Source organism: Schistocerca serialis, chromosome 6 (assembly GCF_023864345.2).
Source record: "Schistocerca serialis cubense isolate TAMUIC-IGC-003099 chromosome 6, iqSchSeri2.2, whole genome shotgun sequence".
Taxonomy (NCBI): domain Eukaryota; kingdom Metazoa; phylum Arthropoda; class Insecta; order Orthoptera; family Acrididae; genus Schistocerca; species Schistocerca serialis.
The window spans coordinates 484415141-484487229 of NC_064643.1; positions in this window are offsets into that span (position 1 = coordinate 484415141).

Genomic DNA, 72089 nt, shown 5'->3' on the forward strand with positions numbered 1-72089 from the left:
GTATCATCCACCAATGTTAAGACCAATTCCGTCTCGAGATGTGTGCTGCAGATTTTCTGTGTAATTTCCTTTGCAAGCCAGGATTGACCATGCAAAATAAGTGTTATCCTTTTCATTTTGAATGTTAATACAAGCCTGCTTGTTCTTAATATTCTCAGGGACTTTGATATAACTGGACCGTCCATTTAACGGATCATAGACATGAATATGGTTGTTGAAGTGTGGTATTTGGGTGAGAGCTGTAGCTGACCTTCTTACTGCCATCGCAGAAAACTGCGCCATTATAGCACCCAAGGTGGATTCGCAATACCACTTGGCAACTGATGTACTTGGAGATATAACGCCATTATCACCTTACGTGCAGTGCAGGATTTTCTCATCAGCAGCACCCTTCTGTTTGGGGGCGGGAGGTGTGTCAACTCGCTGCAGAGTACTGCACTGCATTAAAGGCATTATATCGCGGGTAATGTAGGGCTTTGAGGAGCTCTGCTTCCAGAAATGGAAGGCACGCTTCTAGAAACCTGACTGGGTCATGATACCCCCCCTCCCCCACCCGTAAAGGAGATACTCCCTTCAAAGCCGTAGCAACTGCCGAGTGTTCTAGAGGGTTCATGATGCCACTAATCTGATGTCCTTCACTATTAGGAGGGGTAGAGAACCACCGCTAGCCACAGGTTCATTATCATTAATACTACAACTAGTAGACAAGAGCATCCATCCAGTGGAGGAGGACGCTGGAGAGGAGGCACCATCAGGGGGGAGGGGTATGCACCGAGTCACACATACCTTTTGTCGCTGGTGAGGGTGAATAGCCGGAGCTGGAGTAGAAGGATGTGGCAAAGTGAGCTCCTGTGGGAGCAGCCAGGCTGTGGAGAGGGCGCTAAGGTGCTGCATGTTGGAGCCTTCACCATCGCCAGTCTGGGAGGGTGGGAGATCGTTGTTCTGACTGAACCACCCATGGACGGCAGACGGTATGCAGTGGTTTGGAAGTCGGCACTGCAGCAGCCGTGGCCGCCTCTCGCGTGGCAATGAGCGGCGCTCTGCACATAGGTGCACGTCGCTTGGGTGAGTATTTGATGCCTGGCCCCACAACCACTATTCTACGTGCACATGCCACTGGAAGCTGTCGTCGTGGCGGTGTTGGTGACACCTCTGTAACATATGAATAATGGAAAAAATGAAATACATTGCTCAAGATTTTTTAAATGAATGCTGAAAACAAATAACAACAATTAAGTACATCAACATTCCTGAATAATAATTATATGCTGTGACGATGACAGTCACATTATAATCACCTCTTACACTCTGAATCCCAGGATTGAGCAGTTCTGTCGATCTTTCTGCTAGTTCTCCCATCCACTCACATACCTCGACTTCCTCTTCCAGAAGGGGGAGATCAGACTGCCTTCCCCAGCAGCCACCGTCTCACGCTCCGACTCCGGTATTTCACACTTGCTGGAATTGTTGTGAATCCACCGATCCATCTCATGGAAGTCGTCTACAAGATATTGATTATAAGAAACAACAGTAACTACAAAAGAATTTGTTCTGAATTTGCCTACAGCGAGATTTTGGTTATACATATCTACGACAAAATAAATAAAAAATTCATACCAGATGCAAGTGATGACTCCTGGTCATCATCTCAATGCATACGCCTACTAGAATCTCATTCTCCACTTGATCTACAGCAACATCTACAACAATGAATAATATATGGCTCACTTAACTGTATAAGATGAAAAAAAGTCTAACGACAATATACGAGTTTTACAACTGTACTCACGTTCTTGCTGCATTTCGGCCTCCAGCAGCAGCTTAACGTCCGCCAGATGCTGCTCTAATGCTTCAAAAGCTAGATCAGAAATTTTATAAACACTTGTTACGATCTGAATACATCGGGATGTGTTTTCTGAACATGTCAACTATCACACAGAATTTGAATGTACTTGCATAGTGGTAGCACAAGCTCTTCTGCTTGCTGGCGACTTTCAGCTTCCAGCTGCTTCTATTCTAATGCTAGAACAATAGTGGAAATATAATAAGCACTGTTACGAGCCCCAAGTCTGGCACACTGCTGGCTGACCGTTTCATATTGCAGGAATCACGCAGACGCAACTTAGCACTGTCAAAGACTGATGATGATTGTGGTTGGGGTTGGGCTTTATATACCTTGAGAATGCATCCTCCATTTTGCAGGGGACCAATAGCAACTCAGAATGTCGTACTAGCAACTTGCCTTCTTGTTTCTTCAAGCAGGCTTGGTGCAGGTGACGGCTGTGGAGGACAAAAACGATTCTGTGAAAGAGATAGAAGCCCCTTCTGAAAACATCTTTTGTTTGTCAGCAAGTGGATGGAAAATTGTACACATCTGCTATCTTTAGAAAAATCCCCCATTGTTCATTCACGGCCAATGCCAGCTGCATTCCTAGAAATATATGTCCTTGTTTTTCGTTAGGACAGAGCTGTGGCGGAAGACGCTAAGCTTCGAAAACAAATCTATTGTTTTGGAAGATGCCTGCAAAGTGAGCCTTGAGAAGGGGATTGTACATTACAATCCTCTGCCGATTTCGAACTGCTGGCTGCCGCCCCCTGTGGCGTGGTCATTATGCAGATTGCCAGACACCGAACCAAGCGCCGTATATGGTGGCGCGAGTTGTGTCATCTAAGGCCACCTGAGAGTTACAAGCAGGCGCGACGCAGCGCCCTTTCATCTCAAGTCTCCCCAGCAGGGCAGGACTTGGGAGTAGGCAAGACAGCTGGTGCAGCTGTCATGAGTGTGGCCCAGCGGAGGATGGACCGTAACCCCAAGGTTATGTGAGGGGGCTGCTGCCTTATGCGTGTACTTGTGCCCAGCAGCAGTCTGCAGAGTGTCTTAATGATTTTGCAATCACATTATATGAAGCGATCAGAAGTTAAACAAGAGTATCCCTGTCCTACGAAATGCATATTATGTCCTTCTCAGAACATAATTCACTGATTGCCCGTCCTTTGTTTTTTTTTTTCGATTTCAACCACTTGTTCCCATGTTATAAACAATTTTGATTAATATTACACCTTCTGAAGTGACAATTGAATTGTACATCGAAAATTCGGAATTGTCACCAAAATTCGAATTTCCGCCGATCGGATAGGTAGGGGAGAGGGAGGGGGAGTGATGGGAAACGTGAAGGTGTGTGGGGACCCAGGTACAGACTGAGAAAATCAATGACGTTGCCTGGCGGTGGGAGTGGGTATGGTTGGGGGTGGGTATGGTTGGGTGTAATTAATTGATCAATTTAATTCATTTGCATATCAATTTGAAATCAATATTAGAGTGGTCCAGTGCCCTACTACTAGAGGTTTCCATTCCTCCACCAGCGTGGTCGAAAGCTGACGGTTGGTCATTGGTGCATATGGGTGAGCTGCAGTACATCTCCCCCATGCATCCCACACACGCTCAATGGGATTTAATCCTGGAAACAAGAAAGCCAGTACGTTTGCCAAATATCATCACATGGTACACTTACTGATCAACGTTATTTTGACACTGTACTGCTTCCCTATGTGTGTCTTTTCGACGGGGGGGGGGGGGGGGGGAGGAGCAATCGGCCCGGACTTCATTTTGGTGAATGGCAATGCGCGATTGCATTGTACAGCGCTGATAGAGGAGCTTTTTGGAATGAGAGGATATATCATGTGTGGACTGGACTACCCTTTGCCCTGACTTAAATGCCACCGAGCACGTGCACATTGCACATTGCATTTGGAAGATGGTTACAGCACATCCACATACACTAACGACCATCCAGCAGTTGTGAAAAGCGCTGGTGGACGAACGGAAGACCATACCACAAGAACTCCATACTAACTTTGTGGCCAGGAAGGGAGCACATTGCAGTGCATGCATTGCCATCTGTGGTGATCACACATCCTATTCCGAACAATGTCCCGCTTTTAGTAATGTCCTGGGGACCGTTGTGAATTGCAGTAACTTCAGTGCAATTGTTATCTTTGAATGAAAGTGTCATTACTGCTCGTTCCTTGTGTATTTCTTTTGGTTACCTTCTGTACCATATTATGCTGTACTGTAGTTTTTTTGTGCATAATTCGAGTTTCATTGACCTATGTTTTTGCAGTGAGACATCACACTATAGTTACGTGTGTGTGTGTGTGTGTGTGTGTGTGTGTGTGTGTGTGTGTGTGTGTGTGAAGCTGTAAGCAAAAAGCACTATATATGGCTCTGAGCACTATGGGACTCAACATCTTAGGTCATAAGTCCCCTAGAACTTAGAACTACTTAAACCTAACTAACCTAAGGACATCACACACACCCATGCCCGAGGCAGGATTCGAACATGCGACCGTAGCAGTCCCGCGGTTCCGGACTGCAGCGCCAGAACCGCACGGCCGCCGCGGCCGGCAAAAGCACTATATATTTGGTTAGGACTGTTAGTTATTTATCACAAAGTACACGGTATGGGATACTGTATGATCTATGTAGTTTTGAACCTAATTGTTCGAAACACTCAGTATACAAACTCACGTTTCTGCAGTGTACTAGTGCTGTATCGCTAGATCTGTATGTGACTGGTTTGAATCATGATTTCAGGAGAAATTTTCATCCACAGAATGCGCCCGGCATGTACCAGAGAGGAGGTGGCATAGTATGTTATATCAGAAGTCTGTGTGATTGACCCAGGTTAAATCCTATCCTCGTGCGCTTTCACCCATAACATGATTGTGCACGTTAATGTGAACCCTTGTCTATACGCCGGATGAAGCGCTGAAATCAGCCGCTCACTTAGATTTATATTGGCACCTTTTTTATCTGATCCTCATTAGTATCTCCATTTCACACATATACTTTATTCTTAAAGTAACGGTACTGTATTTGATACTTTGGACGTAGTAGTGGCGACAATCTGCAAACAGAATCATTTAATTTAAGTTTACTCAGCCGTCATACACAGATACTGGAAAGATGTCAATTAATGAGTTGACATTGAGCTATACAGTATTTATTGCCCCATTTGTTGCGAGTGTAAAATTCAGAAAAAGATGGTACAGTTCACGCACAAAGAGCCAGATGCAGGATGGATAAAGGAGAATTTTTGAAAGATATTGCTGCCGAATTTAGAGTTGTCGCATTTGAAAAGATTGCGTGATGCTCTGACATGTGTTACAGACATAAATAACTCTGCAAAATTATAATGACAGTAGCTATGGTGTGATATCTGTTGACGAAATTGTCATTTGTTCAGGTGTAGACAATGACGATAATGATGATGGATTATGTGGTGTCACCGCCAGACACCACACTTGCTAGTTGGTAGTCTTTAAATCGGCCGCGGTCCGTTAGTATACATCGGACCCGCGTGTCGCCACTTTTCAGTGATTGCACACCGAGCGCCGCCACACGGCAGGTCTAGTCTAGAGAGACTCCCTAGCACTCGCCCCAGTTGTACAGCCGACTTTGCTAGCGATGGTTCACTGCCTACATAGCTCTCATTTGCAGAGACGATAGTTTAGCATAGCCTTCAGCTACGTTATTTGCTACGACCTAGCTAGGCGCCATATTGAGTAATTAGAATGAATTCTGAACATACAATATTGTGAATCATGTACCGTCAAGAGCGACGTTCATCACTAATGGATTAAAGTTAAGTATCAAACTAATTATGTCCGCTTTCTGAATTCCCATTCCTTGTCATGTTCCAGACCTCACGTCAGTATAGTTCTTCCCTCTTCACGCCAGCCTGCGTGAGCTAAAACGCGTGCATTTCGGCCTCCAATCGTAACACGGTGTTGGCTCTTCTGCCACCACAACAGATTAACTGCTGTAATTGGTGCTCGGTCTGAAGATATTATGACACATACAAAAGCAACAATGCACCTGGACAAAATGATGGTGTACTTGGGACGCCAAGCGGAAACATCTTCGGCCGAACTGTACTGTAATAGCACTCTGTCAAGACGGCTGCTGCACTTAATGTGCGTCGAAAGCAGTAGTTCCCAACCTTGGGGGAGGGGGTGTTAGAGATTTATAGATTTATAGAGTGGCGTGGTCAGAATTTGTATTTCGGCTTTCAAATCCTAGGAAACATTACGGTTTTGTATTACTCTACAATTGTTACTAAAGCATGGATTGCAGGCTATTGGCAGAGTTTGTCAAAAGAAGCAAAATGTTGTAAATAAATAAAATAAATAAACGTAGAGGGTGGGTGGGGGCATAAGATATTCTGGTGTTGCAAAGGACGTCAGCAGGCAGGAAACGTCGGTAACCACTGCTGTTACAGACTTCCTTTGTCGTGAGAACAAGACAGTGACAGACACTTACTAGGGATTGAAGAAGGTGTATGGGGATGACGCTGTTGTTCACAGTACAGTCAGTCGTAAGGAAAGCAGATTATCTATTAAAAGTGGGTACACCAGTACTTAGGGCCTCCAGCACAGCTGCAGACTGAGCACTGCGCAGACTCCTGACGGTGTGCAGCGTATTCACAATCTGATTTTGGCTGTCAAACACGTAACTGTGAACGAACTGTTAATCCGAGTGGGAATAGGAATGCGATGAAAATCTATTGGGAGATCATATGGGCCCAGTGCTTTCTTGGTTGCCCCTTACTGGAGAGCGTCGGCGACGTCCTTTTCTGAAGATGGCGCCTGTGAGGGCCGCCACTGCTTCTCTATCGATGGTCCAAATCAGTAAATGGAAGACTTAGTCCATCTCTGGAGCGTTGTGGTCTTCTGTGACAGAACTGCCGGTAATGGACCAAGAATGCATTGGTGATGTTCTTTAGAGCTGTCAGGTGCCGGCCATTCAGCACGGGGACTCATGCTCTTTGATACGTGTTGCATTCATAGATAATGTGTTGTGTGCCCGGCGATTGATTCCCGTTAGGTCCTGATTAAGTGTTCGCACAAGTGTGTATCTGTATGGATCATGGCTTGCAATCACCGAACCTCAGTCTAAGCTCAAATTGAGACGCACGTGTGTCGACACGAAACTACAGCGCGACGAGCACGTTGTGCACATGTCGCGCTGGTCCTGCACATATTGCGACGCGTACACATACTCCGGACGCGCCGATTGGCGACGCTCTGCGCTGACCGAGACGAAGCGCGCACCCCGTAATCTTTTACAGAAACTGTTCGGCGAAAATATTTGATTTTTGCCTTACTTGTAGCGTTATATATCAGCTTCCTGGCGAAGTACCCGTCATCGCGCTAATGGTCATACTTACTGTGATGTAGGCCTACACATTTTAGTAAGAGACTACGCAAAATTCAAAAAGTTTGCAGTGAAAAATAGGGGTCGCTATGATTTTGCGTTGGTACGTAATACACCATATGTTACTGCGTGTGAAATTTAGCTAACATATTGAATTTTTCTTTAGACTTGGGAAGAGGTCTCTGTCTGTCTCCGATCTTGAGAAAATGGACCCTATGTAGCGCGTTGCCTCCCGATCTCACACCCGTGATAATGAAATATTTACAACATCCCTCGTATCTCGTAAACCGCTTGAGACATCGAAAAGAGATTTCGGCGCACAAGGAGGAGAGTACTTTGCTATTTCGTAAACATACTGAACTTTCTTATCTATTACGATATATCAGAAGTTGTACTTATTATTTACTTTTTTAATGCCAGTGACTGTAATTCTTTAAGAGTTGTCGACAGCTAGTGAAACAAAGTTTCCTAGTATGAAAATAAAGATGAAATTTTTTCTCTTATGTTAACAGAAACCGACATAATGAGGTTTTTCGCATGCTATTGAGCTCTCTGACCGAAAATTACTTGTTTAATGAGACACTGTTTCAGAATTCTGAAACAATAGCTGTTGCAAAAATGAGTTTGTGCAAATTATGCTGTGTTTTGGCAAAATAAGTACAATTACAGATGTCAGTAAGAGAAATGTGTCCATTATTCATAAATGGTGATGCTTGTTCGATTGAGAAAAGGTTAACAATTAACACAAAAACAAATCGCCAAGTCTGCTGGAATTTTGGTTGAATCCCATAACCCATCGTATTTTTAACACTGAGCCACTGGAATGGAAACTTACAAAAGGATTTTATTCCTTTTCTTCATCTGAACAATGTTAAAATAATGACGAACGTACCCTTCAGGTGGAATGACATGCGCTTGCCAGATGCTGGTTATTCTCCTATGTCTTGCCAAACTGACAATGTGTGATTCGCGAATAAAATAGTTGTTATTGAGAAAAGTAAACAATTGATACGTGGCACAACACAATGGTCAGTGTATTGTCAGCAGATAAAAATATGCGCGCGACAGGAAAAGGGAAGCTAGCCAAGTGTGTTTTGCGAGAAGAAGAGTTCAAGTCGTTTGAAAAACATTGTCATGAAAGTAGATCTGCCTTCGTCAGCAATACATTTCAAGTAATTAAATATATCTGGTAAGCACACTCTTTCAGGATTTTCATGCTTTCAGAATAATACCGACCACTACTTCATTTGTGTAGTCTGTTGTATAATTAGTTTATTAATGCTGATAGTGTATATGCAATCACTGATTTGCTTTTCTCGCCATGACGAGCCGATAAATAAATGTCGTGTGACTAGGGCCTCCCGTCAGGTAGACCGTTCGCAGGATGCAAGTCTTTCGATTTGACGCCACTTCGGCGACTTGCGCGTCGATGGGGCTGAAAAGATGGTAATTAGGACAACACAACACCCAGTCCCTGAGCTCTCAGAAAATCTCTGACCCAGCCGGGAATCGAACCCGGGCCTTTAGGGCTGACATTCTGTCGCGCTGACCACTCAGCTATTGGGGGCGGACTGACGAGCCGATTAAAACATCGTTATTCGTGAGGGCTTCTCGACTGTTTCTAGCTTGCAGCGGAAATATGATGTCCACATGTACGTGGTATAATGTTCTTATTCTATCCATATCCAAATAATGACAGTGAAACTTATGTACTTCATATCTCGGACGCTTTTTACCAGGAGCACAAAGGGGCCATGCCTGTGTAAATTAAGCCTTTTCGACTTTTTGTAACAGATCGTAGAGATACATCAGCATAACAGACAGCAAGTACGTAACCTTGTCATACTTTCCTTCCTTTCTTCTAGATCACATGGTTTTATAATTTTCCTTACTTCCTTATTCGCTGTGTCCCTTCTTACGACCTGCAAAGGTTGTGGAGGCAGAAGATATAATTCCAGTGGCTAATGGCTCACGAGTTATTGAACTTGCATCGTTCTTGACAAAAGAATAAACAAAACGAAGTATTAGATATATGTAACTAAAAACTGTTATGTACTAACCGCAAAGTGATGGAGCGCATAAACGGCGTAAAACGAAAACCAAAATACTACTCAGTGACAATAAAATTCAGTTTAGGGTAAGGCTGATTTTTCGGATAGGCAATACGTCCGCTGCCCACATGCGCCATGCCGCAGTGCGCATATGGCAGGACTGCCTTCCCGCACCCCGCCTCACTCCTCCCGTAGTGCTCGCGTGACGCGCAGCGCGAGAAACTGTGCGACAATCAAAACGCCGCGCAACCTGGCGAAGGCGCGTGTCGCGTCCCAGTCGCGTCGCGCCGCAATTTGCGCGGTCGTATTTGAACCTGTGAAGTTACAAAAAAGCGCGCTGCGCTGCGCCACGCCACACGCGCTATACGCGTCTCAATTTGCGCCTACCCTCAGCCTGATGTCCTGGAGACAGCGCTGAGTTAATATGTCACATAGTAGCGTTAAACGATATTCCATAGTGTGCTTTTTGCCAACTCATTGAAGTGCATCACTGCATGCTGCAGAGCAGGTTTTATGCAATCGAGCCACCAACAGATTGAGGAAGGAAACGTCCAGTGCCGCCTCTCACAGTTCGCCCACGTGTCCACTAACTTCTGCCAACACTCCAGATCCTCAGAAGTGCGACATTCATCTTCCATGAGCTCCTGCTTCTCCACACTCCACTCTTTGTCTTGAAAGGGAGATGGTGGAGGTTGGCATCACGACCAGTAAAGGCTGTCGGCCATATCTCAGCATCAAGGATCTCTGCTGTAAGCTCTTGGTAGACATAAACCTCGTCAAAGTGCATAGTTTTACTGTGACATTCAACAAGTCAGACTACTTCACTAGGTATTGATGAGGTGAAGGTTTTGCCCCAGCCGTTGCACCTCCTGGCACTTACTAAAATGCAGCATTTGATCGTTCAGTGATAGATCACAACTGAAGTTACCCTAGTGTAAAATGATCATATCATCCCTCGAATAAGGGTGCAACCTCCTCTATTTAAAACCTCGATCGGTCTCCCCTCATGTCTGTACTAGAGGGGGTGTACACATTCATGATTTTGATGCCTCAATATGTGATAAGACGTCCTGATCACAATGCCTTTCTTCACGAGGATGGCCGTACTGTTGCTGTTGTCTGTGCACAGTGCCCAGTAAACGTATCAGCACACAGTTGGGAACTGGTAGAGGCACACTCCTGTAGAAGTGCGAAGTTGATGTCCGCCACCCGCTGAATCTCTTGAGACCTTTAGAGCACCACCTTTGAACTGATGGTATTGAGGTTTATTGTACCAATCTAGTGGGCCTGGCAAGGGGAGGTAGTATCGTTGGCGCCTGTTGGGAGGGATGGAGGTAGGAGACACTAAAAAGGCCCTTCTGTCGATAATGGGTCCCCTTCATTATCCATTGACTTTTAACTGTCTTGATACAACTGCAGCCACTTTACCAACAGCAGCAGACGTCACATCCTGGACATCGTTGCCCTATGCAGTTGAGCTTGTACAGTTACCAACCCATGGAATTAATGAGGCAGCTGAAGGTTGCAGCACATTCATGACAGTGGCAGAGACTGCATCCACATACTGTCCATAATCCAGAAGCATTGTGCTGTGGGAGGTCTTCTGCAAATCCGCTGGCAATCGAATCTCATCAAGGGAACCGCCGATCACATCTTCATGCTGGGGGTGATCGCCGACTTAGGGATCTTTGTCCACTGTAGACATCTTATGGTGTCAGCTAGTTGATGTTTCTTCTGTTATTTCAGTAGCTGTTGCATAGGTATCCAACAACTACTGAGGATCATTGACATCAGGGATACAAGCTTGGTCCTCACCAGCAAGTATGTAGCAGCCAGTCTCCACTCTGGAACCATTCCCCCTTTGCGTTGCAAGACCGGTGAGCGTCGGGTAGTGAGGACTGTCTGTCCATAGTACACTGTTGCCGCATCAGGGGCTGCTCAGGGTCGATTGCAGACGATGCAGCTGAGCCCTGCAAGGGTTTGGAAGCGTGAGTATGCCTACATGGAAGATACCATTTCACTGTCAAGGCACATATCTGTACATATTTACGTGTATGGTGTCTATCCTTTTGAACATGCCGTTAACAGTGTCATCGACAGAGGACATTACATTTGTAGTGTGCAGCATGTGGGAATTTGGACCGGATGGGAGCGCGCAGGAGTGCTCGGATGGCCGAGGCATCTAAGGTAACCCTTCTAGTGGCGCATCTGGGTTCGAATTCCGATCCAGCGCAAATTACGATATGTCGCCATTGAATTTAGTGCAGTGCCTGTATGTATCTGAGATTTAGATGTGTCTCTTGAATTCTATATATGTGGCTGCTGAATCATAAAAATCTTGTCCGTTCTTTTGAACATGCCTGGAAGAACAGATGCCACACATATAAAGATATTAATCATGCGTCTCTCCCTGTGTGAGATTCATAGTATCTGTGCGAGCATAGGATGTAGACAAAACGGTGACATGTGGAAGTTTGGGTCTGTACGGGGAATGTGCTTAGATAGTGGTTCTAGTTCGCTGTCGGTGGCGAAGCAGTGTGGACGGAGCAGCTTACGTCCTCGTTGCGGCGTGTGCCTCACGATTCTTTACTTTACAGCGGTATCGCGCATGTTACGATCAACGACAGAATGCCCAGCCCTGATTGTAAAACCACGTTGAAGTTCACCTTTTCGAACGAATATGCGTGACCACAAGCACTCTATGTCGAACAATTCCTACATGACGAAGTAATGATCTCCCGTGAAGACATGACCGGAATACACCTGTAACACCTATCCACTGTTAGTAGCGTGGTTTACGTCAAACTGACATATGACGCAGCTTGCGACAAGATCTCAGAATGGACGAAAGATGGCCTCAAATTCCGCCATTTGGACAGCCACCTCGGCCCAGAAATTGTTGAACATGCCAGTCTGGGATTATGCACGATCCTTATCTTTGAACTTCCGTTCGAAATGCCGGCAGACGTGATGGTGGCACTGCGCCCGTATGGAACAGTACTCGGGCATGTAGCAGAGAAATGGGCACTCTTTACTACATACCAAGTTTTTAAAGGATTGCGGCAAGTCCACATTGAGCTAAAAAAACATGTCCCATCCTACCCCTTCATTGGCAGACGCCAGACCATGGTCAAACATGGTTGGCGGCCAAAGACCTGTTCTAGATGTGGTAAAGAAGGACATGTGCGAAATAAATGCCTCCAACGCAGAATAACACAGCTGCAGACCGACGAAGCTTCTCCCCTATCGACTGTGACATCCATTCCACACACCTATGTGGCGGCACTGATATCCTGTACACTCCAGACGCCTGCACAGCAACTTCCACACAATGTTTCACAGCCTGTAGAGAGCGGATGAGGCGAGGCCGATCGCCTAGAACAGCAACCGGCCCCTTCCCTGGAGATCCCAATGCCGGATGAATATCTTGACAGACGTGAAGGTGATATGGCGTTCGATGCCATGGTCATTCCTCTACGCTTACTACTGCCTTAATTCCTGAATGTAGCAACTCCATCCAATCGTCCGACTCTGAACCACATCCCCACAAACAAATGTTATCAAAACGACGCAAGAGGAAGAGGATGACATCGACGGTAGAGTAAGAGTCATGCTTCCAGGACAAAACCATCGACAAGCGCTGATCCAGTCTTTACATTTGCGTGACGGCCAACGGTTGGTATCATGGGCGGACATCGCAACAGACTTCAAAGCTCACCGTCGTCGTTTATATCGTGCAGAAGATTCTAACGTTGAGGCACATACAGACACACTACAGATGGTCCATTGTATCTCTCTTTTAGTAAACATCTCCACCGAAGACATCACTACCGATGAGCTCGCCAAAGGGACACTCAACTGATCGCCAGGACCAGATGGCCTGCCATTAGAATTTTATAGGACCTTCAAGGACTTAACTTTGCCACGGTGGAGGGAAACGTGGCAGGAGCTCCTGTCCTCTAAGACGCCACCGCCACCGGAATTTCTAGAAGGTCTAATTATTCCGGCACCCAAACCGTCTGGAGGTATGCTACCTGGCAGCTATCGGCGAATCAGTTTATTTAACTCGGATTTTAAGATTTTTACGCGCTTCCTCGCAGTGCGTCTCAGACGAGTCCTACAGCAAATTCTCTCGCCTGCACATACGTCCTTGCACGCGGATATTAATATACAATCAATTCTATGTCATCATAGACATATCAAAGCTATTGCAACAGTCTGTCGATTTCAGGGAGCCACGATTTCCATCGATTTCGATCAGGCATTCGACCACGTGAACCACAGCTCTTTCGCGAAGGTGAGAGAATGGATGGCATTCCCACCTGCCTCCGTCCTCTTAATCGTGCGCCAACTTCCTGACGCTTCGTCGAGGATGATGGTCAATGGACTGATGGCGACACCAATATTAATCGCACGGTCAGTACGAGAGGATCGCCCCATTTCAACGATCATGCACGCTATCGCACTAGAATCGCTTCTCTGCGGCCTGGAATGACGTTTATCAGGTATCACCCTGCAAGGACACACATTGAAATACCGCTACTATGCAGACGATCTCGTCTTCATCGTATTTACCAATGAGAAGGTTAAAGGGGCAACACAATGGATCGAACTGTACGGGAGCGGTGCAGAGAGCCATATGAACGTCGCCAAATCCTGCGGGATGACCATTGGAAGGGGACTCCTTGATGAAAATGTGGCTCTGTCCAGGACGATGTAGACTCTACACTGTCTACGAGTACTTTTTACTGGAGACATCCGTCGCGCTAAGGCGATCAATTTCCGGCATCTTCTTCAGGACTTCAGTACAGACGCTCGAAGTCAGTGATTGTGAGTAATGCTCATGTTATAGAATGTGCAAGCTTAATAATATTTATATGGTATCCCGCATAACACACATCGCACAAATTTTACCTGTGTACAGTGATGGCGCGTCGGACCCAAGCGGCCTTCGGTTATTTTGTCAGTACTGGTCACATATTTAAAGTCAAGAATAAGAGGGAGTCTTGCCCTGGTCAATGTCCATGCGCGCTGCAGCTCTCTACGTATGTACAATAATGAAGCAAAGGAATCACAGCTTTAAGAGCATCACCGCACTTTTGGTCGACGAACTCGCATCTAGTTCATGTCAACCCTTGATCGCCCTGGCCCAGACTGCACCAGCGCTATCACATATCAAACCTTTACTTCTGGAATGCACTTATGTCCACGAAGACTAGGGCTCCCACTAGTCGAGATATTTAATGCGAACACACCCTAGGAATGCTGTCGAAGTACATCGCCCAGAGGTTTGGTGGCAGGCAGTGTGGCGCGCAGTCTATCAACCATACTTCACTACTGAAACGAGCACCCACTGGTACATCATGTTTACCGGAAAATACCCGACGCGATGCAAACTCCATGCCATAGCACTGCCGGACAATCCCCTCTGTCTGAGATATAATGTGGACGACACGGACGAAAACCGTCTCCTCTGCGGGGCGGTGGTGGACGTATGGCTCCTTTTCCCGCAGATGCTGGCCCTTTATCTCCGGGTGCCAACGCACATGATCGACCAAGTATGCTCTCCTGTCCGCACGAAACTTGTTTTCCATCATCAAAGATGCATATTGTCACCTGGATAAAGGGTATGGCCATCATTTATCTTTTCAGAAATGGGCCTAAGAACGTGATCGATGTTTGGAATTTTTTGCTGAAACGAAACCACATAACATGAAGACACGTTTACTACCAGTCTCTAGATGGGGAGCATTTTTTCCAACCCGCCCAGCAGTTGGAACATCCACGGTAAGCGGAGTTGAGAGGTGAAGCTACATTCTCAGGACCATCGAAGGGTTGGCGTTCGCTTTCCGAAAGCATGCCCCCAAACTGGCGTCTTCAAAACGAGTGGTCACCGAATCGTTTTCGCACACAAAGAGCATCTTCGAGGTATTTTTTCCTGTTTCCTATATTAAATAAAGGAGTTTTCTATTATTCTCATGGCACTGTATAACTAAAAAAGACCCACACAAAATTTTTTCCTCATTTTCTTAGGCGACCGCTCACATAAAAAAAGAAAAACATTGGTGGTTAAGGCGACTACTTCTCGCTTAAAGTGGGAAATCCGGGTTCGAGTTCCGGTTCAGCACAAAATTTTAACTTTCACTGATAAATTGTGCAGGTGGAGTTTCACCACATTCGGAAATGCTAACGTAAGTCTCGTTTTTAATTACTGTTGGCTCGATTTAAGTATTGCAACTGTCTGTTGCAGTCTGTGTTTGATGGAGAGAGTGATTCTAAATTCTCTTTTCCGTGATGCATTTATTCGAGTAACGTGAACACTCAGAGCAGTCTATGTTGGAGTTCTAAAAATCTTCTTTTGTGGCCGGAAACAGTTTTCATAAAATTCTTCTGAGCTGTAGTCTGCGTCATATCGTAAAATGATGAACCAACGCTTTAGCAAGTATAGCAAGTAGCCTTGCTATTGGAGCAATGCAACCTGGTGTATTGTCTTCACTCTGCTCAAAACAGCATAAATAAAACGTATAGTATGTTTGGATGTTGATATTTAAGTTGCTTAGCCCCCTGTCGTACTACATACCCTGATGTATGGCGTTGGTAATTTATTTTGCAACACGACGCTATTTACAACGCATTTCCATCTAGATGTACATGGATACTCCGCAAATCACTCACAAGTTCTTGGCAGAGGGTTCATCGAACTACCTTCACAGTAATTCTCCATTATTCCAGTCTCGAACAGCGAGCGGAAATATCTTCCCGTGCGCGCTCTGATTTCCCATATTTTATTACGATGATCGTTTCTCCCTATGTAGGTCGGCGTTAACAAATTTTTTTCGCATTTGGAGGAGAAAGTAGCTGACTGAAATTTCGTGAGAAGGTTTCGCTGCAGTGAAAAACGACGTTGTTTTAATGATGTCCACACCAAATCCTGTATCATGTCAGTGGGACTCTCTCCCCTGTTTTGCGATAATACAAAACGCGCTGTACTTCTTTCAACTTTTTCGATGTACTCCGTCAGTCCTATCTGGTAAGAAACCCATACCGCGCAGCGGTATTCTAAAAGAGGACGGACAAGCGTAGTGTAGGCAGTCTCTTTAGTAGGTTTGCTACATTTTCTACGTGTTCTGCCAATAAGACGCAGTCTTTGGTTTGCCTTCCTCGCTCCATTTTCTGTGTGTTCCTTCGAATTTAAGTTGTTTGTAATTGTATTTCCTAGGTATTTAGTTGAATTTATGGCCTTTGTATTTGTCTGATTAATCGTGTAACCGAAGTTTAACGGATTCCTTTTAGCACTCATGTGGATGACTTCAAACTTTTCATTATTTAGGGCCAATTGCCAAGTTTCGCAGCATACAGATATCTTTTCTAAATCGTTTTGCAATTTGTTTCGCTCTTCTGATGACTTTACTAGAGGATAAAAGGCAGCATTATCTGCAAACAACCTAATCGACGGCTGCTGCGATTGTCTCCTAAATCAATTATATAGATAAGGAGCAGCATGGGGCCTGTAACACTACCTTGGGGAACGCCAGAAATCACTTTTGTTTTAGTCGATGACTTTTCGTCCGTTACTACGAACTGAGACTTCTCTTACAGGAAATCACGAATTCATTCACATAACTGAGACGATATTCCATAAGCACGCAATTTCACTAAAAGCTGCATGTGTGGTACAGAAGCCTTCTGTAAGTCTAGAAATATGTAATCAGTTTGAAATCCCATGTCAGTAACACTCAACATCTCGTGTATGTAAAGAGCTAGTTGTGTTTCACAAGAACGTCGTTTTCTAAATTAGTGTTGACTAAGTGTCAATAGACCGCTCTCTTCGAGATAATTCATAAAGTTCGAGCGCAATATGTGCTTCAGAACCCTGCTGCATATCGACGTTAATGATATCGGCCTGTAATTTAGTGGATTACTCCTACTACCCTCCTTGACTATTGGTGTGACCTGTGCAACTTTCCAGTCTTTGGGTACGAATCTTTCGTCGAGCGAGCAGTAGTATATGATTGTTACGTATGGAGCTATTGGATCAGCATTCTCTCAAAGGAACCTAATTTGTATACAGTCTGGACCGGAAGTCTTGCTTTTATTAAGTGATTTAAGTTGCTTCACTACTCCGAGGATATCTACTTCTAAGTTACTGATGTTGGCAGCTGTTCTTCGTTCGAATTATGGAGTATTTACTTCGTCTTTTTTGGTGAAGGAATTTGGGAAGACTGTGTTTAGTAACTCTGCTTGAGCAGCATTGTCGTCGTTTCCATTGCTATTGTGTCTTGCCGCTGGCATACTTTACATACGACCAGAATCTCTTTGGATTTTCTGCCAGGTTTCGAGAAAGTTTCATTGTGGAAACTGTCACAAGCATCTCGCACTGAAGTCCGTGCTCAGTTTCGAGCTTCTGTAAGAGGTCGCGAATATGGGAGATTTTGCGTTGGTGTAAATTTGGCATGCTTTTTTTGTTGCTTCTGCAACAGTGTTCTGACCCGTTTTGTGTACCACGGGGGATCATCCCTCGTCGTTTGCTAATTTATTTGATATAAATCTCTCAATTGCTGTGGATACTATTTCGTTGAATTCAAGCCACATGTCGTCTACACTTACATTGTTAATTTGGAAGGAGTGGAGATTGTCTCTCAGGAAGGCGTCAAGTGAATTTTTATCTGCTTTTTTGAATAGGTATATTTTTCGTTTATTTTTGTAGGATTTGGGGGTTGCAATATTCAATCTCGCTACAACCCTGTGTTCACTAACCCCTGAATCCATTTTGATGCTCGCTACTAGCTCAGGTTTAGTTTTTGCTAAGAGGTTAAGTGTGCTTTTACAACCGGTTTACTATTAGCGTGGGCTCATGCACTAACTGCTCCAAACAATTTTCAGAGAATGCGTTTAGCACAATTTCAGAAGATATTTTATGCATAACTCCGGATTTAAACATGTATTTTCGCCATCATATCGAGGGTAAATTAAAGTCACCAACAACTATAATTGTAAGAGTCGGGTACGTGTTTGAATTTGAACTCAAATTTTCTTTGAACCTTTCAGCAATTGTAGCATCTGAATTGGAGAGCGGTAAAAGGATCCAATTATTATTTTATTCCGGTTGCCAAGAATAACGCCTGCCCATACTAAATCACAGAAACTATCTACTTCAATTTCGCTGCAAGATAAACTACTTCTAAGAGCAACAAACACGCCACCGCCAGCTGTGTTTAGCCTATCCTTTCGAAGCACCGTTAGGTTCTCCGCAAAAATTTCAGCTGCGCTTATCTCCGTCTTTAGCCAGCATTCATTGCCTTTAACGATTTGAGCATCAGTCTTTTCTATTAGCGCTTGGAGCTCTGGTAGTTTCCCAACACAGCTACGGCAATTTACAACTGTTATGCCCATGGTTCCTGTATCTACGTTTCACCCTGTGTGCGACCCAGACGAATTTTATGGAAGAAATTTAGGAGATTTAAAGAATAGCTGTATTCTATACCATTTTGTTTAGCCAATGCGAAGGCATTAGAAAAAATTATACTCCTATGTAATTACAGAGTCTTCAAAAATATATATGCTACTCTTCATAGAAGATGGTAGGAAGAAAGATAGAATAGGATTCCCTGTCCCGTTGATGATGTGTTCATGAGGAACGGTATATAAGCTCAGATATAACAATAATGGGAAATGAGAGCGCTAGTGTCCTTGTTTAAAGGAGACGTTCCGGCATTCGAGTTAATCGTTTTAGGGTGATTACGGCTGACCTAATTAAGGACGTCCGGATACGGATTCGAACACCGCTCTTCCAGAATGTGAGTCCGTTGCTTGAACCATTGCTCCACGAGGCTCGATATCTGGCTCTTAAGCTCTTCTGCTGTCTTCAAGAGTCATAGCACTACAACAACAGAAAGGAGAGCGTTTGTAACAGAGTACAGATTTTTCTAATGTACGAGAAGCAACGAAACAAATGTAAATTTTGGTATTTTCTAACTTACACAATGAGTATCAGTATGATCGTAGAAACAAAAGATGCTTCTCATAAGTATATTAAAGTTGTGGCGTATCACAAAATACCTTTGATATGAAAGCAAAATATGTTCAACGTGTGCTCTTATCTTTTCAGAAACTGGGCAGATAACAGTAGATGGTTCGTGGAAAGATACGAACAGTGAGAAGCGAGATTATACCAGAAAAACATCTTTACTAGCGAGTCACATTACAGAAGAAAAATCATCTAACCTCCTGTCAGAATAAATATAGTTATTGGAACTGGAGTATTAGTTAACGGTAAGCTGCTCGCTGCGGAAATGGTGTAGTTTTTTCAGCACTTAGGTCGTTATTTCAGAACTGCGCACTGTTCCGATACCGGTTGAGGATGGAAAAAGAACTTCCCAATGCAATAATCTCACGTATTGATTTGGTTGTAAATCATATTTGTTCGTAATCAGAGGTTTATAAAGGCTACTAAAGTACGATCAGACTTTCAGGATACATTCGTCACACTCTTGGTTAATTCTGATTAAGTTTTATCTTATAGGTTCACAAGATGCCGTGTCAGATGGGCAGGAAGACGTCGGTCAATCGCCCGGTTTCCACACCTGCAGCTACATCGTCTGAGCTTTTGTTGATGGGCTGTATGAAAACTCTTGTGTGTCCAACGCCGGTATAATATGCAGAGAGTCCTCCTGTCCGTCTACAACTACGTTTATGTCAATACTCTGTAATTTACACACAAGTGCTTGCCAGAGGGCTCATCGAACCACCTTCACACTGTTTCTCTACCGTTCCACTCTCGGACAGCGCGCGGGAAAAACGAACACTTAAATATTTCATCGAGACCTCTGATTTCTCTTATTTCATCACGATTGCCATTTCTCCCTATGTAGGAAGACGTCAAAAAATATTTTCGCATTCGGGGGAGAAACTTGGTGATGCGTAGTATAGGCATTTGATTTGTTGCATTTTCTAAATGTTCTCCCGATCAAACGTAGTCTTTGGTTTGCCTCACCGTACCGTTTTCTGTATGATCGTTCCAATTTAAGTTTTTCGTAATTGTTATCTATAGATATTTAGTAGCTGAATTTAGACCTGTGTGTTTTATGCTGTAACCAAAATTTAAAAAATGGTTCAAACGGCTCTGAGCACTATGGGACTCAACTGCTGTGGTCATAAGTCCCCTAGAACTTAGAACTACTTAAACCTAACTAACCTAAGAACATCACACACATCCATGCCCGAGGCAGGATTCGAACCTGCGACCGTAGCGGTCGTGCGGTTCCAGACTGTAGCGCCTTTAACCGCTCGGTCACTCCGGCCGGCAACCAAAATTTAACGAATTCCTTTTAGTACTCATGTCAATGACCTCAGATTTTTATTAAATAGCGTCAGCTGCAACTTTTTACACCATATAGAGATTCTTCTAAATTCTTTTACAATAGGTTTTGATCTGATGACTTTACTAGACGGTAAATGAAAGCGTTGTTTACAAACAATCTAAGATGACTGCTCAGAGTGGCTTCAGCATTATTTCTGTAGATTAGGAACAGCAGAGGGCCTGTAACACTTCCTTGGGAACGGCAGTTATCGCTTGTGTGTTACTCGATGACTTTCCGTCAGTTACTACGAACTGTGACCTTTCTGAAAGGAAATCAGGAATCCAGTCGCACAGCTGAGACGATACTCCATAGGCACACAATTTGATTCGAAGATCTGGAAATCTACAAATATGGAATAAATTTTACATCTCCTGTTGGTAGCACTCATTTCTTCGTGAGAATAAAGACTAGTTGTGTTTCACAAGAACGATTTTTTCTGGATCCGTGTGGGCTCTTTATCAATAAATCATTTTCTTCGAGGTAGTTCAGAAGATTCGAACACAGTGTACATTCTAGAACCCTACTGCAGATCGATGTCAGTGATATGGGTATTTAGCATACCCTGAAAGGAATCTAGCTGGTGTACAAACTAGACTGAAAGACTTCCCATTGTTAAGTAATTTGGGTTGCTTCGGTACACTGATGATAACTGTTTCAAAGTTCTCATGTTGGCAATAGTTCTTGATTCGAATTCTGCAATATTAACTTCGTGTTCTTTGATGAAGGAATTTCACGAAACCTTATTTAGTAACTCCGCTATAGGGGCACAGTCTTCGGTAACAATTCCTCGCCATCGGACGGTTGCACAATGAAGGTACTTTCCCACTGGTGTATTTTACATATCACCAGAATGTCTTTGAAATTTCTGCCAGATTTAGAGACAGAGTTTCGTTGTGGAAAACAAGTCACATTGAAGGTCTGTCTAAATTTCGTGCTATTGTAAAGCTTCGTCAATTTTGGGAGTTTTACGTTCTTTTAAATTTGGCATGCTTTTTTCGTTGCTTCTGCAACAGTGTCCTGACCTGTTCTATATACCACGGGGATCAGATCCATCTCTTATTAATTTATTTGGCGTAAAGCTCTCAATATTATCGATACTATTTCTTTGCATTTAATCCACATCTGGTCTATGCTTACATAGTTAGTCCGCAAGGAATGGAGAAGAATTTTTAATTTCCTTTTTAAATACATATATTTTGCGTTTATTTTTCGTGTGTTTGGATGTTACGGTATTCAGTCTCGCTACAACGACCTCCGGTCGCTGATTCTTGTACCTATCATGATGCTCTCTAGTTTATTTGGGATAATTTATTGCTAAGAGGCCAAGTTTGTTTTCGCAACCGTTTAAAAACTAGTGGACTCCTGAATTGATCACTCAAAGTAATTTCCGGAGAAAGTATTCAGAACAGTTTTGACACTGTTGCATACTTGCTTTGAACATGTGTTTTCGCTAACATATCGGGGGTAGATTGGAGTCATCACAAATTAGAACTGTATGAGGGGGATTATCTATGTAAGATGATACTCAAGTTTATTCTAAGACTCCAGCTACACACCAGTACGTCCAGGATTCAATGCGGTGGCGGACTGTTGCATTTGTTAATACTAACGTAGGGCGTTTTGAATTCACATAAGAAAGAGTGTTTCCGTCTGCGAGTACATTGTTAACTGTGGACGCCAGTGACTGCTCCCAGTACCTAGAGTAAGAGAGCTTGGTCAGACCTGGACATTCCATAATCTTTGTAAATAGCTTATGGTCGGGATCTGCTATGCTGGCTTTAGAGGGAATTATTTTCACTTGGCGACAGTTATTTTGTAGCACTATTGGGAAAAAAAGCATTTTGAAATGTTTGAGCAGGAAGCGCCACTTTGCCAAGGAATGCTATTTCAAATGTGTGTGAAACCTTATGGGACTTAACTGCTAAGGTCATCAGCCCCTAAGCTTACACACAACTTAACCTAAATTATCCTAAGGACAAACACACACACTCATGCCCGAGGGAGGACTAGAACCTCCGCCGGGACCGGCCGCACAGTCCATGACTGCAGCGCCTAAGACCGCTCGGCTGTTCCCGCGCGGCGGAATGCTATTAGCGGGAGCAGAAAATGGCCAATGAAAACGCCTGCATCCTGCTTCTGAGATGCTTGGCTGGAAGACATGGGTGTTAAAAAACAATTTCCAGGAGCCGCTGGGAGCTCACTAAATTGAGGAGTAGCTTGGCAGCCCTCGGATGATTTTGAAGCAAGTCTTGGGCCTGTGGGGAAGACGTAATGTCTGAAAAGAATTGACTGTATGAACTCAGGCCTAAGTGATCCTCAGTGACCAGTAAAGTTGTTCTGCCGGCACGGAAAACTTTAGAATTCGCAAGTGTGTTTTCGTGCAGGAGTGGGGAAGTTGGTTCAAGCTGCCGGTCTTCCAGACGAGTGCTGCAGTATAGTCAGCCTGCAAATGGTCGGTAGGAAGGGCTCGCATAGCAATGCGTGGTGTCATCAGCTGGCTGGAGATTGTTGAGGTCTGATTAAAAGACTATAAGCTCCGTTTTTCCATGGAATATTAATGTGTGTTTTAGTTATGTGGGACATTTTCCTTTCTGACTTTGATCTGTTATCAAGGCGAGTTGGTAGAAACCAGATGAGGTGGTGTGGTGGTTGTTTACAGTGTACGTTTTCTAATTCAGTGGTGGGATATGTCTATTGAAATTAGCTGGGTTCCTACAGAATAATATTGCAGATATGGAGGTGGTGGCAATTTTAACTCTGTCTCGCAGGTCAAAGTGAGGCTGGCGATAATTGGTGAAACTTATTTAGTTAATAGCTTAGCGTCCACTGTTTCGCTCGCCTAGACTGTATAGTTTTGTTTTTCTGTAATCGAATTTTTATGTTGTTCACAAATTGCAATTCCTTCTAAACTTTTCACGCGAATTAAGGCCGTTGAAGAATGGTCTTTTTCGAAGTACTTCTGTCCCAAAATCGATTTTGAGTTCTTGTGGTGATATTTCCGTAATTTCTTGAAAAGTCAAATATCAATTTTCGTAGATTTAACTTTAAACATCTTTCAATACAACGAAATATTTTCATCAAAATTTGCATCCTCTTAGGGGTTGAATTTTCAAAAAACACTGAACACGTGTTTTTTTATTTCTAATTGGAAAGTCAAATAAAAATTTTAAGGGATTCAGTTTGAAAAATGCTTTCGTAATTAAATGTTTTCATAAAAATAAAAAAGTGCTTTCGTAATTAAATAATTCCAAAGAAACTTGCGTATCTTATCCCCTATCATATACCCCCTTAAGGGTAAAATTTCGAAAAAAACTGAACTTTTTTTTTAAAAATTTCTAACACAGAAATGAAATACCAATTTTCCTAGATTTAGCTTTAAAATGCTTTAGTGGTACTTTAATGATATTTTATTTTCAAAATGAACTTTTAGTGGTTGAATTTCCAAAAATTCTGACGCATATACTTTTTTTAAATTTCTTACCGAGAAGCCAAATACCTATATTCGTAGTTGGGGAAGAACCAGAGTTCCAAGCCCTAACAGAGAGCACTGAAGCTCAAATAGTTATAGGTACAGAAAGTTGGCTAAAGCTGGAAATTTTTTCAAACGATGTAACAGTGTTCCGAAAGGACAGATTAAATATAGTTGGTGGTGGAGTATTTATTGCTGTCAGAAGTAGTTTGCCTCGTAGTGAAATTGAAGTAGATAGTTCCTGCGAAATAGTATGGATAGAGGTTGTACTTGATAATAGGACTAAACTATTAATTATCGTTTGGCTGGCTGGTGCTGCCTGTATTGTTCAATGGTCCATCAAAAAGTCAGTAGCTACGATATTCATGGCTGTAACAAAAGACAATCTTCAGATTTCACAGAAGAGGTAACTTCACGTGTGATTTGAATTACCAATAATGATGAAATGCATTACCAATAATGATGAAATGCATATAGACCAGTTATCGTTGTCGACAAATTGAAATGTAGCAACACCACCACGAGAAAAACTTCCGAGGAACTTACATAAGCCGCCAGATAAAGTTCCATACATGGTTAATCTAGAGGAAAAGAGAGAGAGAGAGAGAGAGAGAGAGAGAGAGAGAGAGAGAGAGAGAGAGAGAGAGAGAGAGGGATGGAAAAAGCAGAAATTATGAAAACAATATCATTCCATCTTGTCATTAAAGTATCGTGAAAGACGAAACTCATCACCCAGAACGATGTATTATTTTCCCTTTTTTTCCGTAGTGTTTATCCATTCTAATGTGGAATTCTGTTTTTCAATATTTGACAAATTTTATTTGATTACTTAATGTTGTGACCACATGCCTTTCCTGATGCCACAGGCATCAAGGTAACCAGCTATGACCATTCGTTCATCTTGACTAATGTGAAACACGTCTCCTCTATTGAGCAAGTGTTCATAGCTGTTAAGGTACGCACTTTAGAGCCCACGTTTATTGGACATTTTTTCTTGTTTTTGTCCATACTACCACCTCTGAAAGTTACCAGCCCTACACTCTTCGCATCACAGGAACCGGTACATGTATTCAACTGTCAGAGGTATCAGAACGGCTTACGACTTGTTCGTTTCCGGTACAGGGATCCTTACTTCAAATTAATACATTTATCGGTCTCCATCATCCTAGAAAGTCTGAGACATCATCACGGAATCACTCCGTGTATACGTACATTTACAGACGGCCCCGTCTATAACTTTGACGCTCTGTAGTCTCGCTGGGTGACGTTTTCGGACATGGGTTCCCATTCAAAATACGATGTACTCACTCCCCTCTACAAGCCCTAGAAGACTGTAACGGGAATTTCCGATCACTCTGTATATGACATGTCAGCAAACTGCTAATCCCCCTCTCATAAAGCAGAATTAGGGGCAGGAAACACACATATGCCCACCAAACGAAGGAACCACACAACAGTTGTCAACTGACCCAAGAGAAAGTTTTGGAAATGTAATTCCAGATAGCCGGCCGCTGTGGCGGAGCGGTTATAGGCTTCAGTCCGGCACCACGCTGCTGCTACGGTCGCAGGTTCGAATCCTGCCTTGGACATGGGTGTATGCGATGTCCTCAGGTTAGTAAGGTTTAAGTAGTTCTAAGTCTAGGGGACTGATGACCTCAGATGTTTAGTCCCATAGTGCTTAGAGCCATTTGAACAATTTTTTTGGTCCCATATAACAGACGCTTTCATGCATTAGAACCACAAACCTGTTCCACGTATGAATGATGTTTTTCGAGAAAAACTATGCAATGTAGTACTTAATTGGATAGAACTAATATGAAGTGAAGGAAACATACATTCATCTTCAATAAAATCATCGATTGATTATCTGCTAACACCAAGCTATGCGATTTATCGTTTTATCGAGGAACAGGCTACCGCTTAGATTTTGTGCGCTGACGGACCATAGGCGGAACGGGTGGCAATGTTGTTTGTTGTTCAGTGATCGCGATTCATTGCCACGATCGCCAGTGGAGAAGATGGAGCTAGCTATTGCGTAGCAAGGCCTTGTCTCCCATGAATGCGGTGCTCTGTTGCCTAGGAGGATGATGATTTCGGACAGGGATTTCCATTGGCAGTTTATTTTTCTTCTGGAACCCTCTTAAAAATATACTGGTTTACGGTATACAGGAGAAAAGTAAACTGCTGTTGGAAACCAGTGTCTGAAACCGTACCTTTTTGACATAGATTGAGTCTTCGGAGCGAGGGACTGATATGAAGAAAAGGAAGAATAAATTTGGCCAACTGTTCTGGCTATTGGAGTTTACAATTCGAATCATGGCGAAAGATTTTACATCAGTTAGCCGGTAACGGAAGGAACTGTATTAGCTTGCAGCTCCTAAACAGCATGTTTGCTTGAGGAGAGGATATTGTAAAATTTCGACTGTCTCCACAGCAGCATATAATGTAATAAGATCGTTATCATAAATAACACAAGACACAGCCGCGAGTTAATAAAATGCTTCCAAGTAAATGACCACGACATAACATTCGTTTACAACTAACGTTTGTGCCACTGTTGCGGGAACCTCCGTAGCGATGACTACAAGCAGTTTGTAAAGGAATTTACGTTTGTACCGCTGTGTCCTTGACAGATCAGTTTCCACACGACAAGGATCGCTTGTGATGGGAGGATGACAGCACCAATGAAGAGGGTGGAAATGTTTGTAAAATTTGTTGATTGTTAACAACAGTAGTTGTATGGCACTAGCAAACGCACTTAGATGAAGATCGAAGAGATTGTTACAGTGGCTACTAATTGCAAGCACAATTTGTCCACTTTGTACTTAAGTGATCAGTTGATCACTGTTTGTGTCTACCTAAACAGAAAATCTACTAAATAGATTTGTTATAAGCACATATTTTTAGATGATTAGGTTCCAACTGACACGTTAGGCAAAGAAGCGTTCTCACATAGAGATTCCTTAGGTTACAAAGGAGAACACATCTTAAAAATAACATTGTTATTGTGTTCTGCACAACGAGTTTCAGATTTAAATTGGGCTATACTTAAAAATATATACTGCCAGGTTTGTGGCTCTCTGCTTTGGCATAATGTTTCTGTAATCTGAAAGACCTTGAGCAGGCTAAATATTACAGTTCTCGTAATTTCCACATTTCGTGAAACATTTATATTGATCTGGAATGGTTTTACACATGTTTTACATTCTATGTGCTGCCATCAGCACCGTCCTCCAGCACAGAGAATAGCTTTGTGGTCCCTGTTGGCCCCGTACTGCAACGTGTCGCCGAGGACAGCCTTGGGGTGCAGAGAAGTTGTAACTCCTGGCACTCCACGACGCCTTTCACCCTGTCACATGCAGCTCGACACATGTCTGCTCCGCCATCTAATGATTTTTATTTGCATAATTAGCTCTTTGTACGTACTCAGCCATTCACCTTTCTTTTCTCTCCTCGGATATTTTGACTAATGCTTGCCACTGAAGTGAATACAGCGCAGAACTAAATTGTTAAGCGTTCCAAGTTCTCTAGTCATAGTCGCAGTTAAGTATCTGTCCTAGTTTGCTCAGACATGTGGGGTAGGGCCCATGTTCTGTGCGAAACTGTATCATTGTATCATACTCCTTTCCCTCACACTGGGAAAGAACTCATAGACCCGCCGTTCTGTTGTACCTAAATTCCAGTCCTCCTGCCATTTTCTCATTATACACAGAGAGACTTCTTCCTTGGTATTAGCTCTTCGCCCTGACCTATTCATCACGGTATCTGAGTCTCCTGTTCGTAACCAGCATTACCCTCACTTCTCCCTAATTACCAGGAATAAGGGTTGTATTCTTAACTATATGGAATGTGTTTCTCCGGAATGGCCCCTGTATGCCTGTAATTCTCTGAAGTATTGTAGCCTACTACGCACATTTCATATGACCTTATGCGCCCACATACTTGCAGCGTATCCTACCATGGAAGCAATTACAGCTTCGTGATATAACCTCGTGGCATTTAACGGTTGACTGAAGTTTGTTCATGAGACAGAGATCGCTGCAGAAAAATTCAGTATATTCTTGATAATTTTGCTTTTTGTCAACTTACAGCGCAAAGTATCTTGTTACCGTACATATCTTAATCATTTTGTTATTATTCTTATTGTCGGGTTTCTTGTCCATAACCATGTACACTGTTTTACTTAATCACCGAGTGTGAAATTACTTTCTTCCTACACGATCACTGTATTCCCTGTTACTACTCTCAGCAAATCGTCGGTATACACGATGCACCCTCTTGCTTGGAACAGTTGACTTGTTTTCCGTAATATTTTACAGTACAATATTCCAGAACTCTGGATCATATAGAGAGCCCTATGGACATTGCTTAGTTAAACGTTTTTCATCTGCTTTCCTTGGACAAGCCAATTTTGCTTCCTCTTTGTCTGCAATAGCCGTGGATACTCAAGCGGAAATTTCTTGGGCACTATATTTGTCTCACGCTAGATTCTAAAGAAAAAGGTCGGCCCTCGTAGATTATGAAACGTTTACTCATCTAACAAGGGGAACCCGCCATAGGACGCTCTCTGATACAGTCGATAGCAGGATGAAAATAAAGGAACACACATGTTGGCTTATGTGCCAATACGAAATATCTTCCGAGAAAATGACGTTAATGTTTCGAGGCAACTTCATCACGCTGCTAGTGCGGCGTAAATCGAAGGGTGTTGTTAGAACAGTTTCGAAACTTCAGGTCCTACGTTCAGATTCAGTCTTATGTCTTTTTTTTCGTTTCTTGTTGGCGAGTCGACTAGTCGATTCTACCTCCATACTGCTGCCCACTAGTGAGAGGGTCACTACTTGGCGGAGTTACACGCGAAGGTTAAATTGTAATCTATTTCACTAACTGTGATTTGAAGTGATGCTAAGCAATAGTCTAGGACTTTTCCAGCAGTGGGCACAAGAATGTAAAACAGCAATCAATTATTAGATAGCTCATTATCATGCCTTGCTTACTTGCCACAATCTGAAATGGTGTATAGGTATGTGGTAAATACTCAAAGTTTACTCAGCGTGAACTGTTAGTCCACGCAAATGAAATACGGGTTTTGGTAGACTGGCCACAAGGAATAGTAACTTATGTGAATCAAAATAGCCATTATTCCAAGGACGAATAATGGGATAATATTTCCTAGTTGTTCAGTATGTGTTCTGGTACCTGTCAGCAAATAGACCAGTGGCCGTTCAACTGCGGCCTGCGGACCGCATGCGGCCTGAATCAAGAATTAGTGTGATCCTATTTTACAATAATATGCATCTGGAAACTCATAGACGCACTCAAAAAAGTCAACTAACTTTGGGAGAGTGTAGTTTTCCTGCTCAGTAACAAACAAAAATATTTAGAGAAAATAATATTTTAATATGTGCTAAATTTTAATTGACGTTTGTGAATTCGGCCGTGAGGACGCTTATCTCAGGGGGAAAGGCGTTTGTAGCGCGGCCATTGCCGGGTCAGAGGATTTGAGAGGGGAAATGTTTTATTGTTTGCCTTCGAATACTGGATATCCATAGGCGTGCACAGCTAGTACCGATTACCTGCTATGATACAAATTTTTACGTGGAAGTAACAAGGATTCGTGAATGCGCATTGCAGTGACGCTCATCTTCAAGTAAGGCACTTAGCAAGGGACATTATATTAGTTAAGGCTGTTCTAATACATCTCAGTCAACAGAAGAAAAATGACATTCAAAACATTAAGTAAACATTTGTGATCATGTCTCATATTGCATAATCCATTTAAATATTAGTACAGCTACTGTTATTAATCAGTTAATCATTCGCTCACACAGACAATGCTACAGCATTTCGCCACATTATTACGCTGTCACAATTTTGGGCTCGCATGGATGGCAACAATCTGAATTGTCGACAAGAAACTACTCCAAATGGTGCAGCCTTTTAATGATTAGTACTCGGAGGTCGGTGGCCAGCTTATCGTGCCATTACTACAGCGACTCTATTGGGTTTCATTACACAGTAATTTATGTAGGCTACTAATTAACAGTAAGGTCAGTATTCATGCGACAGAGGTGGCGCTCCACTATGTCAGTATTGGCTCTTGAGCAAGAAAAGGTTTGACTACCACCAAGGGCACCCATACGATTATTTTCACGGAGAGGAGGGGTGGCCTGTGAGGGTATGGAGTATTTTTTATATTTTAGAAGACGAATGGCGACTTGATAATACCAATAAAAAAGTTCAATTTTCGACCTTGTTAAAAACCTGCGTAATACCGACTTTTAAATCATTTTCTTGATTGATAAACACTAGACTGTACTATTTTCCCTTTCCCTGAGGACGTACGGTCGCATCGCGCCCCCTCCCTGCTTCCTAACCTGTGGCCCTCAGGTATGAGCGCCCTTTCGACCACTGATCTGGACACTGCAGTGTAAGCGCAGGCATTGTTGTTGTTGTTGTTGTGATGATGATGCTGAGTTCTACTTTTAAGAGCGGTTTGATGCAACTCTCCATGCTAATCTATCTTCATCTCTACATCTAGGTCTCCATCTACAACTATAACCCCCCCCCCCCCCCCCCCCCCCCATCACCAAACTCACGAGTCCTTGATGCTTTAGGATGCGTTCTGTCAGCATAAATCTTTCTTGTAGACAAGTTGTGTCACAATTCCCCCCCCCCCCCCCCCCCCCCACCAAATTCAATTGAGTCCCTCTTCATTAGTTGTGCGATATACCCATCTAAACTTCAGTATTCTTCTGCAGCACCGTATTTAAAAAGTTTCTATTCCTGTCTGGTATGAACTATTCATATTCCACGTTCTGTACAAGGCTAGACTTCAAACAAATACCTTCAGAAAAGACTTACTAATACCTAAATTTATATCCGATGTTAGAAAATTTGTCTTTTTCAGTAACGCTATTGTTTGTTAATGTCAGTTTGCATCTTATATGCTGTCTACTTTCACCATCGCCCCGTACTTATCTGTGACCTTTAGTGTCTCATTTCCTAATCTGATTCCGTCAATATCGCCTGAATTAATTCGGTTACATTTCATTACCCTTATACTGTGAAAAAGATTTGTTTCCGATGAATTCCGTAGAATTTGAGTTAAGTTCCAAAACAGGCTGGTATCAATTGGTGCATGTAAATGCTTAAGAAATTAGGAGGCACAGTTTGGATATCTTCGTAAGATCTGTCAACAAAGCTGTAATCAGTTTGAGTTTTGCAAGATGAATCGAAATCGATAGAAGTGGTTTATTCGTGAATCACATTTTGTTACACTGAAGAGTTCACGATAGTTGCCTAATTGGATCGTTGAATCGTTAATGCTTTGTGGTATAGAACAATTTTCTCGCCACAAGTCATCAATGAAAAGAAAAACAATCGAGAATGTCGCAACATACTTCATCATCACAATGCCAGTGTTCACACATTAAGCAATTAATTATTTGACAGATGAAACATCGAATTAATATCTACTTGATCGCAGTCACACTATTTGTCGCTTAACGACTTCTTCTCGTTCCTTTATGTTGTTGCTGAAGTCCTGAGTCCCAAGATTGGGTAAAACAAGGATTGTATGTTCAGAGATTTAGATGACGCCTAAAAAACGTTGAAACTAATGTTACCAGATAGTTTGCAGGAACTGATTGTTCAATACCGTGGCAGGGCAAGCACCTAAGACACTAAAAAGCATGTAAATTTTAAGTTATTAGATAATTACTTCTTCATAATATATCATAAAGAAAGTTGGTGCACTGGTACACCTTTCGCTCCAAGGTCTGTTCTGTTCATCAAAAGTACCAGCCTCGTAATAAAAGTTTTCGATACGTTTTAGCCAAAGTTGACAAGATATTTAAATATTAATCATCATCTTTTAACATGCACAATCAGTGGGCTATCCACATCGGAGCTTTTATCACCATTCAAACTCACTTGTTAGGCGGTCACTTGGATGGAATACTCGCACAGCAGAAATACAACTGTCGATAAGAAATGGCTCCGTACACACGAGGGTAAAAATATCTGTTTTCGGCGGCCTGTAGCCGCGAAGTCAGTCAGATAATCTATCGGTGTTATAGTTCCGATGGGTCAAGAAATCATAGCATAGCCGGCCTCTGCTGGTCCAACGGGCTGGCTAATGCGACACACACTGTACATGAGGTCGCAGGTTCGAGTCCTGCCACGGGCTTGGATGTTTGTGGTAGTTTTTGTGTCAGTCATTGTGTCTGATTTTGTTTGGAAGTATCATGAGTGACTATTATTGCCAAACTAGACTGCAGAAAATAGGGATAAAATGAATAGATATGCACATGTTTTATTTAAAAAGTTGATAGTGGTACAAGTAGACTAAGACATAACTTACTACTCATATAAAATAGATAACAAATTTAGATTGGTAACGTTGCATTTAAAAATTCTGACGTATTTGAAATCAGTTAGTAAGGTTTCAAAATACTAATAATCATCTTTCCAAGTGAGCACTTGGGGCCAGTTTTATAACCTTAACGATGAACTAAATTAATTCTGGTTTTCTTATTATTTACGAACTTGATGTCTGTCGGCTATTGTTTTTTAGTCGCCTTTCTACTATGTAATTGTTACTTTTATGTTTACCATTGCTTTCCACGCCCTTCAGATGAGTTTTATTTTTAAAGGCATATATGTTAAGTTCTTAACAACTTATATTAAAGTTCATTGTAACCTGAATATCTACCATTACTTTCTCCATGGTCAACCGATTACTTGTTTTGCACCACGTTAATGAATACCGAGAAAAAATTCTCTCAGGCACAGCAACAGAGACCGGTGGGGAAGCAATAAATGAAAATAACTTGTGGAGGTTAGGAAAGAGTACAGTTCAGAAAATCTCATGCTGTTTCTCAATAGGCTTAATGTCTTTGCTTTGAACAGCTGCTTGGATAAGCTACTTTATGTTACAGTCTTCGACATAAAATTCATTTATTTAAAAGTATGAACCCGGATGTGAAGCCTCAGTAACGGTTGAAATAGCTGAATGATTTAGTGCATCGCTTTCTGGAGAAACGGGCTTGAAGAAGGCAACTTTGCAGATACTGAACTCATATCGTGCTTCAAAATATTGGAATATGTCCTTGTACCTCTGCCACCATTTCTGTATTTAGTTGTTTAGCAAATTATGGAATATGAAGTCATCGAATTGCTTATCAGTCGTCTGTTAGTTTCTAGTTCTTATCATTACATTCTGAAATTCAAAACAAAACAGTGTATCACTTTGTAGGGCAAGGATTGAATTTGCACAGTTTTAATGAGTTTTGGAAAGAAAGCAAGAGACGGCTCAGTGACTGAGTGTGTGAAAAAGTTGCAGATATCTCTTTGGCGCGCATGTTCTTCTTTTCTTGTACCTGTGTCGCACATCGAAGCAGGGTCAGCATGGTTGGAAACTGATTTGACACAGTTAATTTTAAGGGTTGACCCGACCCGCTTCCTGTCATCACATCGTTACTCTCCCTGGCCGGAACGAGCGTACCCCAACAGTCTGCGTGCAGTTTTATTCATGTGAAAGTATGCGAAAATTTGATAAATACATTCCAAGACAAAAAAAGACGCACCAAGAAGGAATAATCTGAATGGGACGGAAATCGGTAGATATGATGTACATGTACAGCCCAACAACTAATTAAAATTTCAGAAAAATTGGACTGTTTATTCAAGAGAAAGAGCTTCACAATCGGAGCAATTCAATAAGCAGTTTTTCGCTGACAGTGATTTGTTGAATGTCCTCCTAAGGGATATGGTCCCAAATTACGTCCACTTGGCTTGTTAGGTCGTCAAAATCCGGAGCTCGTTGGAGAGGCCTGTCCGTGATGCTCCAAATCTCTCAATTGGGGAGGGGCCCGGTGACCTTGATGGCCATGACAGGATTTGGCAAGCACGAATACAACCAGTAGAAATTCTCGCCATGTGTGGGAGGGCATTATCTCGATGAAATGAAAGACCAGTATGGCTTGCCATGAAGGGCAACAAAACGGGGCGCAGAATGTCGTCGGTGTACCGCTGTACTGTGAAGGTGTCACGGATGACAAGCCAAGGGGCCCTGCTAGGAAAATAAATGGCAGCGCAGACCATCACTTCTTGTTGTCGGGCCGTGTGGTGGGTGAGAGCCGGGTTGGTATCTCAATGCTATCCGGCTTGTCTCCAGAGAAATCTTCGCTGGTCAGCGGAGCTCAGTCCGAAGCGGCACTTCAAATGGTTCAAATGGCTCTGAGCACTATGGGACTTAACGTCTAAGGTCATCACTCCCCTAGAACTTAGAACTACTTAAACCTAACTAACCTAAGGACATCACACACATCCATGCCCGAGGCCGGATTCGAACCAGCGGCCGTAGCGGTCGCGCGGTTCCAGACTGAAGCGTCTAGAACCGCTCGGCCACACCGGCCGGCAAGCGGCACTCACCACTGAACACAGTTCTACTCGTCACTGAGATTCCAGGGCGAAGACGTGTCTGGAGCAACGCCAGACAGCGGTGGGATAGCAAGATGACTGCCGCCCGCCTGCCATGAGCGATGATCTGGGGTGTCATTTCCTTTCATAGCAGGACCCTTTATTTGGTTATCCGCGGCACCCTTATAACACAGCGGTACGTTGACGATACTCTAGGTCCCGTTTTGTTGCTCTTCATGGCAAAGTATCCTGCACTTACATTTCAGCAAGATAATGCCCACCAACACACGGTAAGAGCACCTACTTCATGTCTTCGTGTTTGCCAAACCCTACGTTGGCCAGCAAGGTCGCCAGATCTCTCCCCAATTGAGAAAGTTTGGAGCATTATGGACAGGGTGCTCCCACCAGCTCGGGATTTTGACGATCTAACGCGCCAATTGGACGGAATTTGGTCGATATCCCTCAGTAGGAAATTCAACAAATCCAGAAATTAATGCCAAGCCGAATAACTGCTTGTACAAGGGCCAGAGGTGCACCAATGAGTTATTGAATTGCTCGTCTTTGTCTTGAATAAATAATCCAGTTTTTCTGCAATTTTAACCATTTGTTTGTGTGTACATGTATATCACATCTACCAATTTCCGTCCCGTTCGGATATTTCCTTCATGGTGCGTCGTTTTCTTTTTTTTTGTCTTAGAGTGTATTTGCGAATCCTACAACTGAGGCGTGTTTCATATACCAGCCCGGTATTCACCTCCTGGTATGTGGGGAACAACCTAAAGAGCACAGCCCCTCGTCATTAATCCGCCTAGCGGATTAAATAGGGGCCGGACAATTTTCCCGTCCTGGAAGCGGCGCTTTTGACACTCACGCCTATCCTGGTGAATTAACACTAATCTTCTCCACAAGACATGGTATAATTTTTCAGTGTATAAAATATTAAAATATACGGTTTACAGCCGGAAGAAACGAGAACCATCGTATTTTGAGTATCGAGTAACTACGATAAACTCAGATTCATAATGCTCATGAAAATCTTTGAATTCCTCAAATCTTTTATTTAGTATGACAAGTACCTTTTTAGTTTTACTAAGCAATTGTGTAGATCAGATGAAGTCATATCTTGTCTGACACTTATATAGCACACACACCAAAAAAAGTTTTGCGTCACTCCGGTTCCCAGGACTCCTGAAGATAGACGTCGCCTGTGGTTGTTGCATCACAGACACAGACCCTTTCACTGTTCAGAGATGTCACTAATCCCGCCTAAAGATGTAAACAACCATTCCTGAGCGGCGCCTATTAGACGGAGGGGGTCCGACAGCCGATCAGTTCCAGTCATTTCAACAGGAAGCAGCTACGCGGCTCGAGTTGTCTGTAGTTCAACCATTCCTAGACGGTCAATACCGCGGTTCGATCGCATCCGCAATGTTACTTTGTGCGAGAAAGGGCTCTCAACAAGGGAAGTGTCCAGGCGTCTCGGAGTGAGCCAAAGCGATGTTGTTCGGACATGGAGGAGATACAGAGAGACAGGAACTGTCGATGACATGCCTCGCTTAGGCCGCCCAGCAGCAACTACTGCGGTGGATGACCGCTACCTACGGATTATGGCTCGGACGAACTCTGACATCAACGCCACCATGTTGAATAAAGCTTTTCGTGCAGCCACAGGACGTCGTGTTACGACTCATACTGTGCGCAATAGGTTGCATGATGCGCAACTTCACTCCCGTCGTCCACGGCGAGGTCCGTCTTTGCAATAACGACACCATGCATCGATGAGTGTCGCATATGTCTTCAACCAGACAATCGTCGGAGACGTGTTTGGAGGCAACCCCGTCTGTCTGAACGCTTTAGACACACAGTCCAGCGAGTGCAGCAAGGCGGAAGTTCCCTGATGTTTTGGGGTAGCATTAGGTGGGGCCGACGTACGCCGCTGGTGGTCATGGAAGGCGCCATAACGGCTGTACGATACGTGAGTGCCATCCTCCGACCGATAATGCTACCATATCGGCAGCCTATAGGCAAGGCATTCGTCTTCATGGAAGACAATTCGCGCCCCCATCGTACAGATGTTGTGAATGACTGCATTCAGGATAACGACATCGTTCTACTACAGTGGTCAGCATGTTCTCCAGACGTGAACCCTACCCACCAGCCACTCTGAGGGATCTTCGCCGAATCGCGATTGAGGAGTGGGACAATCTGGACCAACCGTGCCTTGATGAACTTGTTGGTAGTATGCCACGACGAATACAGGCATGCATCAATGCAAGAGGACGTGCTGCTGGGTGTGAGAGGTACTGATGTGTACAGCAATCTGGACCACCACTTCTGAAGGTCTTGCTGTATGACGGTACAACATGCAAGTTTGGTTTTCATGTGCTATAAAAAGGGGGGAAATGATGTTTATGTTGATCTCTTTTCCAGTTTTCTGCACAGGTTACGGAACTCTCGGAACCGAGGAGATGCAAAACTTTTTTTGTTGTGTGTACTCGTATATGAACCGGTAATCCTAAGGAACACTTGTGTAGTTATTGAAAACCTGAGTTTGTATCAAAAGGTGGCTTTAGAAGCGTCTGCAGAAAAGCTAGTATATGCTTTACATTAATATTTTGTTCTTTAAGCTTTTAAATTATTTTGCTGTAAATGCATGAAGCTGTCTTATCCTCGTAAGTATCCAGGACGCACGTTTTCAAAATAGTCTGTAGAGTACAAACTCCTGCAACCCACGTAAACAGTTTTCTTGCACCGTAATTTGAACCGTCTGTTGAAAAACTATAAAATGCACTCTTTCAACGACATTCAACCAATTCTGTACGAGAAACTCGTTACCATAATCGATGCTTTCAGAAACTCATTTCAGAACTTTCACGTACTCGGCCATTTTTGAAGTGAATATGCATTTTTATTTTAAAATTTAGCAGCCCCCAAAAGTCGAGACCTTTGCGTCCCGCGTAAGGTCTAGGTCGGACTGCTTGTTTCTGTAAAAGGTGTTTCACGTGTTCAGCTATTTTGCAGTTGCGGACATAACAGAAACCAAGTTCTGTTCCCTGTTATGATAGTTACCAATGGAAAATAAAGCGTGTGTGGAGGAAGCAGTGATTCCTGAGCTGTGTAACACGATTTTGTTTTGTTGACATTAAGTAGTCCACTTTGAATCTTCTTTAGGTGTTACAGTTAACTAGCGTTGTAACTTCGTCCTGTTCCCCTGAACGCAAAGGGAAGCCTTTACACCTCACAGAAGTGACGAAACGAAAACTCAATGGTGGCACTGCGTTGCATGGCTTCGAACTTCTTAAAAAACTATTCCCATCAGTGGATGTAACATTGGGTAGGTGTATAGGGTCAGAAAGTTTTGAAAAATATTCTGTGGAATACAAAATGCGTAATTCAAAAATCCCATTTAATTTTGGTGCCCATTCTCTCTCCTACCCGTCATATACATTTCTAGCCCCTGCACAGTGCGTGGCAAAGCGTGATTGCTGTCACTACCGACCATTCCAAATCACGGCCTTTACTTTCATGATTCTTACGTCAGGCAGTAGAACTGTTTTACGATTTACATGGAGTACTAGTTCTTTAAATTAAATCAGCAGCGTTTTGTGAGAACCACAGAACCTTTCTTGCAGCCACTGCTGTTGAAGTTCTCTGAGCATCTAAGTTACATTGCCATGTGAAGTGCATCGATCTGTTATGATCATAGAAGTGCATCTCTGAATTCCATCGAGATTTTTCGACTGACCAATTTTATTGCGTCCTCAAAATTACGGTTAGCGTCGTTGGAATGATCAGCAATGAGGATATGTTGACTTCCGGACACATAATGTGCATTAGGCGACGTTTCACATATTCACTGTAGCCCAGGAGTGCTCTTTTATTATTCTAGAGTCCTATGTGGAAAAAAATTAGTGAATTAACTTAATAATACCGGTGTTGCTAAGTTCCTTTAATTCAGCATGAGGTCAGACTACAGTAATGCTTGTATTTCGCCATTGTATGGTATTGCAGGTCCATGTTGCTCAGTCTAGATGAATATGAAGTTGATTTGTAGTTTTATTAAGCTTTGTTGCTGGATTCGTTACTTTACTATCAACGATCGCCATGGTCTGTTGATGTTCGCCCGCAGTCTTTGTTACGTTGTTGTCAAACTTCAGTTCGTAGAAAACGGTGGTCACTTTTTACTTAACGCCTAAGTTGTCTACAAGTTCATATTGCTCGGTGTGCTCTCAACTTCGTCTTAGTATGTAGTGTGTGCTTGTCACTTTTCGATGCGTTAATGCTATTTGACGCCGCTGTGAGTCATCCAGATTACGGCATTTCGTAATCTAGTTTTTCATATAAAGTCACTTGGTAGTTTTTTCCGTTACACTTGAAGTCTAACATTTCGTGTAATGAGGATGTTAAAAACTGAGTAACTTGAACTTGTTTCTACTGCAGTTCTCTCACTCCATACTTCCAGCAACAACAGAGCGCTTACCACCACGATTAAGAGGTATAATACTCAAACCAGCCGATTTCCAACGTGATTGGTTAGGCACCAGTGTAATTTTTACATCTAACCTGCAGTAACACTTAGGGAGACACTAAGCCTGGAAGCGATATCACGTCTCTGATAAGTCTAATAACCTTCAGTGACATCACGCTCGTCAAAAAAGTTTCCACTCTTATCGTTTTGCACTGGAGGAGTGACCAACGATAACAGTTGTATTAGACCTTTCAAGCGTTACTGTCTCGTCATGTATGGTAGTAATATACGGCCGTCATCGCTACCGTCGTAATTTACAACACTTTAAGTGCATTATTCCGTTACGAAAGCATTACTTTTATTTTCTTTAACATTTTATCTTTGGTTGTATTCAGATTGCAGAATGAAAATAAAATAATATCTAATAGAGATACGGAAGACATTTTTTTGCGAAACCGAAAAGACGACGTGTTTGGCACATCACGTCTGATTTTATTATGTACACAGCTTAATTAACAAAAATTTGGGCAAATCAGTTTCACTGACAACGTATTTGAACAAATTATTCGTATCATTAACATAAATATTACATCTTCACTTTATTGTAATACATGCGACATTCTTATTCTGGGGGAAAAATATATTCTGAAGTAATTGTTACAGTTCTGCTGTTTAATTTCTCTAGTTTACATCTAAAAGCGCTGCAAACAATATTACATATTACATAAAATTTTCATCATGAAGAAGTTAAAATCGGTTATGTCGCTTAAGAAAATAATATTGTGGAAACAAAATGCAAACTGTTAATGTCTTTTTTTTGTTTTTTACTCTTTTTTAACCAATTAGTCACCGTATTTAGGGGTAAAATACAGGGAGCGAAAGGCTATTTACAATTTGTACAGAAACCAGATGGCAGTTATAAGAGTCGAGGGGCATGAAAGGGAAGCAGTGGTTCGGAAGGGAGTGAGACAGGGTTGTAGCCTGTCCCCGATGTTATTCAATCTGTATATTGAGCAAGCAGTAAAGGAAACAAAAGAAAAATTCGGAGTAGGTATTAAAATGGTTCAAATGGCTCTGAGCATTATGGGACTGAACATCTATGGTCATCAGTCCCCTAGAACTTAGAACTACTTAAAACTAACTAACCGAAGGACATCACACAACACCCAGTCATCACGAGGCAGAGAAAATCCCTGACCCCGCCGGGAATCGAACCCGGGAACCCGGGCGCGGGAAGCGAGAACGCTACCTCACGACCACGAGCTGGGGACGTATGTATTAAAGTCCATGGAGAAGAAATAAAAACGTTGAGGTTCGCCGATGACATTGTAATTCTGTCAGAGACAGCAAAGGACTTGGAAGAGCAGTTGAACCGAATGGACAGTGTCTTGAAAGGAGGATATAAGATGAACATCAACAAAAGCAAAACGAGGATCATGGAATGTAGTCGAATTAAGTCGGGTGATGCTGAGGGAATTAGATTAGGAAATGAGACACTTAAAGTAGTAAAGGAGTTTTGCTATTTGGGGAGCAAAATAACTGATGATGGTCGAAGTAGAGAGGATATAAAATGTAGACTGGCAATGGCAAGGAAAGCGTTTCTGAAGAAGAGAAATTTGTTAACATCGAGTATAGATTTAAGTGTCAGGAAGTGGTTTCTGAAAGTACACTCCTGGAAATGGAAAAAAGAACACATTGACACCGGTGTGTCAGACCCACCATACTTGCTCCGGACACTGCGAGAGGGCTGTACAAGCAATGATCACACGCACGGCACAGCGGACACACCAGGAACCGCGGTGTTGGCCGTCGAATGGCGCAAGCTGCGCAGCATTTGTGCACCGCCGCCGTCAGTGTCAGCCAGTTTGCCGTGGCATACGGAGCTCCATCGCAGTCTTTAACACTGGTACCATGCCGCGACAGCGTGGACGTGAACCGTATGTGCAGTTGACGGACTTTGAGCGAGGGCGTATAGTGGGCATGCGGGAGGCCAGGTGGACGTACCGCCGAATTGCTCAACACGTGGGGCGTGAGGTCTCCACAGTACATCGATGTTGTCGCCAGTGGTCGGCGGAAGGTGCACGTGCCCGTCGACCTGGGACCGGACCGCAGCGACGCACGAATGCACGCCAAGACCGTAGGATCCTACGCAGTGCCGTAGGGGACCGCACCGCCACTTCCCAGCAAATTAGGGACACTGTTGCTCCTGGGGTATCGGCGAGGACCATTCGCAACCGTCTCCATGAAGCTGGGCTACGGTCCCGCACACCGTTAGGCCGTCTTCCGCTCACGCCCCAACATCGTGCAGCCCGCCTCCAGTGGTGTCGCGACAGGCGTGAATGGAGGGACGAATGGAGACGTGTCGTCTTCAGCGATGAGAGTCGCTTCTGCCTTGGTGCCAATGATGGTCGTATGCGTGTTTGGCGCCGTGCAGGTGAGCGCCACAATCAGGACTGCATACGACCGAGGCACACAGGGCCAACACCCGGCATTATGGTGTGGGGAGCGATCTCCTACACTGGCCGTACACCACTGGTGATCGTGGAGGGGACACTGAATAGTGCACGGTACATCCAAACCGTCATCGAACCCATCGTTCTACCATTCCTAGACCGGCAAGGGAACTTGCTGTTCCAACAGGACAATGCACGTCCGCATGTATCCCGTGCCACCCAACGTGCTCTAGAAGGTGTAAGTCAACTACCCTGGCCAGCAAGATCTCCGGATCTGTCCCCCATTGAGCATGTTTGGGACTGGATGAAGCGTCGTCTCACGCGGTCTGCACGTCCAGCACGAACGCTGGTCCAACTGAGGCGCCAGGTGGAAATGGCATGGCAAGCCGTTCCACAGGACTACATCCAGCATCTCTACGATCGTCTCCATGGGAGAATAGCAGCCTGCATTGCTGCGAAAGGTGGATATACACTGTACTAGTGCCGACATTGTGCATGCTCTGTTGCCTGTGTCTATGTGCCTGTGGTTCTGTCAGTGTGATCATGTGATGTATCTGACCCCAGGAATGTGTCAATAAAGTTTCCCCTTCCTGGTACAATGAATTCACGGTGTTCTTATTTCAATTTCCAGGAGTGTATTTGTATGGAGTGTAGCCATGTATGGAAGTGAAACATGGATAACTGGTTTGGACAAGAAGAGAATAGAAGCTTTCGAAATGTGGTGCTACAGAAGAATGCTGAAGATTAGATGGGTGGATCACATAACTAATGAGGAGGTATTGAATAGAATTGGGGAGAAGAGGAGTTTGTGGCACAACTTGACAAGAAGAAGGGACCGGTTGGTAGGACATGTTCTGAGACATCAAGGGATCACAAATTTAGCGTTGGAGGGCAGCGTGGATAGTAAAAATCATAGAGGGAGACCAAGAGTTGAATACACTAATCAGATTCAGAAGGATGTAGCTTGCACAGGATAGAGTAGCATGGAGAGCTGCATCAAACCAGTCTCAGAACTGAAGACAACAACAACAACAAATAATTTGAAGGCTGTCTTCACAATGGTTGAGCTTCGAGTACAGGTTTGCACAACATTGTTGTTCATTGTATTTTGGCACAATAAATTCTTTTGATTAATAAAAAAGATGGCACATTGGTAAAGACACAGGATTCGCGTTCAGGCATGTGGCATTTCAGATCCTTGACTGGCACTCCAGGTTTAGGTTGCTTGTGGTTTCTCTGAACCTCTTATAGCAAATGCTGGCATGACTCCTTTTTATTCGAAGGAATAAAATACTCAAAACTGTCGATTCCTGGTATTTCTTGAGTAACTTGCTTCGAATATTAGAGCGCATATTCTGCAGAGTTTTCACATCAAGAACTTTACTGATAACATGTCACTGAACGAATTACTCCATTCTTCTTAAATTTTACAGTTTGTAGCGGATCAGGATGGAGTTGAAGAGATGCCACTGTAGATCCGCGAGCGAAATTAGCCGTTTGGATCCCAGCGCAGATAATTTACTTTACTTGTCCTTAACCATCAGGGAAAGAGAGATGGAGGCATTCAATTCTGTGCCTTCTCCTGATGTAAGATATTACTCAATCTGTGTGGCAGAATATTTCAGAGTGGATTCGAGAGACAAAATCTGACCCTTGGCAATTGAACAGTACGTTAATGCGTTACATTACAGCAGTAACCTCTCTGTAAAGGTGACAGCAGAGATGCCAATAACTACTGAAGCATTTCACTACCGACATCATTGTCCGAAATTTTGAGGTGGTGTGTTCTAGAGTTGTATCCCATCTGAGCAACAATAATACTCTCAGTAAACCAATGTTTGGATTTCAGAAGAGTTGTTCAAATGAGAATACCATTTACGCGTTCACTCCTCAAATTTCACAAGCATTAAGAAACAAAAGAGCACCTAGTAGCATTTTCTGTGACCTATCAAAGGCATCTGACTGTGTATATCACAATAATCTCGCAGGCAAACTGAGGTTATGCAGAATTGATGGTGTAGTCAACAGTTGGTAATGTCAGATTCTTCTGACAAGATATAAATCACTTCAGGGGTTCCACAACGCTCAATTTTATTTGCAATATTGTTTTTCATGTATGTAAACGATCTTTCTTCTAATGCATACACAAAAAAACGTAATTAGTTCTTTTGGCGGATGACATTAGTTTTGTTATCAAGTAAATAATGTTGTTTGATCTAGTGTCGAATAGTTTCTTCTAGTAGTCTCAATCTCAGTTTCAGGAAGACACAACATATTCAATTCTGCGTATCTAGAGGTATTACATCAATGATAAGTGCAATACAGGATGAGAAAACTTCAGGAATTCTGTGTCCATATTGATGAGAATTTATTCTGGAAAAGACACATTTTAGAATTTCTAAAACAGCTTAATTAAGAACATTTGCACCTCGAATCATTGGTGAGAAATAAATGAGTAAATTGAAATATTTTGCGTATTTTCATTCAATGACATCATACAGAATAACGTTCTAGAGTAAATTATTTTCAAGAAAGAAAATCTTCATTGCTGAAAAGTGTGCTAATAGTAATATGTGGTGCTTACCCTCGATTGTCTTGTAGATATCTGTTTAAAGAGTCAGGCACTTGTTTGACTAAGGGTTCACTCTATATGTATTTCCTCATGAAATTTGTTATAAATAATCTACTGCAGTTCTAAAAGAACAATAATGTGCATAATTAGAATACCAGAAGAAAAAAACATTCATTATTCTCAACGTTGTCTTTAGTACAGAAAGGGGTACCCTTGCTGCCACGAAAATTTTTGTTCACATATTCAGTGACAGAAAATTTCTGAGAGACAGCGAAGTTAAATTTGGAAATAAACTGAAAAAGTTTCTCCTTGGCAACTCCTATTCAGCGGAAGAATTTATATTTCTGTAACGTGTAAAATGTGGTTTTTACGATTTACTAATTCACATCTGCACTTAAAACAGGTAAAAAAAAATTTAAACAAGAAACTTGTAAATGGTGAGCAGGTAACCATAGTTACGTACGAATGCGTAATGTGAATGTAACATCACCATGTCACATCATTACACACAATCGGACAATCGATCCACAGAACATAAAACTAACTAAACTGACAGTACAATGCATATTATTATAATGCAGTGAGTGAAGAATTATCATGCCGAACATTCAAGTCAGTAATCCGCTCTCTCCTTTTCACAAGCTAAGTTTGAGTAAGGAAGATGCGGAACCAGCAGGTCATGATTTAGATTCCTTTCAAAGCTGTAGATCGATAGACAGATAGGCAACAACGAAATGGGCCATGATATTACGAAGTGATTGGTGTGGCTATATGCATTTCAGCGAGATACATCATCTGACACAAGATATTCTTTCATAGATTTTTAAAATAATGGAGTAAAGTATTTCGATAAAAGTAGAAGTCTCATGAGCGCATTTCTCATTTCTTGGAAGGCGAGCTGTTACTAAATACGTATGAGGTGTATTTGTAATCGTAATATGTGTTACAGAACTAACGAAATTTCTGTCTATATAGATGAACGTAGAAAGCACACGTGAGGCAAGATATTACTAATACGTCAATAACAGGTGCTCCGAGCATGTGATTACTTTAGTTATTTGTATATTCCAAAGGTGAAATTGGGGTCCTTGCTCCATAATACGGAGCGATTCAGTTTTACAGTCGGAAGAGACTCGAAGGGCAAAAGTGGACCCATGCATGTGTTCTAACTACGAGCGTAGTCTTATTAGCCGGAAAGGAATGGTGTAATAAAAAAAAAAAAATGGTTCAAATGGCTCTGAGCACTATGGGACTTAACAGCTGAGGTCATCAGTCCCATAGAACTCAGAACTACTTAAACGTAACCAACCTAAGGACATCACACACATCCATGCCCAAGGCAGGATTCGAACCTGCGACCGTAGCGGTTTCACGGTTCCAGACTGACGCGCCTAGAACCGCACGGCCACACCGGCCGGCAATGGTGTAACATTCACCACAGCTAGTGTTGCGGCTTTATTGGGACACTCGATTAGCACTGTTCTGCGATATGGTTCCATACAATAATCGTGCTTGGGAGATAAGAAACTTTACTGAAATCTCAAATACGTATTTTCAACAAGAGCATTTCTCACATATGTGCTCCGCCTACCCCTCTTTGTTATTTGGTTTTACTGGCATTTGTGATACTCTTGCTAATGTGATCTGTAATGAAATGAATGTGCTTCCGAGATCATTGTCTTTTTCTTTGTTCCGTTTGCTCGAATGGCGTTATGAAAAATATCGTGACGAGTTTGAGATTTGGACATTCGGCCTCTCTGTTAAAAGTGTCTGTACTGTCAGTAAAATAGCTAACAGGATAAAACTGATGGAAAAACATTTTGCTTACTAGTCCGCTTGACGTCTTCCATATTAATACACACGTTAACCCTCAAGAGCACGAAATATGAAACTTCCAGTACAGTCATGGACTTAAAATGTTACATTAAAATACAAGTACACAAACAGGAAAAGGAAAGAATGGAAGTAACCCGTCAGTGGACAATCAATTACAAAATATCCAGATCTGCTAGCCTCAGTGAGAACACAATAATAAATCACGCCCTCCCTTGTCTATTGGACAGATGAAGTGGCGGACAGATTCAGAGTAAACCGGTAGGACCACTCACTCATATGCATAAACTACAAACGACATTGAGGGTGGGCTTTGTAGCCACATCCCCCGCTACGTCTTCTCGCCAGAGAACGAACCCAAGTGGGAGCACGATAGAAGCACTTCAATACCTAAATGCATCCACATCTACTAACCGCGATCGTAGGATAATTGTTACTTATTCTATTAAATTTATTTACCCTGATTGCATTAGTCCCTCCAGGCCATCTCTTACATCGGACCAGAAGTTAACGTTCTCAAAAGTTTATGGATCAAAGAGTACAAGTATAATAATTATGAAGTTATAACCCATAATAATAATAATAATAATAATAATAATAATAATAACGATTGCTAGAAGAAAGGCTTGTAGTTTTATTAAGCTTTGTTGCGCGATTCGTTACTTTACTATCAACGATCGCCATGGTCTTTTGATGTTCGCCCGCAGTCTTTCTTACGTTGTTGTCAGGCTTCAGTTAGTAGAAAGAGGTGGTCACTTTTTACTTAACACCTAAGTTGTCTACAAGATCATATTGCTCGGTGTGCTCTCAACTTCGTCTTAGTATATAGTGTGTGCTTGTCACTTTTCGATGCGTTAATGCTATTTGACGCCGCTGTTAGTCATCCAGATTACGGCATTTCGTAATCTAGTTTTTCATATAAAGTCACTTGGTAATTTTTTTCCGTTTTCACTTGAAGTCTAACATTTGGTGTAATAAGGATGTTAAAAACTGAGTAACCTGAAATTGTTTCTACTGCAGTTCTCTCACTCCATTCTTCTATCAACGTTTCTGCTGCTGCTGCTGCTACTACTACTACAAATACTACTACTACACTGCGCAGCAGAATTAAAGGATCACTTTTTCGAAACAACCTTACTCTGAAATGGTGCGAAAGATGGCGCCCTGCGACATCACCCTCGGGTTCGGTGACGCTTCAAACAGCACTGTGTCGACTCATGCGAAAAAAAAGGCCACAGCTCAAATGTTCATGTGAGCTGTAAGGTTGGTTAATGATGTCACATTGGCACCGAATTTCACCACAGTTCTGCCCAACGCCACCGTGGACGTGTCACACGACGAGAAGATCGTCACTCACATTTCACCCCATCTTTTGACATCTCCGCGGTGGAGGCAGAACCCTCACGCCCAGCATTGAAATCACGCGGTTTTCTTGTTGGTGGGCGAGGAAAACATTTCAGACACACCGTCGCCCAGAATCGACACGGAAAGATCTCAGGGGATGACATAAATGGCGTCAATGAAACCACCTCTTTCCCTGGAATGTTGATTCCAATACACTTAGCAGTCTAAGTCGACAGTTCACGGTGCGACGAGCCGCAAGAAAATGTTCTTGACAACCGTTGACACTGCTGTCACCCTTGGACGTTTCAAAATTTCTTTAAGAACATTGTGGGCTGCATCCCCACTGAATGTGATCGCACCACTTTGGAACACTGCGCGACCGCAGTTTTTGCTCTCTTGTACAGCTGGGAACCACAAGGGACTTTTCAAAACCAGTGACAAAATTTGAACGTGATCCGAAGCATCAGAGAGTACTAATGCTTTTTCAGCCCCCCTGTTGTCTACTCTCCTGTGGTGTGATTACGCTGGTGGCAACATTAACATGTGCGCAAATAAAACGTCAAAGGACCTCTCTAAGAACCACAATTAGGCAACACCGTAGGTGCCACTCACGCAACTTTACTGATCACGTTACAAATGTCCCTGTCAGGAACTTCCACGCTAATTCAGTCTGGCGACTGCTCTAGCACCTGAAGGTAGGATGTCGAAGGGGTTGCCTAACCCTCAGGCGTTAGAGCAGCCGCCAGGCTGAATTGGTGTCGAAGTTCCTGACATGTACATTTGTAACGTGATCAACAAAGTTTCGTGGATGACACTCAGAATATTGCACTCCCGCGTGATCACACCACAGGAGGTTGGAAAACAGGGGCTGGTTGAAAAAGCATTAATACTCTCTGATGCTTCGGACCACGTTCAAATTTCGTCGTCTGGTTTTGAACGGCCCCTAGTGATTGCAATTTGTACACGAGAGCAAAAATTGCGGTCTCACTGTGCCCTAAAGCGGTGCAATCACATTCAATGGGGATGCAGCCCAACAATGTTCTCAGAGAAGGCTGAAACGTCCGAGGGCGTCAGCAGTGTCAAAGATTCTCAACAACATCGGACCTGCTGGGATCTATGAAGGATAATTTCTTATTGCGGAAGGCGGGAATTTACAAAATACCTTGCCAGTGCGGTATGACCTATATAGCACCGCTCATCGCACTGTTAACGTCGTTTTCAAGTGCGAAATGTATGGAAATTAACGCTCCAGGGAACGAGATGGTTTCATTGACGCTATTTATGTCAAACTCTGAGGCCTTGTCGTGGCGATTCTGAGCGGTGGTGTGTCTGAAACATTTTCCTCAGCCATCCATAAGAAAACTAAGTCATTTCAACGCTGGGTGTCGGAGTTCTGACCTCCTTCCATACAGTGTCGGATGCAGATAGTTTACCCAAATAGCTTGCACATTTAAGGACAGTGCTCAGAGACAATGGATACTCGACCCGGCAAACTGACAGTGCATCCTCAGCTAAAACCAAGACCCAGGAAATATGTTCAGGTGAAAGTGATTTTCCGCCCACCATCTAAGATTTTGGACCTGCTGGGATCAGTGAAGAATAATTTGCTGTCGCGGTAGGCGGGAATTTACAAAATGCCTTGCCAGTGCGGTATGGCCTATATATGACAAACAACATGAACAGTGGAAGAACGCTGTATTGAAAATAAACGTTGCACTCGCCTTCTGAAACCCAGCAAGTCTGCAGTTGCGGAACATTGTATCTCCAGTGGACATTCAATGGAGTATGACAAAACAGCAACATCTCTTCGGGAAACCATTATAAAAGATTCCGTTGAAATACGTGTCGCGGAAAACCTTATGAACCACGACAGCGGCTACCAGGTGGATAATGCGTGGAATCCCGTCATACCCGAGATTTGCTCAAGACGAAGACGCCAGAATACTCCGATAACTGCGGCGAATGGAAACGCCGAAGACAGCTGATCCTTGCAGCTCCACCAGCGAGGATGCTGCTGCTGGGCGGTGTGGTCTTTCTGTCACCATGACTGTGATGCATGCGCGGCAATACATCAGCGCGCTATGTAAGGCGGAGCGGAGATCGTCTTCGTCAATCTTCGATTGCTAACCTCAAGATGACTGATAGGTGTCCAGTTGAAATATCGTTGAGTGAAGTTTACCACGACCGGCTGCAATCCCGAAATCTCTTCGAACAATTACGTGATACTTAAACTTTGTTGCTCAGTGTTCTTAATAAAATAAAAAAAATAATGGAAGTAGAGAACACAAAAGTTTTCATGAGTATACGTAAGGGAGATGTTATCATGCAGCACGTTCTAAGAGACATAAATTCACTTATCTGCCACTGCAAAGAACTCTGAGAAATGAGAAGGGTGTAAAGGGAAACAACGGTAGTTAATTGAACACGATAAAGGTCGCCTACAGAAACAAGAACAGACATGGTGTTGTCCTAGGAGAGAGGTCATTAGCTGTCTCTTAACGCTGGAGATATTGTTCAGATCTCTGACACAGTGAGGGAGATCATCCGAAAGTCGAATTCATCTCACCGAAACAAATTTAGAGAAGGCAGCTGCGTGACAGGCCACCGAAAATGATTGATTGATGGATTGTGGGAGAAACAATACTGATCTGATGTCAACAAGTGTTTCTGCTGTGCTGTTGAGATAAGAGCGTTAAGGTCAAGATACCGGAGACTGTATACGTTATCAAGCGATAAAGCAGAGTGTATGGAAATACGTGCATTTGTCTGGTCGTTGACAGAACAGCAGCGAATAAGGTAAAGAAAATGATTAAAATTGTAAACGTCACTGTGTCATGAAGTTTCAGTATTTTGTAAGTCATGGACAGATGCTGATATCTACTTGCGAGCTGTAGTTGTGAGTTTAGTTCAGTGCAAATTTTCATCTACACACGTCAAAAAAAGTTTTGCGTCACCACGGTTCCGAGAGTTCCGGAACATATACAGAAAATTGGAATAGAGATCAACATAAACATCATTTCCGCCCTTTTTACTGCTCATGAAAACCAAACATTGCATGTTGTACCACCATACAGCGAGACCTTCAGAGGTGGTGGTCCAGACTGCCGTACAAACCGGTACCTCAAATACCCAGTAGCACATCCTCTTACATTGCTGTCTGCTTGTATTCATCGTGGTGTACTATCCATCAGTTCATCAAGACACTGTTGGTCCAGATTGTCCCACTCCTCAACAGCGATTCAGCGCAGATTCCTCAGAGTGGTCCACAAACAGGCCTTTTCAATCTATCTCAGGCATGTTTGATAGGGTTCATGTCTGGAGAACATGCTGGCCCTCTAGTCGAGCGATGTCGTTATCCTGAAGGAAGTCATTCACAAGATGTGCACGATGGGAGCGCTAATTGTCGTCGATGAAGACGAATGCCTCGCCAATATGCTGCCCATATGGTTGCACTATCGGTCGGAGGATGGCATTCACGTATCGTACAGCCGTTACGGCGCCTTCCATGACCACCAGCGGCGTACGTCGGCCCCACATAATGCCACCCCAAAACATCACGGAACCTCCACCTTGCTGCGCTCGCTGGACAGTGTGTCTAAGGCGTTCAGCCCGACCGGGTTGCCTCCAAACACGTCTCCGACGATTGTCTGGTTGAAGGCATATTCGACACTCATCGGTGAGTGGTCCATTCGGCATGTTGTTGGGCCTATCTGTACCGCGCTGCATGGTGTCGTGGTTGCAAAGATGGACGTCGGGAGTGAAGTTGCGCATCATGCAGCCTATTGCACACAGTATGAATCGTAACACGACGTCCTGAGGCTGCACGAAAAGCATTATTCAACATGGTGGCGTTGCTGTCAGCGTTCCTCTGAGTCATAATTCGTAGGTAGCGGTCATCGACTGCAGTAGTAGCTGTTGGGTGGCCTGAGCGAGGCATGTCATCGACAGTTCCTGCCTCTCTGTATCTCCTCCATGTCCGAACAATATCGCTTTGGTTCACTCCGATACACCTGGACACTTCCGTTGTTGAGAGCCCTTCCTGTCACAAAGTAGCAATGCAGACGCGATTGAACCGCGTTATTGACCTTCTAGGCGTGGTTGAACTGCAGACAACTCGAGCCGTGTACCTCCTTCCTGGTGGAATGACTGGAACTGATCGGCTGTCGGACCCCTTCCGTCTAATAAGCGCTGCTCATGCAAGGTTGTTTACATCTTTGGACGGGATTAGTGACATCTCTGAACAGTCAAAGGGACTGTGTCTGTGGTACAATACCCACAGTCAACGTCTATCTTCAGGAGTTCTGGGAACCGCGCTGATACAAAACATTTTTTGATGTGTGTGTTATTACTCCTAGACTCGTCGCTGGGGGACAAAAATTTATGATTAACGATGGGACGGATTCCTGAATTTCGGACTAGTGAGCACAGATTGACCAAATACAAGTAAAGAAGCAAATATGTAGACAAAAAGCATAGATGAAAACAAACGTGCGATTCCTGGTACATCTTGAATCACTTACATCGATTTTTTTGCTGCTCATTGGAACGTAGTTCCCCAAAGAGATCTTTGCTGACAATACGTCTTTGGAGTCTTTAACGAACCCCCTAATCTAGTCATGTTTAGACACGATCAGTCTCGCAGTTTCGCAATAGTTTGAGGCAGGACAGAGGGGAGCTGTAGTGGTTACAGTGGAGATCGATAAGTAGTGTTAGTCGCTTCGAATCTTACTACAGAGAATTTTCTTCATTGGGCTTTGGGATGGTAGTAATGTTGGAAACATTCATTTCCTGTTCCTCTTCTATTAATGCAAAATATAAACGATCAACATCAACATAAAAAAAGGCTAATGGAATATAGTACAATTAAATCAATCGATAACTGAATATCAAGAGCTCAGATGGAAAACCAGTCCTAAGCAAAAAAGAGGAAGTAGTTAGGTGGAAGGAGTATATAGAGGGTATATACAAGGGAGATGCAGTTGAGGGCAATATTACGGAAATGGAAGAGAACGTAGATGATGATGAGAAGGCAGATAGGATACTGCGTGAAGACTTTGACAAAGCACTGAAGTTGAAACAAGGCCCCGGGAGTAGACAATATTCCGTTAGGGCTAGTGATAGCTTTGGGAGAGCCAGCCATGACACAACTCTTCCATATGCCGAGAAAGAAGTATGAGACAGGTGAAATATCCTCAGACTTCAAGAAGAATATAGTAATTCCAATTACAAAGAATGCAGGAGCCGACAGGTGTGAAAAGTACCGAACTATCAGTTTAAAAAGTCACTATTGCAAAATACTAACACGAATCCTTTACAGAAGAATCGAAAAACTAGTAGAAGCCGACCTCGGGCAAGATCAGTTTGGATTCTGGAGAAATGTAGGAACACGCGAGGCAATACTGACCCTACGACTTCTCATAGAATATGGGTTGAGGAAAGATAAAACTACGTTTATAGCATTTGTAGACTTAGATAAAGCTTTTGACAATGCTGATTGGAATACTCTCTTTCAAATTCTGAAGGTGGCAGGGGTAAAATACAGGGAGCGAAAGGGTATTTACAATTTGTACAGAATCCACATGGCAGTTATAAAGAGTCGAGGGGAACGAAAGCGAAACAGTGGTTAAGAAGGGAGTGAGACAGGGTTGTAGCCTATCCCCAATGTTATCCGATCTGTATATTTAGCAAGCTGTAAAGGAAACAAAATAAAAACTTGGAGTAGGAATTAAAGTCCAGGCAGAGGAAATAAAAACTTTGAGGTTTGCCGATGACATTGTAATTCTATAAGAGACTGCAAACGACTTGAAAGAGCAGTTGAATGGAATGGACAGTGTCTTGAAAGGAGGATATAAGTTGAAAGTCAACAAAAGCAAAACAAGGATAATGGAATGTAGTCGAATTAAATCAGATTAAATTATATTAGGAAATGAAACAGTAGTAGATGAGTTTTGCTATTTGGAAAGCAAAATAACTGACAGTGACCGAAGTAGGGAGGATATAAAATGTAGACTGGCAATGGGAAGAAAAGTGTTTCTGAAGAAGAGAAATTTGTTAACATCGAGCATGATTCAAGTGTCAGGAAGGCTTTTCTGAATGTATTTGTATGGAGTGTAGCCATGTATGGAAGTGAAACACGAACGGTAAGCAGTTTAAACAAGAAGAGAATAGAAGCTTTTGAGATGCGGTGCTACAGAAGAATGCTGAAGATCAGATTGGTAGATCACGTAACCAAAGAGGAGGCACTGAATAGAATTGGAGAAAAGAGAAATTTGTGGTACAACCCGACTAGAAGAATGGATCGATTGGTAGGACACATTCTGAGGCATCAGGGGATCACCAATTTAGTACTGGAGGGAAGGGTGGGGGGTAAAAATCGTTGACGGAGACCGAGAGATGAATACAGTAAACAGATTCAGAAGGATGTAGGTTACAGTAGTTACTTGAAGATGAAGAGACTTGCACCGGATAGAGTAGCATGAAGAGCTGAACCAAACCAGTATTTGGACTGAATACCGCAACGAAACAAATTAAACGATGCTGAAGGGATTAGATTAGGAAAATTAGGAAATGAATCATTTCAAGTGATAAATGAGTTTTGTTGTTTGGGCAGCAAAATAAGTGATGATGGCTGAAGTAGAGAGGATATAAAATGCAAACTAGCAATAGTAAGAAAGGTGTATCAAAAAAATAAGAAATTTGTTAAAATGGGTGCGCAGATCGTGGTCTAGTCGCCGGGTTCGATTCGCGGCTGCGTTGGGGATTTTCTCTGTCCGGGGAATGGGTGTTTGTGTTGCTCTCATCATCATCATCATCATCATCATCATCATCATCATTTGTGACAGTGGCTAGATTGGATTGTGTAGAAATTGGACAATGTCAAAACTGGGACTTCGTAAGGGCGCTGATGACCGCGCAGTTGAGCGCTCCACAAGCCAAGCATCATCATCATCATCTCCATCATGTCAAAGTTGAATAAATATTTTAACGTTAGAAATTCTTTTCTGAAGGTATTTCTCTAGAGTGTAGTCTTGTAAGGAAATGAAACGTGGGCAATAAATAGTTCAGACAATAATGAAGTACAAGCTTTGAAACTGAGTGTTACAGTAAAATTTTGAAGCTTAGATGGATAGGTCAGTCACTAATGAGGAGGCACTGAATCGAATTTTGGAAAAAAGGCAGGTATGGCACAACATGACTAAAAGAAGGAATAGGTTGATAGGAGACATTCTGAGGCATCAAGGAAAAGTCAGTTTGGTAACGGAGGTAAGTGTGGAGAATTAAAATTGGAGAGAGCGATCTATCCTTGAATACAGTTAGCAGCAAATGGAAAAGGTTGCAGTTGTTATGCAGAGAGGAAGAGGCTTGCGCAGCACGGACTGGCGTGGAGAGCTGTATCAAACGAGTTTTCTTATGTTTACATCTACATACGTACTTCGCAAGTAACCGAACGGTGCATGGCGGACGGTGCCCTGTACCACTTTAGTCATTCACTTTCCCTTTGCACTCGCAAATGTAACGAAGGGAAAATGACTGTCCTTATGTTTTCGTACGAGCCGTGATTTCTCTCACCGATCTTAAAAATTCAACTTTGTTGCTTGAGGTCTGAAGAAATAATGATGATGGTTTGGTTAGTGTTGCCGCACGACAACAAGATCCTTAGCGCCCGTACTAAAATAGCTTGAGATGAGCGTCAATAACGGACACAAAATTGTGAAAAACCGAAACAGACACATCATAAAACCTCAAAACATATACCATCCTCGTCTCCTCATCACCGAAAATAGAGGGCAGATGCCCACCGAAATTTGCTTCCGCCCTCTCATCACAATATAAAAGTGCACTCAGTTAAAATGTGGCGTACAGTGATTGCATGGCACAGGAATCACAGACTGGGGTGTACTCTCCCACCCGCCGGGTAAAGGCGCTGCAGTCTGGAACCGCAAGACCGCTACGGTCGCAGGTTCGAATCCTGCCTCGGGCATGGATGTTTGTGATGTCCTTAGGTTAGTTAGGTTAAACTAGTTCTAAGTTCTAGGGGACTAATGACCTCAGCAGTTGAGTCCCATAGTGCTCAGAGCCATTTGAACCATTTTGTACTCTCCCTGGAATAAGAAGCCATGCTTTAGGAGACATTGTCCATTTCGGCAGCGGGTCTCCTTTTACTTGAGAGTAACCAATGGTCCTAACACTTCTTATCACCGCAGGTTTCACCTACTCAGTGTTGACACACGACAGGGTGGAAAAATCACGAAACAGACAATTTGAAAAGCTGAATCTCAACTTACTGTGTATCCCAGGAACAACTTTTATTCAGTACTATCTTTGTTAGCGGCAAGACAGCTCTCTTCTCTCTTCTACTCATTACGGCAATAAAATCGCAGTAGGATGGTCAAAAGGTTGAATAATCATGTTATTATAACTCTGATCCGTCCATGAGAGCTCCATACGTCCTGTAAAGCTGCAAACGCCACCTTTGTAAGCGCACGATATTTATATGCATCTTAAACCACGTTCGCTCCAAACGTAATATGTCCGTTACATTACAGTTCACAGGTCCATCGGGTATCTCTTATCTGCATTGGCCTCTGATGTCTTTGTACACGTTGGTGTTATGTGGTTAACGAGACGCGCTTTAAGCCCGGCGTCTGCCATCACGAAGATAGTTGCGGACAGTTTGTTTTCTTATCCTCCTTACTTATCGACATTGTTCCTGACTTGCTAGTGTCATTTAAAAAGAAATGACCCCCGAGGCTGTGAAATGAAAGCCGCTGAAGGGATCGTAATGCCAATAGCAGCGGATGAAGGTGTGGTCCTTACAAGAGCGCTGAGACTCCAAACTTGGCGCTAGGGGAACACAGGCTCATACCCATCTGGCGACAGAGCGAGTACATGCACGTGTCGACCGTCCACTGTCCTCTGTACTGCGGAAAACAGAGAAACGGAGGCTTCAAAAGAGGGGCAAAGGAGTGTAGTGCGTTTCCTGACAGCGGAAGGAGTGCGAGGTAAGAAAATTAATCGAAGATTGGTCCAAGTGTACAGAGAGCACTGAACGTCCGTTGCAGTTCCAAGGTTCAATCCGATCTCTGGGGCAATGGCTGCCTCCGTAACTGGCCGGTCTTCATTAATGAGGACGCCTGCCTGCTGTACAATAATGCAGCGTGGAGGACCAAATTGTACACCATCGACCGACTTTCGTCCTTCCTTGAATCGCTTATGCCACGGCTTGACCCTTCCAACCAACGAACATGTAGGGCTCTTCATATATTTGTGCCATTCTTTGATGAATTGCCGTTCCCTAACTCCATACCGTGTCAGAAAAGCGCACTACACCACTTTGCTCTTCTTTTGAAGCCTCCATTTCACTTTTGACCGCACTGCTGAATGCAGTGGATGGCCGAAGAGTGCACATGTTCGCTTTGTCGTCACAGGTGTGTGTTCCCCTCTAGCGGCGAGGGGCTAAGTGCTTTTGTAGGAACCACCTACCTTATGCAGTAGCATTACAATCCCTTCATCGGTTTTCGTTTTACAGCCTCCGGCGCGTTTGCTTTTGAAGTAATGTAGAGAAGCGAAGGTATTATGTAACGCAGCAAAGGAGGGAATTTGTTGGCAACCCTGTATTTGCGGTAGTTAGATTTTGTAAATTCACTTAATCAGTTAGCAAATTCTAAGTGTGGCATAACAGAGATTAGTAAATGTTAAACTTTGACTACATACTATGAACCGAGACAACAAACTGATAATGTGTGTAAGAATTATGGCACTGAAGTTAAAGTTGTTTAGTAATTTCAAAAAAGTAAGGACAGTGTTAAAAGAGTCCAAGAAACCTAGTTGAAAATGCTGTATGAATAAGTTGATAACAAGTTTAGCTCGACTTTTGAGGTAATCACAATCCTCGTACTGTACGTTGCTAAATCATAGTATGGGATATAGTGTAGGCCGTACATCTTGCATGTATTTCTTAAGTGTGAGCTGTTTGTGGTTCGCATATTACATGTGCACTGTAAGAAGGCCCTCGGTCAGGTGCTGATGAGACTACTTGAACCGACAGAAATCAAATGACAACGACCAGTACTAACGGATTTTACCGCTGCTGATATGAATTAACAGGCAATACAGTTTAATGCATCTATATCTATGAGAGCTGAAGTGGCACGGCGAGCTAACGAAGGCTGAAATATTATGTCTAATTCATTTTAGAATCATCTTATTTGACTGCTGTCTAAAGCTGCTTACGATCGAAAACAATAGCAACTACTGCTAATCATTTTCAATCGACACAGCTGCTCCCATCAATCACCTCGCCAAGAGTCTTCTTAGAGTATGCATGTACTACTGTTATATTTAAATGACATACCATGTGATAAAATAGAGCTGCTTTTGTCGAAATTATAGTTTCAAGCCTATTGAAAGACCTTGAAAAAGGTTGAACGAAGATGTGGAGAAATTTTTTTACTCAAGCCAGAGGGCACCCAAGGGCTCGTCCGGGGCTCTCACAGGCCTGCAGAAATGACTGCATAAAACATAAAAAACAAGTGATTATGCACTTCAAAAAAGTGAAAAACATCTATAAGATTGTAATAAATACGAACAGCAGTTTCGTAACGACGAATTTTTCTGAAAAGCCTAGAAAAATTTAAGTTTTACTCCCAAATTCTCACTGTTGCGCATACCATGGACTACGAGTAAAATTAAAACCAGTGCATTAATGCTTCAGAAATCTTGCCTTTCAGACGACTGACTGTTTCACGTAAAGATTTCGTTGCTATTGAAACATGCATACCCAGGGGGGTGTGTAACAAAACCGCTATCTTCGGGATTAGTACAAATATCTGCCGTGTGCAAATGAACAGTCTCCTCGTGCCGGATCTGGAACCAACAGTAGGGGGTATGGAGAATCAACTGAAAAAAAGACTGTGCCTTTGTACCAGTACTATTATGCTAAGGTTCGCATCTATCTTGGATTTAGGTCAAAGGAAAACTAGCCCGCCTAAGGAAATGATGAAATTTCCCGCGAACGAGAGATATATTAGTTAAATGGCACTGAGCACTATGCGACTTAATTTCTGAGGTCATCAGTCGCCTAGAACTTAGAACTAATTAAACCTAACTAACCTAACGACATCACACACATCCATGCCCGAGGCAGGATTCGAACCTGCGACCGTAGCGGTCGCTCGGCTCCAGACTGTAGCGCTCAGAACCGCACGGCCACTCCGGCCGCCCGACATATTAGTTATGCAGCGATTACTGAAGCCATAGTATTTCTCGCTGTGGTCCACGCTGTGCTAGAATTACGCAAACCTGTGATTTACCGGTGTCATAGACAGTATTTTTTAAAGTGTACGAAAACTGTGTAATGAATAAAAGATCTATACTTCAGATTCTGAATGCGGGAGGTGGGGGCAAATGCCTCCTCTTATCCATCCTTGCGGACTCCTGTGGCTGTAATGGTGTACTTAGAACTGTCCCAGGCCCAACAGTTTTCACAGTGTCGGGATATCTCATTTGATCCTCTAACTTTCTCACCGGTCTATTTCGATTTTTATATTATGTATATTTCATCACAAGAGATATTACCTTGATGTCTGCTGGGGGCGACTAAGGTTGTGTTCGATGTGCTACTATGCCACGTAGTTATCTGCTGTTTTTAGATTGTATAGAAACAACTAAAACAACTACGGTAATTGACACTTCCTGGTGGATTAAAACCATGTGTCGCACCGGGACTCGAACCAGTGACTGGCGGATCGGGACTCGAACCAGTGACCTTTGCATTTCGCGGGCAAGTGCTTACCAACTGATCTATCCGGGCACCACTCATAACCCTTCTTCACAGCTTTTCTTCCGTCAGTACCTGGTCTCTTACCTATCAAACTTGGCCGCATGATGCAAAGGTCCTGGGCTCGAATCCGGATACGGCACACACTTTTAATCTACCTGGAAGTTTCATATCAGCACACACTCCACTGGAGAGTGAAAATTCGTTCTAGAAATTAGGACAATTATTCTCTTCACACTGAGAATGATTCATGATATTTTTTTGTTATTACATGCTATAAACTCCAAATTTATAATGATGCCAGTATAACTGACGAACTTACACGTTGATTTTCTACCTTCTAGGTACTTGTGATGGTTAGAAGACATCTATCGGTGATAGGTGCTAACTACAGACAGATAGTTATCCTTATGTGTAAATTATTCATAGTCCTGTTTGATTTATGGAAGAAGTGATGCTTCAAGAACGGTAAGTCAGCTTTGTAAGTACCTAGCCATTCTTATGTTGTGTGGAGAACGTATGATCTTTGACGTTTCTGTTTCTGATATGTTACATAGTATCAAGTTATTTCGGTAGGTTCACTTTGGTTTACACGGATGTTTCGACTAGCTACCTGTATTTTGATGAAGCAAGGACTAATAAGTTTTAAAGGTGAAAGAGAAAAAAAAAATATTAAAGCAAATTCTTATCACGCTACTTGCCGGTGTAACTTTATTCCTCTGACGGACAGCGATAAGTGACACTTTTAGTGCCTGTAGATATTTTATGTAGTTATAGAACAAATCTATGAGGTTATTTCGTCTCTTAATAGCGGTTATCCGGCATTATCTGGTTACTTATTTACTAAAAAAAAATAAAAAATAAAAAAAAACCGGAAAGAAATTTTGCGCAGTTTAACTAGATTTTTAATTTTCTATTTCACACAGTCATGATTTCGACTTGACAGCAATTCTCAAATGCTATTTGAAATCTCAAAAAAGTTTTCGATCTGTCTAAAATGGTTCAAATGGCTCTAAGCACTATGGGACGTAACATCTGAGGGCATCAGTCCCCTAGACTTAGAACTACTTAAACCTAACTAACCTAAGGACATCACTCACATCCATGCCCGAGGCAGGATTCGACCCTGCGACCGTAGCAGCAGCGCGGTTCCGGACTGAAACGCCTAGAACCGCTCGGCCACAGCGGCCGGCGATCTGCATAAGTGACATATCATCGACGAAATAAAATGAATGTGGTCTACACCAGTCAAATCGTCAAATTTTCTGTAAAATGTTTCTACATGGCTGTGGTCTCTCACGAAGGAAACATCTCATTGAAAAAAAGTTTTCTTACACGTTTAGATCTTTAACAGAGTTAATTCTGTAGTTTTTTTTTAAAAAAAAGTACGTTATATAATCTTTTACAGAGTTCTATTCGGTCTCTTCGACAAAAGAAAATGTCTTAAATGTTTTCGGGACTATCGGCAATCGCTCTAGAAAACCTGGAAACTATAGCTGCCGCTCTAATAGCAGTTGTTTTCGACTAATTTTACGTCTCCTCGTTTCCAGCTCCACTACTACCCCTAAGGATCTTATGTATATATTTCCTAGTGTGCTATTTTTTCCAATTAATATGTCTTATGTATAAGAAATTTGGTTGAAAATGCACCTGGGAATACATGTCACCCTTTCCATCGTCACACGTTCTCCTAGGGTTGCCTGGAGTGTGTCAGTTTTCTCCCCACATAGTAAGCTTTACAGTGACAAGTTGGACTGAGATTAATTCGTAGGCTTCCACGGCCTGCGTCAATTTAAATAAAACCATTTTGTGTTGTAGACCGCATCGTTATCGAACACTAAAACTTTGCCGCGATCCTCTTCAGGGCGATTAACTGCTGCGTTCTGGTGATGGCTTTCCCCTATACACAGTCTTGTTTCGGTTCTAAGGTGGCTACCTAAGTCACATTCTGGGATACCATTGGACAGTGCGAAGTAAAAATTGATATGGGGGCCTGGCTGTGCGGTAAGCTATTGCCTGTGATACTCACAAGGGAACCTCTCCATCGCACCCCCCTCAGATTTAGTTATAAGTTGGCACAGTGGATGGGCCTTGAAAAACTGAACACAGATCAATCGAGAAAACAGGAAGAAGTTGTGTGGAACTATTAAAAAATAAGCAAAATATACAAACTGAGTAGTCCATGCTCAACATAGGCAACATTAAGGAGAGTATTAGCTGAGTTGCGCCGTGGTCCTGTGGTTAGCGTGAGCAGGAGGTCCTGGGTTCAAATCTTCTCTCGAGTGAAAATTTTAATTTTTTATTTTCAGACAATTATCAAAGTTCAGGCACGCACACACACAATCAACTTCGCTCTCCAAAATTCCAGGACATGTTCAGATTTGCGTGGACATATGCAGGATTTGACGGTCTACACACGGAAAAATTTGAAAAAGTTAAAAACATATGTTTTGACAGAGCACAGGGAAAACTGTGCGACTGCGAAACTGTTGCATTCATTTGTTCCAGTTTATGTGACAAACTCTTATGTTTTCATCACTTTTTTGGGACTGATTATCACATCCACAAGAAAACCTAAATCGGGCAAGGTAGAAGAATCTTTTTACCCATTCGCCAAGTGTACAAGTTAGGTGGGTCGACAACATATTCCTGTCATGTGACGCACATGCCGTCGCCAGTGTCGTATAGAATATATCAGACGTGTTTTCCTGTGGAGGAATCGGTTGACCTGTGACCTAGCGATCAAATGTTTTCGGTTCCCATTGGAGAGGCACGTCCTTTCGTCTACTAATCGCACGGTTTTGCGGTGTGGTCGCAAAACACAGACACTTAACTTATTACAGTGAACAGAGACGTCAATGAACGAACGGACAGATCATAAATGCGAAAATAAAGAAATTAAACTTTTCACTAGAGGGAGGACTTGAACCAAGGACCTTTCATTCCACAGCTGCTCACGCTAACCACGGGACCACTGCGCTCCTGATCTCACAGTGTCCTTGATGTTGCATATCTTGCACATAGACTACTCAGTTTGTATATTTTGATTATTTTTTTGATAGTTCCACACAACTTCTTCCTGTTTTCTCGATTGACCTGTGTTCAGTTTTTCAAGGCCTATCCACTGTGCCAACTTATAACTGAATCTGAGGGGGGTACGATGGGGAGGTTCCCTTGTCAGGCAAGTGAGTGGCAGCCAGTAGCGAATCGGCAGCTTGTAGCTAAGGGTAGTATTTTCCTCCATCGAGACGTGCTTGTTTATGTTGTTGATGCCAGTTTATGTGGAAAATGGTTCAAATGGCTCTGAGCACTATGGGACTCAACTGCTGAGGTCATTAGTCCCCTAGAACTTAGAACTAGTTAAACCTAACTAACCTAAGGACATCACAAACATCCATGCCCGAGGCAGGATTCGAACCTGCGACCGTAGCGGTCTTGCTGTTCCAGACTGCAGTGCCTTTAACCGCACGGCCACTTCGGCCGGCCAGTTTATGTGGAGCCGCTGGCTGGCGAACACCCGCAGCCCGATTGACTGGGGTCGCTGATAATCAGACCATGGTAATTTGTAGCCGCCCTTCCTGTTCATGCTGTTACGACGTTTAATTACTTCGATAACCTTTCTTAGTTTCCCGCAGCTGCAAACGTGGCTGACGAGCAAGCACGGGAATAGGTCGGCGAACTTCCTGGTGGTGTTCTTCCGCCCCTGTTGCATGTAGCATTAATGCTCCGACACGCGAGTGCTAATTTCACCTACGTAGGCTTCGTCGCATTTACATCGAAGTTCGTAGATGCCTGTAATGTGCAGAACATTTGCGGGATCCTGCGTGGACCTCAACAAATGTCGGATCTTGCGGTCGCTCAAAAATATTGGTTTAACTCCTCTGCAGCGTAGTACCATGCCCATACGGGCACTGACGCCCCCCACATACGGTGAGCTAGCAACAAGAGCTACAGCTTAAATAAAAACGCCCGCATCTCGTGGTCGTGCGGTAGCGTTCTCGCTTCCCACGCCCGGGTTCCCGGGTTCGATTCCCGGCGGGGTCAGGGATTTTCTCTGCCTCGTGATGGCTGGGTGTTGTGTGATGTCCTTAGGTTAGTTAGGTTTAAGTAGTTCTAAGTTCTAGGGGACTGATGACCATAGATGTTAAGTCCCATAGTGCTCAGAGCCATTTTAAACAAAAATACACAATTCACGCTAGAAATAAAAAATTACGAAGCGATTCCTTTTATGGGTGTATAGGTGTACAGAACTTGTAGTGGAAATGGAAATGAGCGTTTGGCGTCATTGGCCTGTAGACCCCTTACGGGGCAGGTCCGGCCGCCTTGGTGCAGGTCTTATTACGTTCGACGCCATATTGGGCGACCTACGCGCAGGATGGGGATGAAATGATGATAAAGACAACACAGCACCCAGTCCCTGAGCGGAGAAAATCCCCGACCCAGCCGGGAATCGAACCCGGATCCGTAGGACGGCAATCCGTCACGCTGACCACTTTTTTTTCCTTTCATTTTGTTCGTTGTTGATCGTTGTGCTTGGTCATTGCGGACGTCACATGACATCCGTTGAAGTTCGTTTGTTGATCCTTCCACTCAGTTTTTTTTTATTACAGAGGACAACCAGCTCTCTGACCGAACACGCTGAGCTAGCGTGCCGGCTATCACTCAGCCATCGGGGTGGACAGAACTTGTAGTGGCAAACAAGAACATAAAGTTTATAGGAAACGGACGCACGCCAACAGATACCCATATGCGGAGTCGAACCAACGTCTAGCTCAAAAGAATGCTGTGCTACGTACACTGACAGCCCGAGCTCGCCGGATTAACAACACCGACTCCCTGCAACGAGCTCCAGACAATGTTCCGTGCGAATACATGTAGCAATAGAGGCATACGAGGTATAAGGTACATCTACATCTACGTGATTCCTCTAATGTTCACAATAAAGTGCCTGCCAGAGGGTTCAATGAACCGCCTTCAAGCTGTCTCTCTACCGTTCCACTCACGAACGGCGCGCGGAAAAAACGAACACTTAAATTTTTCTGTGCGAGCCCTGATTTCTCTTATTTTATCGTGTTGATCATTTGTCCCTATATAGGTGAGTGCCAGTAGGCTGTTCTCGTAATCGGAGGAGAAAACTGGCGATTGAAATTTTATGAGAAGATCCCGTCGCAACGAAAACTGCCTTTGTTTTTATGATTGCCACTCCAATTATCATGTCTGTGGCACTATCTCCCCTACTTTGCGATAATAGAAAACGAGCTGCCCTTCTTTGTACTTTTCCGATGTCATGTGTCAGTCCCATCTGATGCGGATCTCACACCGCACAGCAATACTCCAGAATAGGGCGGACAAGCGTGGTGTAAGCAGTCTCTTTAGTAGACCTGTTGCATCTTCTAAGTGTTGTGTCAGTGAATCGCAGTCTTTAGTTGGCTCTACCCACAACATTATCATGTTATCGTTCCAATGTAGGGTATTTCTGATTGTAATTCCTAAGTATTTAGTTGAATTTACAGCCTTCAGATTTGTGCGACTTATCGCCTGATTTAAATTTAGCGGAATTCTTTTAGAACTCATGTGAATAACTTCACAATTTTTTTTATTCGGGGTCAATTGCCACTTTTCGCATCATGCAGATATCTTATCTAAATGATTTTGCAATTCGTTTTGGTCCTCTTATGACTTTACAAGACGGTAAATGACAGCATCATCTGCAAACAATCTAAGACGGCTACTGAGATTGTCTTCTACTTCGTTAATATAGATCAGGAACACTAGAGGGCCAATAACAAAAAAATGGTTCAAATGGCTCTGAGCACTATGGGACTTAACTTCTAAGGTCATTAGTCCCCTAGAACTTAGAACTACTTAAACCTAACTAACCTAAGGACATCACAAACATCCATGCCCGAGGCAGGATTCGAACCTGCGACCGTAGCAGTCGCGCGGTTCCGGACTGAGCGCCTAGAATCGCTAGACCACTGCCGCCGGCGCCAATAACACTTCCTCGGGGAACGCCGGATATTACTTCTATTTTACTCGATGACTTTCCGTCTATTTCTACGAACTGTGGCCTTTCTGACAGGAAATCACGAATCCAGTCGCACAACTGAGGCGATATTCCATAGGCACGCAGCTTGGTTAGAAGACGCTTGTAGGCAACGGTTTCGAAAGCCTTCTGGAAATCGAAAAATATGGAATCAATTTCACATCCCCTTGTCGATAGCACTCGTTACTTCATGAGTATAAAGAGCTAGTTGTGTTTCGCAAGAACGATACTTTCTGAATCCGTGCTAACTACGTGTCAATAAATCGTTTTCTTCGAGGTACTTCATAATGTTCGAATACAGGATATGTTCCAAAACCCTACTGCAAGTCGACGGTAGTGATATGGGCCTGTAATTCAACGGATTACTACTACTTCCCCTTTTTGGGTATTGGTATGACTTGAGCAATTTTCCAGTCGGTTTGTTTAGCAATTATATACAACCGCCCGCTCACAGGAAGATCCGTTCCTAAGTACGGATATTTCCGTGAGCGATCGACCATGGAAGTCAAGGAGCTGCGCCGTAGAGGAATTAAACCAGTATTGCAAGGTGGCCGCTAGATCTGGGATCTGTTGAGGTCCACAAAGGATCCACTTGACGTTTTCCTCGCTGAAGGCGTCTACAAACTTCGATGCGAATGGGGCGAAGTCTACGCTTGTCAAACCGGGAGACCGGTTAGCACTCACTTGCTGAAGCATGAACGTTTTAAGTGCTACTGGGGCAGAATAACACCACCAGTAATATGGGCGATCCTTTAATTTCCAAGGGATTCATCTTTTTGCACGGCAGCCGTGGATGCAGCAGAGGAAAATAAAAGAGGCTATAGAAGTAATTGAATGCCCTAACACCATGAGCAGGCCTGGCTGCCAGCGATCCCAGTCCAACGAGCCGATTTGTTCGTCAGCCAGCAGCTCCACATGACCCGGGTTCAATAGCATATACAAGCTGCAATGCGGCAGCGAAGTTTCTCTGGAGGAAGACATTGTCGCTGGGTGCAGGCTACGTGTTTGCTATTTCCTACCAATCACGCGCCAGAGTATGACGGTTCACATGCAACAGCCCTGCCATAGTGAGTTTTTCTTCAGATTCTTCAGTAGCGTCCCAGATTGTGACGTCGGCAGCCACCCGACAACCGAAATAAACAATATATAAGGGGAAGCTGTTAACCGCAGTGAGGGGGCGCTGCAAAGTCGGTCAAAACGTCGGCATTTTACTAGTTTTAGTGTTCCATAATGACGTGACTTAATACCCAATATGATTCTAACGATTTTACTCAAATTCGGTTGAGATGGTTTGAGCTGTTACAGGCTTGTGTGTTCATGCCACTTTTCCCAATCGCCATCTCAACTTCTTGGGGTGCTAGGAGTACCTCAGACCAACAATATTTTTTGCAGTTAGTGTGTCATGTGTTGTTCTGAGACTGCTTTTAATTTTTCTGTGGATTCCGTAATTTTTTTTTCTACCTTCACCACTGTCAAGCTTCATACTTGCTCCTAAGAGTGTTAGGAGTGTACTTCTCTCCCAACAATAGTTTGCAAATAGTACGTCATGTATGTACTAAATTTGGTTGAAATTGCTCTGTATCGTCAAGAGCTGTATTTACATCAACTAACAGTAACGTCAGGAGAACAATATCAACAAACTGGAGAAGAATTAACACTGTAGCCAAAGTTAAATTGCTACCATGATCTGAGATAGAATAGGGAAGAGCAGCAAAAGAAGAGGAAGAAAGAGAAATGGAACCGAAGAAAAACAAGAAAGGAAGTTCAAATAGTGCAAAGCACTATTGGACTTAACATCTGGGGTCATCAGTCCCCTAGAACTTAGAACTACTTAAACCTAACTAACGTAAGGACATCACACACATCCATGCCCGAGGCAGGATTCGAACCTGCGACCGTAGCGGTCTCGCGGTTCGAGACTGAAGCGCCTAGAATCGCTCAGCCACAACGACAGGCAGAAAGGAAGTGTTCGACAAACTGTGGTGACAGCAAAGACATTCTTACGCTGTTAAACAGGAAGAATTTCAGCTACAGGTACTGAGACTGAAGCATAACTGATTATAACAGGAGGTTTTTTACTCACTTAATGAATGGAGCTTGATATTGGATAACGCTAGAGTAGTGGGTAGCTTTCTCCACAGATCTCACATATTGAGATTTTTTATCTTGTGAGGCCTTTCAGCCACGTAGCCAGTTCCTGGAAGGTGGTAGAATGGTGCAAGAAAAGTTTTTTACAGAAGGCGTATGATATAAATGATTGTTCAGTTTCCTAAAACTAGTGTTCTGGTTGATTGCAGAATTACTGTTTTGATCAGAAAGACAACAATTTCTCGCTGACCATTAGAGCGAAAAGAAGAGGAATTCCTTTTGGTACTTACTCTGTCGAATCAACTCTTATAATTGTTCCAAAATGAAAATTTTATCATAAAACGGTGTGTGGGATGCCATGAAATTGCCTAGTGGGGGCCTGGGGTGTCATTAGCTGTTACTTCTCTCGTGAGCCATGGCGAGTACAATTCAATGAATTGAAAATTTTTCTTCCAGTGCGTTATGCCTAGATTCTAAATTCCACTGAGGTCCTCCTGCGCAGCTTATTAAACTAATAATAACTCTGAGAGGAGGGATGTGATAGGGAATAGTTTTGCTAGAATTTATGGTTTATTCCGGAAGTAAACATTCAGAATTACGTGTAATTAGGGAAGTAGAAAAAAATTGGAAATTTGTGGTAGGTCTTACGAGACGAAACTGCTGAGGTCATCGGTCGCTGAGCTTACACACTACTTACCCCGCGTGGCCGAAGTATAAGAGAAATGTGTGTTGACTGAAGTTTAATATCGATGTTTGAGTTGTCATCAGACAGCATATAGTTAGCGCATTGCATGTCAAAGTCATAGAGTCAATTTTCAGTCACAGTCACACATTTAAAGTATTAGGAAAGTTTTCACACTGATGGTGTAACGTTCTGTGAATGGTGCTGTGAGTGAAATATTTGTTTAAGACAGGATTGTTGTCTTTCATGATTTCCATACTTGTCGCAGTCCGAAACTAAGAGCAGATTAGATAAAGGTCGCTGCGTGCCTGCTACAGATTACGAGACGCACCGCTGTTGGAACATTGCCACGTAGATGGACCAAATTTTGTGCTCCATTTCAGTACGCCTAATATTCATGTAAATTACGGCTGAGTGCTGATACTGTTGCAGCAAACAGGGTTTCGACTACGAGAGGTTACCGCCTTATGGAAGAGAAGCATTTTTTCCAAAGTCAAAGCAGTGGCTATTGCCACGTAACAGCCGCTTGAGTCTTTTACTAAGCTTTACCTTTCCAGGTTTCTCCCTGTCTGATGACAACTCTATGATTGATATAAAACTTGCGACAACACATTCCATAGACAATGAGACCGTTAGGGATGGAACAGTAGCTGGGATGAACAGTACATTGTACGAAATCGGCGATACCTTTATTGGAAAAATCATCTCGGCATTCTTCCGAAATAATCCAAAGACAAGAAACTAGAGCAGGATGGGCGGATGGGTCACTGGACCTCAATCCTCCCATATACGATTCCAGTGTCTTATCTTTGTGCCATTTCCTGGTGAAGATGGCTGTCATCACGTTCCTCATCTGCTCGTATTGGGCCAATCTGTGATCAATTGTCATAGATCTCCGGCCGCGCTTGAGACCGCTTTTCTCGCGTCGCCTCGCTAAGAGGTAATAGGGTCGCGACTCTGCTAAATACAGGACTCACGGTCCAACTGAGGGTCTCTGGGTCCCGTCGTAGTGCACCATGCAACCGTGGTAGCCATAGTGGATAGTTGCCAAATACGGCCTATTGATAGAGGCGCTGCACATCGCCGATTAGAAACACCAGCTACTGCCCATATTAATCGCCTGCTGTGGATGCTTCCCGAAATATCTTTGCTGATACAGAACAAAGCAACAACATCAGTGTATCGTGAGGGTCATGTATTGCGTGCAAATACACTGACGGAAAAAAACGACAACACTAGAAAAATTTAATATAGAGTAATGAAATTTCGGAAATGCATTTGTCTAGGTAACATATTTAAGTGATTTACTTTGCAAGTGATTTGCTTTGCAAGCGCGAGGTAAGCCATTGCAAATGTGAAATGCTGGTACATTAGTAACCCGGTGTAACCGACAGAATGTTGAATGCAAGCATGTGAACGTCTATGCATTGTGTTGTAGAGGTGCCTTGATGTGGGCTGGAGTTGCATGCCTGTCGCACTTGGGCGGGCAATACAGGGACGGATAATACTGTTTGTGAATGACGCTGGAGTTGTAACCTGACGATGTCCCATAGCTGCTCTAATGGAAACAGATATGGTGATAGAGCAGGCCAAGGCACCACGTCGGTATACAGCTTGTTAAGTTACAACAGCCTTATTCTGTTGAAAAACACTCATGGAATGCTGTTCGTGAATGGCAGCGCAACAGGTCGAATCATCAGACTGATATACGAATTTGGAATCAGGCTGCGTGGGATAACCAGGAGAGCGCTCCTGTAGTCATGTGAAATCTCACCCCAGACCATAACTCCACGTGTAGGTCCAATATTTATAGTATGCAGACAGGCTGGATGCAGGCTCTCAATTAGCCTCCTTCTAATCAACACACGGTAATCACTAAAACCGAGGAAGAACCAGCTTTCGTCAGAAAACACTACAGACCTTCACACTGCCCTCCAACGAGCTCTCGCTTGACATTACTGGAGTCGCAAATAGCGATGATCTGGGATCAGAGGAAAGCGTGCTGCGGTGCGTCTGGCTCAGAGTTATCCTTGAAATAACATTTTGTAACCCTCTGTTGTGTCACTATGGTACCAACTGCTCCTTAAATTGCTGCTGCAGATGCACTATTGTGCGCCAATGACGTACGCCGAACTCGATGAACTTCCCTCTCGGTAATGCCACGTGGCCCTCCGGAGTTGGGCTTCTTGCGATTCTTGTGACCACCGCTGCCAGCATTTATGCACAGTGGCTACATTCCTGAGAAGTCTTTCTGCAGTACTGCAGAAGCAACATCCAGCTTCTCGTAGCCATGTTATTCAAATTCAGTGATGTATTGATAATGGCGTCTTTGTCACCTTAATGGCATTTTTGGCTAAAACCAACTCACCACATCCAATCTCAAAGATAACCAACGCTCACGACCATTATAGCGTCTTTTTAAAGCAAACAGGATCTGCATCCTCATAGCGGAGCTACTAGCGCAGCTCTATGCGACCGGCGGAAAAATTTACATAGACATCATCTTCAGATGTAGAAGCACGCCTGCCAACTTTCGTTTATGCCGCACAGTTCCTTCTTGGTGCTGCGTCTTTATTTTGTAAGTAGTTTTTCACTAAAAGAAGGACAAAAGGCTCATTTGTGCTCTGAACGTTCGGGTGTGTGTCTGGGCTTTGACGTTTTTGAGTTTTAATGGCCAGCTAAAGCGTATTTTATGTTAAAAATTTTTGTGTGGCACTCCGGGGCATAACCTTTTTAGCGAATATTAATTTTTATTACTAGTTCTTAAACTTACCTAATTTAATTTGATTTACACCTCAAGATTGGCTACATGAGTGTCAATCAGGTTTCATTGTAATTATGTTGAATGGTTATTTGCCAATATACGTTTTATAAGTTTTTAACATAAATGTGTCTTAAATTCTGCCTGTACACGATAGGTGTTAATGTATTCTTTGAAGTCAGCAGTCAGCAAGACCGAAGTGGCTGTTTGTTTGGAGACTTAACGTTCATTGCGTGCCAACGTAACTCTCATTCGGAAATGTCGTGGACTATTCAGACTGCTATTTGTTAGTAATTTATCGTTAAATAAACTATATAACTTTAATAATGTGTTTCTCTGGGATTGTGTCCATGGTCTTTCGCCGACAGAACTGAGCCTGCTTAAGTTTTTTGACCAGGAGTGCGACTAGGATTGCTCACACGTCTTTGTAACACAATTTCAACTGTTATCCTTGGGAATGAACAGTGGGGAACTCTAATAAAGATACCCACGATTGTAGCTCCTGTGCTGATAACTACAATAAATTGGTAAGAGACAGCTTTTTCCGTTTAATTCATATACATTGCACCAATATCCTCTTTACGCACAGTGCCATTAACGTTAGATGTTTGGGTGCATTATGTTGTTCACATTATTTATGAATGATTTCGTTTACTCATTTATCTAATAATTCAAAAGAGTTTTATTTCTTTGAACTTTTTATGCCATTTGCTTTTGAGTTACTGAACAGCCGTTAGCTGACTGCACTTTCCGTTACGGAAATATCGTTGGATCAAAGAGCAATGACTAGTAGCTGCAAACTTTGAATCCTGCAACTTCTGGGGAATTACCAAGTTTGTCGATGAATATTAAATTTCATTATCTCATCATTAGTAAAAAGTCAATTTAATAATCAAAATTACTTCCTAAATACTTTATTATACAGGGTGAACATTCATAAAACCGACAAACTGGAGGGTTGGATTCCTGACTCGAAATGGAGGGGGAAAAAGTCCTATGAACATGTGTTCGGCAATGGATGGCGCAACGAATGAAAATTCCTTTGACCCCTTGACCACGTTCCTTGTGTTCCTTGTGTGTTGCATGCTGTGCGATTGACGTAGCGTATTGTAAGCAGCAGAATAGTGCGGTATTCATGTCGGGAACAAGCCGAGATGATGTCTGTGTACGGCCGAGCAGATGGAAACGGTCGAGAGGCAGCACGGCTGTACCAAAACAAGTACTCTCATAGACACCAACAAAATCACACAACATTTCAAACTTTTTTTTGGATTTTGTGGGATCATGGGTCCTTTCAGACAGACGAAAGTGCAGGGAGGCAGCGGACTGTGTGTACACCAGATTTGGAGGACCAGGTTCTATAGGCTGCTGAGACAAACCCTAGTTCAGGCTCCTGGAAAGTGGCCCGCCTACGCGATATGAGCCAAAATAGATTATGTGTATTCTGTAAGACAACTGCTACTATCCCTATCACGTACAACGAGTGCAAGAATTAACAGCAGCGGATTTCCCTTTAGGGATGGACTCTGTTGAAGGTCTCTT